This window comes from Arctopsyche grandis, chromosome 10 (assembly GCF_051622035.1).
Source record: "Arctopsyche grandis isolate Sample6627 chromosome 10, ASM5162203v2, whole genome shotgun sequence".
Classification (NCBI taxonomy): domain Eukaryota; kingdom Metazoa; phylum Arthropoda; class Insecta; order Trichoptera; family Hydropsychidae; genus Arctopsyche; species Arctopsyche grandis.
In genome coordinates, this window is record NC_135364.1 from 19204201 (window position 1) to 19265045 (window position 60845).

Genomic DNA, 60845 nt, shown 5'->3' on the forward strand with positions numbered 1-60845 from the left:
CGAAACCGACAAGTCTTCTACTCTCTGCTACTTTCAATGTCCATGTCACGCCTCTATATACATATGTAGACAGATATAAAATATAAGACTACGAATGAGGTGAATTTTGGTGACTTATGAAGAACAAAATTACAATTCAAATTTACATATGTACGTACTATATACATATGTACATATACATAGGTACATATGTACATATGTAAATGTTACAATTAAAGTGTCAAATCTTGTTAATGTATAATAGTGGCACTAATACGACTCGTTAATGAGCACGATAACTACAAAGTTTTCATCAAAGTATACATTGCTATACCTCAGTATGTGCTTTTTTGAGATAATATATTAATTACAAGAAAGTGTAGAACCTTGAAGACGTGCGCTACTTAAAATCATCAACGAACAAATTTCACACAAGAGCATATTTAACAACTAACCTAATCACGATATTTTTATTTAATTTATTTTTTCATTTCAAATGTTTTGTAGGATTTTCATTTCCAATTCAAGTTTTTGGATTTTTGAAATATGGCAACTCCAGTGTAGGTACGCCCTATATCAGAGTCTCCCAACCCTTTGCCCTCAGGTGCATATGCGCCCACATAACAAACATTTAGTTGAAATGATTTGCTCTCGAAGAGCATTAAAAGTTAAGATACAGTTTTGAATAAGCAATTTTTCATAAAGTTCTCTCGTACATTTTCCAAAGATGAAAAACTACTAATCGTAAAAAGCTTTTGGAACAATTTTAAGGTAGATTCCGAAAATTACCAATGTCAAACCTGTAGCTACATTTTTACGAAAATTGTTAAATATATAGCAGAACTTCTTCTAAAAGAATCATCAAGCATTGAAGAAGAGATTTTAGAAATTAGAAATAACATGATATTAAAATCTCCATTCGGCAAATTGCGGTGGTCACAAAGACAATTTTTGCCATGAAAATCGCGAATACACAATATTTGACACTCAAGTTCTCGTTAGTATGATGAACTTTTCCGGCTGCCAGATGTTCCGTTATAGAGATTTTAGTGACTTTGTGACCAGTAATCAGTGATTACTAGAGCGCGGATAGAGACCGTGCTTTTTCCAGGAATCGGGGTGATTTGGCTCTATTTACAAAGCTGGAGTCCAAAAAAAAAGGTTCGGCGAACCTTTAACAATGCATTTACAACAATTTAACAATGAACGGCGCGCTCTGGGTCCGATCTTTAGACTCACTAATCACCGAACCAATTATTACATACCTCTTCTTAGCTTGCAACGATTTTATCGTGAGACAAAGTTTGGGTTTTTATCCGATCGTTTTCAAACTTTGTATATATGTAGATAGATAAACAGCCGCCGACACTAGTGGAATTAGTTACATTACTAACAAACTAACCAGTAGATTCTATGACAGAATCACTAATAACCATACTAACACACTTGTGAAGAGTCTCGGTGATTACAACAAAATGTCTATACCCTCCGCAGGGGAGCTTGCTTGGCCCACTCTTGTTCTCCATATATATAAATGACATACCTATTCCAAAAAACTGTCACATAGCCCTATATGCAGATGATACAGCTTGCTTCACAAGTAGCAAAAAACCAGACACTATTCTTAAAAATCTTGAATTTGCAATTAAAACAATGACTGAACACTTCACTAAGTGGAAAATTCAAATGAATCAAACCAAAACAGACGCCATATTCTTTAGTGTTAGAAAACATAAGCCAAGTTCAGATCTGAAAATCCCCTCTGGAGAAAGTCTGAAATGGCAGTCAGTAATAAAATATTTAGGAGTAACGTTTGATAAAAGAATGAGATGGGCACCTCACATTGAGGCAATGAAATGCAAGGCGATGCGGGGTATATCCTCAATATATCCAATATTTAATCGCCATAGTTCTTTATCAACGCCAAATAAAATAAAATTATATCGCGCGCTCATATTACCATTATTAACCTATGCTTCACCTGTATGGAATAACGCCTCGAATACTAACCTTTCCAAGCTCCAAGTAATACAAAATAAATCCCTTAAAATAATTTATAATACACCCATATATACTAACCTGAAAAAACTGCATGCTATATATAATATTCCGTTTGTTACAGACATTACTAACAAACTAACCAGTAGATTCTATGACAGAATCACTAATAACCATACTAACACACTTGTGAAGAGTCTCGGTGATTACAAAAAAATGTCTATACCCTTCAGGTATAAACACAGATTACGTAAACACAATCTGCTTTAGGTCATCGACTTTAGAGAATCTTTAATTAATATCATGTATTAGATGTATTATGAACATTTATAAGGATTGTAAATAGGTTTTTGAGCTCTTTTTCCTATTATGCTTTAGATTAACATTAGAATAATATAATTCTGTGATTAATAACCAAATTAAATTAAATTGTAAAATAGAAAATGATCAGTAGATCAGTAGCTATTAAAATAGATATAAGATGTATTGTGAACATAATTTCGTAATAATAAAAAGCATTTAAAAATCAAAATCAAATAATATTCGATCTTAATGCGAGCATTTATTCTTATTCAGCGTATTCATTTATAAATTAATTGACAAAAAATATGTTAAAATGGAGGACTACATACATTTTCGTTTAGGAAAACACTCAAGTTGCCATTTTACAAATATTCATTTATATTAACAGGTTTTTCGTAAAGTTCATTAAAATTGACAATAGTTTCGTTTATTACGGTAATCTGTATCGCGACTATCACTAATAGACGTACAATAGTTCTACATATGTATGTATGTCAAAATGGATAAAATCCCACTCAATCATTATGCGCGTAATCCGCCAAAACCGAAGATAAGCCCTTGATTGGATTGGCAAAAAAAATATCTGGCCGAGTGCAAAGCGAACCAAGACTTTTCAACGCGACGCGACAAGGCTATTCTAATACAGAATTGTAAAATAGAAAATGATCATTAGCTATTAAAATAGATATAAGATGTATTGTGAACATAATTTCGTAATAATAAAAAGCATTTAAACACACAAAACACACTAGTGGAATTGTATTCGAACGTGAATTACCTAAAACGCCACTTGGAAAATCTAAACTACGATTGAAAACACACTTGGACTGTAACATATACATACATACAATGTACGTGCATACATTGACTAGTCAGTTTATAAGTAGCGTGTGTGCAAGTTTTGCCATAGATGTCGATTGGAGGCAAGCTGCTATGGTACTAAAAATGAGACGAGCATAAAAAGTCGATAGCGGTGGCGGCAGACGAGGCACTTCATGGGTTGCGTAACTTTTCGAACACCTGTAAAAAACGTTCATCAATGACAGCATGTGTTTGACAATCCGTCACAAGAGACGACGTCCAGTTGGTGTGACGGCGCACGTGTACTGGCAGTGTGGGGCGGTCGGCCTCGACGCCCCATTGGCGGAGCCCCTGCGAGGGGGGAGGGGCGACGGGGCGGGGTGGGGCGGAGCGCGGCGAGGGGGGCCCCCGCCACTGGCCCACCGGGAGCCACAGACGACGGACCGATTCCAGTGCCACACGGACCACCGACACAGGTGGACGTCGCGCAACATCACGCAACGCAACAACACGCGACACAGTGCTATCCCTCTCTCTCTCTCTCTAAATAGTGTCACACACGTCCATCATCAAAAAATCATCATCGCCAAAAAATCAGAGTGACTTTTACAACAAATTTCCTCCAATTTCAAAGTACGTATTCGGTTTTGAATCGAATGAGAAATTTCAATTTAAACTTTTTGAAAAAAAGTGCCATCGATTATGAAAGTGGTTGAAGTCATAAATCTTCAAAAAAAAAACATATATATATATATACATACAAAAGTGACTTAAATACTAACCTTACTTACAATTCTCACTTACATTCGTAACGATACACGTCTTTGACGTTTTAGTTGAAAAATAATAACAAATCGTACCGGTGATTAAAATAATACGGCTGTCAACTCTTCAACTAGTGATTCGTTTGTAACAGTGATTATGTGTCCCTCTTTAAAAAAAAAAAAATATATAATTATTTTTAATTGTATACAATGTTTCAATGAAAGTACATATGTAGTTAAAATGAATTTGGCGTACTTATCAATTACAATTATATTTTCCTGTGATTTGCCGCCCTTTAATTGTCCTGTTCGTTCGTGCTTGCGAGATTTATTATTTACTTGAATTTCCTGCTTAATCTTTGTTTTTATTATATTTGATCACGTTACAAACGAATCGATGTTGACAAATTCAGTTTATATTGATAATAATAACAACACTTTCATAATCGTTGGGGCAAATAATGTGTTTCGTTTGAGTATTGTCACGTTGTGGTTAAATTGCGCGACATTTTCGAGCCAACCGTGTGTTGATTTTGTATGCAAACCGAATGTGGTTAAATTCGGGGTGTTTTGATAAGATAAATGGGTTGAGTGTGCCGTAGTTTTGTGTTTAAAAATTGGTTAAAATAAGGGATTAAAATTATTTGTTTGATAGTGCCGTGAAAGGGTTGAGGCTGTGCGATTTTTCGCTTTAATTGGTCAATAGCATGAATTCATATGTAAAATGACGTTTGTATATGTAAAGGGTTAATTATGTTCAGTTATTAATGATTTTGTGTATGATAATGATATGTAATTATTGAATTGATTCAATTAAGTGACGGCATAATTATTGCATTTGTTCCTTAGTTCTAATTATTGGGTGTTATATAGCAGTGATTTCTCAATATTGGTAATTTCGTATTGATAATAATCGATATGCACGTTATAAATATATGTATAAATGAGTGTATGAAGTGTTCATTTTCTTAATATAATCGATTTAAATTGTATCAATTCATCGCTAAAAAGTGCATACAAAATCAACACTTTGCCGCAATGATGACTTTCTCGTATTTTTAATTTATATTGTATCAAATTTATATTATAATGTAATATATCATCAATGCGAAAGTGTGTGCGAATTAGTCCGTTAGATTTTTTTAAAATTTATAATACACTAAGCCGACGAGGTCCTTGACATTTGTTCGCAATATCCAGGTCCGATTCGACCTTCTTATTCTTCATCTTTTATCGGTCCATCATCATCAATATTTGGTGTGTGTGCCCCTTGGCTCTCACGCTCCCGCGTCATCCTAATCGAAATCCGCAAATTAACTAAAGTGGATTTGCCAATTTTCAGCTGTTATCCAGATAATGAAGTGTGCCGATAACAAAAACGACACTGTGCTCTGAAAGTGAATAATAATAAATAAAAGTGTGAAAATAATAACAACAAACAAATATAAAACACATCGACGCAGTGTGCGAAAAAGTTTGTGCGTCCATATCGATACATCAAATCGATCGATTCTCAAAACAGATCAATCACACACTTTGAAGTTTGAACGAGTTACACCGGAAGTACCGAATACACAACTCTACATATATTTGAGGCACACGTGAAAGAGGTAAATAATTTAAACTCGCATGCATGTATGTATGTAGTTTCGTTAAGAAATAATAATTTATAATTACAGCGTACTACTGTCACTATAGCCGAAATTCCATGTGAATGCGACTCAGTATAACAATGAGTTTCTATTTTTCTCTTTATTTGGATGTGTGTGTTCTTAGTTTGAAATCCCGTAATTATACGGTCTGTACGTGTACACGCATGTACGCAGGTAATTAAACTACATTTTAAAACTAATCATTTGTCACTGTTACAGTTAGAACGGAGGCTTAAGTTTCAGTGTGTTAAGATTTACCTTATGTACATATGTACATGTGCGAGATTATTACAAACAACGAATTTATATTAAAAGTGTAAAATAAAATCACTTAAATACTAAGTGGTGATAACGATAAGGGTTCGCTTGTTATGGTTTCGAGGCTTATAGGATGTGTTGTTAAACCTCGTTATGTGTGATCCCTAAGGATATAATGTTCACCCCGTTCTAAGTGGGGGGATATTAAAGTTAACTTTACTGCACGACTTGCGATATGTGACACAATAGAAAGCACGGGAAGCTCTCAATTATCCGGTTAACTGGAAGGTTCAACCGATCGGATAAACTGAATGCAATGTGAGTGAAAAAAATAAATTCGATATGAATAAAGTAACTGCTTCGATAAGTGAAGCGTTCGGGATACAAAATTTTACCTGTTGTTTAAAGTTTGTCGCGTTTGCTAAAAAAAAAGTGCATTTGCTAGATTTTAATCTACGGCGTATCTTTTTGGCCGCTTCTTAGAAATGCGTGCACTTTAAAAACGGAATATCCAGACATGTGAAATGCATTTACTTGAACCCTTTTACGCCTTTATCTAAGGCATCGGCGTGAGATGTACTTTAAATTTTAAGATAATGTCTATTTTATGATTATATGAACATAAAATTTTACATTATATGTATGTATGTACATAAATGGATCTGAAATTCAATCTACATACAAATCAAAAATACTTCAAATATTTCAGAAACTATAAACGAAACATTGAATCTTACACTTGCTTATTACTTATGTACAATATCAAAATTACTTTAAAAAAATATAAACTACTACATATTTTCTTTATATGAACTTTTTTCTATTATTATATGTACACATTGATTCATTTAGCAACAATTCTTAAATAAAAACAAAAATTTCAACAACTTCCTGATAAGTGATAACCGACAGAATGATTTGAAAAATTTATTTGTACCGTGATTAATAAATTCAACCTAAATATTCCAAAATGGTACATCAATTTTTCTAATACTGGCAATAATATTTTGTATATTGCGATCAACTTTAAAACTATGATTTGAGTTAATTATTATAATTTTATATCTTAACCACATAAACAGAATAGGTGTTTGTTTGTTGTACCGAAAATAAAACAAGGCATTGTCATATTTAAAGATCGAACAGTAATTAATTCGAGCAGAAATGAAAAAAAATTGTCAATTCAGAGGCGGTCCTGGGAAATTGCTTTATATTTTTTAAAGAATTGTTACAATTTATAAAATTATAATTATTTTTTAACCAAGAAGGAAACGATTGTATTGATTTTATTGATTATCACCAAATCAATGGGCATCTAATATTAGCGTTAAATATTTTTATAAACGGCAATGACCAAAATTCGCCCTCTGAATAATTAAAAAAAAAATTAAAAATAGTCACGTACCAAGAACATGTTTAGATTGATAGAGGAAGAACAGAACGTTGTTTTTTATTGTTATATGTAGGTAGGTCCATTAGCCTTTTGATATGATTTAACTTATATAATGTTCTACCAATAAGTTCCATTGAAACTTGGCCTGGTCAAAATCTGTAGTATACATATGAATATGTATTACATATATACAAGTTGAGAAAGAAATTTTTGGTATTATTTTGATAAATAGTCATAAAAAAGTATAAACCCCTTTCAGGCAAACGCTTAAAAATCGGTTAGCGTAAAATAGTATTCTGATCACAATCAAATACTATTTAACATATTTTCTTTTAACGTCAAATAACGTTGCAAAAATAAGGTGCGGAAAGATTTCGCGTCTCAAAAGAACAAACATATAATACTGATCACTGCATTAAATTAAATTATTGAGAGTCAAAAGTAGTGGATTTCATGTGAGTGACACATTTTTTAATCTGCATGCATTACAAATTAATTCAGTAAATTCACAGAATATGGCGTGAATTAAGTGCTATTTCGCTTGGGCATAAAATACGATTGCTTAAGACATTAATGTCTACAGAGCATTTTTCGAAAACCGACATTTAAGAAAAGTTCGAAATCTTTAATTTTTTAGATTTTTTGCATGAAACAATTATTTTCGTATGGTTTCGTGTAAACGATTTTCACTTTAAATATAGTCTCAATTAATTTTTAAATATATTAAAATCTAACGACATTTGTGTGTATCAAGCTGACGAACGTACAGTAAAACCGCCATCGATTAAATTTTTACGCAACAAAAGCGCTTTTTTTCTCACTTTTTATTTTTTCATGAACAAAAATTGAATTAAAAGTCTATAATAATATTTTATTCGATAGAAGAAGCAACAGGTGACCCGAATTTTTTACTCATTCTTTTCCCTCCCCCCATATACATATACTTACTATAGAAGAGAGAGAGCGCGTTCTGAAGGTCTCCCAAAACGACCGAGCGCGAGACTTTCAGAAGTCTTTTTTAACAACGGTTTAAAAATAATACTACCAAGAGAGGAAAATGGAAAAGCGGAAGCGGATCCTATAAAAAATAATAGCCAACGATGTGCAAGTATAGAGAGACTTGTGGACTGTTCGACAAACCGCTCGCGGACACTCTTTCGTCATAGTAATTATTACGATGCATCGAAAAGCCCATTATGCTTTCTATATACTAAATACAATATGTGGCGTACGTGATTTTTCGCACACGATCTTCGACTTAGCAGTCATTAGTTTAATATGTCATCATATATGTTGTCAAAAGTCATTGTAATTTTCTACTTGAGGTCATCCCGATCGGCACGTACACCCAAAATTAATATCGAAATGCATTCAAATCGGGTTTGCAAATATGCTGTAGGTACATCCTCGGTCACGTACGCCATGCATTGTTAGAAATCAATCGGCTGCAGTTAATTGTCCAGATTGTGGAAATTTCACTCACTTACCAAGTTTGACTAGATAATTGTTGGTAAGAATCTGAAGGCTCTTGAACTATTTATAGAAACAAACGATTAGAATTTTTCAATTTTAATACTTTGTTACTGTTGAAAATTGAACATGTTCATTATACAGTATCCTTCAAAGATTTTTTTGTAGCCATTACCTATTTATTACAGATCAGTAAATCGTAATGGTATCGATCGAACACTTATCTCATAAAAGTTAATACAAATGAATAAAAAATAAATTGATCTATATCTGTAGATCACATTTAAGTGTAGTCATGTACATATATACTTGTATCGATTTTGACGTCATATCTATATACTGTATTAATTTATTTATAAATGTTATGATATTTTTATATGCTTCTATATTTGTACATACATATACATATACTATTGATATTTTTTCGATACTTTTTATAAAAAAATTTATTAACACATCTTTGAATTAGGTTGCTTTATTTCACACTCATTCTTTGTGCATTACAATATTTTAAACCGGGTAGCAAATTTCCAACATATTATATATAGGTGCTCATAAAATTAATTACTACAGAACGAAGTCGACTTCACACGCCTACGTACATATAAGTTGTTGGAATCATTTATTATTTTGATTACAATAAGCGGCGTTGACAATCGACTTTCATATATAATATTGTACGTATGTACATAAAAGTGTAAAAGTGTCAAATACGCGCTTCAAAGTGTAAAAAATATTAATTTCGATCGGAGAATCGTAGTGATTTGAATTCAGCAGGTAAGTATAAACCAAATAATTTCTCTAAATAGTATCAGAACAATGATCATAATATCAAAGTTAACTGTGTAAATGTTACGCTTCATTTTCTAAACAGAACTATTACACGGTAACACTCGATTTTGATTGAAAATGAAACTCTATAATTTAGCATGTGTGATAGTAATCTTCGAACAGCAAACCCTCAACATTGAACCGTACGAAAAACGTGATAAAAATGACCTTTTAATCGCGGACACACTGCAAGCTTACCGTGAACGATTTATTTATTTATTTTTTATCGCGAAAATATTACAAAATCGTACGTTCAAATTTGCAGTGTGAAATCGTTACATATTTCTACACGGATATTGGCAATTTTTGTACCTCAAAATACGTACCCTATTGTTCGTTTATGTAATAATAGCTTCAAACAGATTCCGACATGAAATCTATAATATACGACCCTTCAATCAGCACCCTGCCTTTTCGCCTATTCAACTTTTCAACACAAAAGACATTTTACAAGACATGATTGTACAAACAAACAATAATAACTAATAAGGTCTACTTCTATACAGGCAATACGAGCGAAAGTACCAAAGTAATAGTAACAGGTCCAACCGGTTATAATGAGATCGCTATTTAGTATGCATTCAAACGACTATGTAGGTTAATTAAATAATTATCACCCGATGATTTAAATGTTATCAGTGATAATTATAATCGAATTAAAAAAACCATTGATTTCAAATGCATTAATTGTATAATACGAGGGAAGGTTATTAACCCTCGCTAGACGAGAGTTTTCCGCTCAACCATTTTATTACGTTACTTTTTTTCATATTTTATTTTATTTTCATGAATGAAACTGTTCTTCAGTCGAGTCTGAGCTGAAATTAAATTCGCTTGCTTGTGTGGGGACGAAGGAGTTTTTTTACGCCTCTGAACTGATAAAAGCTCTACGCGAAAACCGGGATTGGAGTATAGTGCGAGGAGATTTTGAAATTTTTTCCATATTTTTAAAATGCTTCGATATGAATTCAAAAAAAATATGTATCATTTTATTAATATTTATCAACTTCATCAATTCAATTCCAAGTCAATTAAATACAAGCTCAAACTTTAAAATGTGAACCCATTTTCTTTTGTTTAAAAAAAACTGCCATTGTTATAAGCTGATTATTAGTAGTTCAACTTTTGTTCGATATGATTTCAGGATATGGGTTTTTTTTTTAAATTACATCATTTATTCATAAAACAATTGTAGTTTCCATCAACAATTGTCAATCAAAGATAATTATGCTATTGATATGAGAATAAAATTTATGCTTTTTCCTTATATGTACGTGTATATGTTACAGTCCCGAGTGTTCACGCCGGTTCGTTCACGAACACACTAGCTTTTTCAAACATGAACTATTTATTGGTTTTAGTATGCTAACCATCAAAACCTGATAAAATTTTGATGCATATATTGATTGTTCATGAATTATATTTACAATACATCTTAGGTTTATTTTAATAACTATTAATCCAGTTATCACATATTTTACACGTTCTTTTTCTTATTAGTAACTATATTATTAGCTTATTTTAATGTAAATGTTCGTTCATGAACACACTAGTTTGTTCATGCGCTAACTATTGGTTTTAGTTTAATTTCGAACAGTCAAAATCTATCTTCAAATAGATTCACCAGCTGTCGCATGAAACTTTTAGCTGTCAAAACCTTTGAGTTGTCAGAACGCCAAGTATATAAAAATAAATCCTATAGAAACCGCATTACATTACATTAATTTGTACACTATAACTGGCCAGATTGGTTCTTGTATGAACAAACTAGTGTGTTCTAGGACCAATTTAAGTAAACTTGGACTGTAACATATACACATTTTTTTAGTGGTCAAAATTTAGCAAAAAAATTGGAAAAGTCTCGATGTTTAATATAAAATAAGTTTATTTTACATTTGTTAAATAGAGAATTTAAAATGTACAAGATTCACTCAAATATAACAATCACGATTTTATTATAAAACGTATCATTATGTTTGATTGTCTAATATTAAAATCACTTTATAAAAAATGGATTAAAATTTCATTCATTAATTCCGTTCATTCATAGACTCTTCTACATGTTAATTCCGACTCCAAAACAATAGCCAGTTACGACTTATTGCATTTTTTCTAACACATTAAAAAATATGTAAATGCACACACATTTATATAATTAATTAATAAATTAATTAATCGCGAACCGCCCCGTTCGTCTTTTCTAAAGCGCTTTTCTCGCCTACATACATACATAGTAATAATTCTCGAGCATATGCAAATTCTTTACGATTTTTGTTTGCGTGCTTGGCAAGCGGTAAAAAGCCTTATGCATACGTATATATGGCTCATATTGCCTTACGTGTAAGCGAGACATGTCTTCGGACACGTATAGCGCTGTCTCGTATTTATCGGGGCATCGCAAGTGAGTGCGAAAGAGACAGATATATGTGTTGTGTATTTCATCGCTTAGTGAAGACGCCCAACGACGGCCTTGTCAAATTTAGTGGTCATCAACTGTTATTAACAAATACATCTTTTAACTTAAACTTACTTTACTTAAAAACTACAAGGCGTACATAACTACATATACACATTTATTTCAATCAAAATCAGGCGATAATCTCAATCAATAAATTGTAGAACTATTTTCAAAGCTATGTATGATTGGGCCTAGCTTAGAATTTATTGCAAAAATCAAAATACCAGAGTTACTATCTTTCAAAGATTCGTTCGTTCATTTGATTTGTGAACATCATTGGAATTAACAATGGTTTCATTTAAGGCACCTAATACAATATTTTATATTTTCTTAAAATTCCATGGTGGAGACTGACTTATAAATATTCAATAATTATTAGCGAGACATTTATAGAAATTTCAATTCAATACTATTTATTAGGATTTGCTACTACCAATTTATATTGCCACTAATAGATGTAAAATAACATTTAATGATTGAATAGTTCCGTTTAATTTTTGTCGTACATACGTTTTATCTCCCCTGTCGAGCAATCGCATTCATTAACTTTAGATTCTGAAATTACGGGAGAAAAGCCGGTCAAATGCATCGCAACTGCAAAGTGCAAAGTACCCTTCTAAGCCCCCAGCCTTCCCATTCTCTCAGAAACAACCCCCTCAACCCCACACGTTGAACCCCTCGCGAACGCCGCGGCCGACGCAACTGTCAAAGTGACAGCGAGCCGCGATACGATAATATCTAAAACCATATTTGTAATATAAATTTTGAATATTTTTTTGCATAAACCGTGGGCGTTCGCTCGCGAAGTGAAAGTTTCGAATTTGTGCAAAAAAAGTGATTTATCCCGAACGCGCTTTTATTGCTTACATTTTGAACCTGCCCGATTGTGGTAATAAATAACAGTAAAAACAATGAGTCGTTATACATAGTATAAGGTACTGTGCTCATTGTTTGGATGTTCGCGATTTTATTTTTGCAAGATAAAAATAGTTTAGAATCAACACGGTGAATCGTAGTGTTCGGATCAATAGGTATGTAAATTTATGACTTAATAATAGTGGGTCCGAGAAGGTTATTTTTATATTGAAATTATCTATATTATGGTGTTGTAAGTATAGCAATCTAAATCAATTAAATCATAGCTTATCGTTTTGTAAAGCGATGTTGTGTTGTTTTTTTTATATTTGTAAACATTGAAATAACCTGTCAAATCTTATGACTTATATCTTGTTATACATATACATATTATATACTGTTATTGTTTACAAAAGGATTTGTTTATAATAAAACTGCAATAAGATGGTTTACAATACTAAAATCATGTCTTGACATACTAAAATGATTTTTAATGCATATTTCATCTCATTTATAATAACGGTGACGAATGACTCAAATAAATACATATGTATTTACTTTTTAATAAATAATATAGATATGGCTATTGAATACACTAAGCAACAAAAAATCACGTTTTATACTTACCGGGGCGGAAACTAATCAATCTTCACTAAATTCGAATATGACAATTATTGTGTGTTGACTTCTTCCTGTTAATGAGATATAAGGGTTTAAAAAAAAACTCAATTTTTACAGATTTCTTACAATTTTACAGATTCAGATAAAAAAATATTGAGAATGAAAACCAATCCTTGTATACGTAATGAAATATAAAACTAGCACAATAAATGCATGATAGCTTGAAAAAAATATGTATTTAAAAAAGTGCATTTTTTACTTTTAAAATTCGCTAGAAAATTAATTACAAGTATTTTAAAGCAATAAAAAATCATAATAAATAGAAAGAGCATCTGACTATTGTTTTTAATACTTACTTTTGGCACAGCAATACTAATAAGTTTTGGGTAAAAGACTGCAAAAGCCAAAATACTGTAAAATTGTTTTTAAACGTTCTTACCTCATAAACAAGAAGAAACCAACAAAAATCATAATCGTATTCTAATTAATTGGGCTAGATTGATTAATCTCCGCTTCAGTAATTTTTTTGTTGTTCTGTGATATTATCATTGTTGATTTAAATGTATATTTATTGAGACATTCATTTAAACACTTGATGTTTATTTAAAGAGTTATCAATGAATAATTACAGTTAGATAGTTATATAATCGTAATAGCTATTTAGATGTTTTGATAGAAAATAAATCACTTTAAAAACATTAATAAAATACTCGTTTATCGAAATTTGTCATCACAATGATTTTCAACGGTATTCTGGCATATTGAAACATATGCACATGTCTGTATATTGCATAGATATTTTAATAACAACATAAAATACATTATATTATATTAAAACTTACTGTTATATGAACTCATCTATGGGCAATACAAATTTTAATATATTGCTCCATAAAATTGTAGACCTTCACATTTCATGAGTATAAAAGAACAATATACAATTTACGCATCACTGGCTTAGTGCCACTGCCTTTCTCCGTCAATATTTTCGCTGTTTATGTGTGGATAATATATTTTATACAAATTCCTTCAAAAGGGACTACATTTTCAGTTCAATATTTTAAAAAACTTCTTGGTTTTTACATATTTTGAAAAAAAAAATGGTGTTTCAATGTTTTATTTTGAAACGAGTTGAAATGGAGTTGTAACAAAGGCAAAATTGCCTTTGTTACAACTCCATCGAATATCCAAATCTTTCGATTGAATATTACTAAATTTTATTGTATTTTGTTCCAGCATCGGCAGCAAAGTGGCGTGGGAACGTCCCTCCGACGTGCTATGGTCATCAGGTGTGGAGGGACCAGCTAGGGGCGACGAGATGGCCCGGCCCGAGGAACACTACAGCCTCCGCTGGAACAACCACCAGCATCATCTACTAAGGGCTTTTGCAGCCCTCCTCAGAGCCGAGGCCCTCGTCGACGTGACTCTGGTCTGCGCAGAGGGACGTGTCAGGGCGCACAAAGTCGTACTTAGTGCATGTTCCCCATTCTTCCGCAGAATCTTCTCCGAAAACCCTTGCAAGCATCCCGTCATTGTACTGAAAGACTTTCACGGATGGGAAGTACAGGCGGTCATCGATTTCATGTATCGGGGGGAGATCAGTGTAGCTCAGGAACAGCTTAAAATGATAATCAAAGCTGGAGAAGCTTTACAAGTGAGAGGTTTGGTGGAGCAGGATGCTATGGGTGGAGATCGGGATGGAGGTAGTCTCGGGGATGAGACTCCTTCTCCCGAGCCTACGTTGTCTTCGGACGGTGGTGAGGAGCCTCAGGTGCCTGGTCCGTGTCTTGGTGTTTCGCCAGGGTTGCCAGGTGGCGGTGGTGGGGCGCCTGTTTGCTGTTCGCCTTTGCCGCGACGGAAACAGGCCCGTCCTAGGCGGAGGTCTGGTGAAGGTCCTCAGGATTTGTCGTTGGGTTCCAGGAGGGATCTTCCGCCTCCTGCGTTAAAAGATGTTCGCAGGCCGCCCATGAGACCTGAAGAAGACATGCATTGTGGTATCAGTCCTGATTTGCCGCCTCCACGGCTGCCGCCCCCCGAACCTATGCCCTTTCCACCAGCGCCCTCAATCTCAGCAATGGCCCTCACACCACCTCACAGTAAGTCACTTATTAATTTATTATTATCTAAGAAATCTTTTTCAGCAGTTACTTCGTAAGGCTAGAGACCTATCAATATCAGAACAAATACCAAAATTGTACATGCAAATTTCCAAGAATTTTAACCGATTTACTTCTAAATCATCTCATCGATTTATTCACTCAGTTTTAATCATGGTTACTACTTATCCAAATATTAAAAATTTACTCGGCTAATTTTCCTTTCCGAATAAACAAACATTGTTTTAAAATTGAACTTAATTAAAAGTGAAATATATTCTAATTGTTCGAATCAAAGGAATGAACATTTTCGTACTAATTTTGACTCACGATTAAATGTTTTATGGTAATTTTATTAATTTTCAGTTATTATAAATACACACAAAGTTTAGACAATAAAATTATCCTATACAATAATTGATTTTTATATAAAAAATAATGCATAAGTATAAAATTTTACAACAATCATAATACCGTGAATCCATCTTAGACGTCTGAATACCTAAAGCTATCTCGTAAAATCGTTATAGATGTTCCATTCCATTTCACGAGTTGCTTTTCAATATAAAAATTTATTATGGGCATAATAAAAGTAAAATATAGATTGGTATCAGTATTATTCGATATTCATATATATATATATATATATATATATATATATATATATATATATATATATATATATATATATATATATATATATATATATATATATATATATATTATAATACATATATAATTGAAGACTCGTATGGAAAAATTCCAGAGATTTTCATATGAAAATTCCAAATTATTTCTAGAAATAAAAGAGCATTGAGATTTACTCTAATAACATTTAAAGGGAAGTAAATAATTATCTGTATTACATTAAATTAATTTAAAAAAAACCTTCTACGGTACTTTCTAAAGAATCGCAAAACATCGCCGAAAGTCATAACATTTAGTCGGATAAATATTTAATAAGAAATCAGTATAATTGGATCGCAGTTCCACAATACAATTATGTACATTAAAAATTGTCTTTGCTATTTTTTTAAAAGTAAAAAACGGTCGTCTCATAATTTTAATATACAAATTTTTTCAACGTCTACAAAAATTCAATTAGAGAAACTCTATATTATCTTCAGAGGGAGAACGGATTTTCTCAGTAATAGATCGACACAATACAAACGTGTCTCAAGTAGGAATGTGGCTTTATTTCAGCCGTTCGCTCGGATCAGATCAAATCCATCTGCTTTACGTCGGTATATATGTATGTAATATATTTTTTGTTAACCGTTTAGTAGGCTTATCTGCGGCTATTTAACCGCTTAAATGGCGCATGCTACGATGAGAAATAACTGCTATGTATATATATTTTATTTTCCATTTGTTCGTATCTTCGCGTTGCCGTAGCCTAATCTAAGAATAATTATTGTCATTTCTGGTATACGTAGTGAAAGCTGGACACAATGTATTAATATTACGACGATTAATGGTCCGCGGGAGCATCTCTTATCGTACCGACATATTTAGTGCTTCTGGTCATCACGTGGAATATAATATACCAACTCCATGTCACAAAGAGCGATCGTCATACTACACACTGAGATAAACAGAACCGGTAGATCGCATTCGTTTGGATTAATAAATCATACGTAAGATATGCCCCAACAAATGTATGTGTATTGCGTAATAGTAAACAATGAGTTGACACATCGCTCAAACAAATTGACGGGATATTAGTGATTTTGTAGATATGCGTAAAAAATTGGAGATGTCGAGACATTTGGTTTAATAAGAAGGTTTTAATATGAATGGAGATCTCTACACTTTTTTGGGCAGTACTTCAAATAGTATACTATGTGCATACATCCAAATCATCGTCTTGATTTGATGTGAGATGTTTTTCTCGAATTCAACAGCTTACATTCAAAATCATAATGATTTATTAAAAAAAATTATATGAAGATACTTAATCCTTCAATCCAAATCAACCAAAAAATTTTACTTTACAAAAAAAAAAGATTTTCAATCAATGTGTTTTGCCAGTGATGACGTTTAGATGTATGTATGTATATATGTAGAATTGAATGCCAAGATGGTACACTGAACTGAAAGAAGTATGGAAGTCTGTATGCTCGACATAACGAGGAGAGATAGAAAGCGGAATACGTGTGTGAGAAGTATGGACAAGGTTAGTTGATATATCTACGTACATAGTTGAGAGATTGAAATGGCTATGGATGGTTGGGTGACGTATTTAAAATAATAGATGAAAGATGGACAAAATAAGTGCAAGAATGGTTCCCGATAGAATGTAAAAGGGTGAAAAGAAGATGTGTAGACGAAATTTGGAAAATGTGTGGGGTGAGCTGTGCAAAAACAGAGACGAATGAAAGCGTGTTAGATCTTCTATTAGTTTATGGTGAGCGGCTGTAAGTAATGATGACGATATGAAGATACAGTAATAAATATAAAATGATACATTTGAGACTTCATTAATAGTAAGATTTCCATTACTATCCAATTTGTGGTTATTTACATCAGTTTCAAGACTTTTCTCCACTAAATCAGGCTGATTTTTATCCCTACATATACATACATATACGTATAATAAATTTTTGATTTAATTCATAAATAATTCCTAGATTTTAATATAAGCTTTCTAATAATTAGAATACTGATTTTCTATGTATTAATAATTGCGAGACATACTTTCACAATGAATACAATAATCGCAATAATGAAATGATTTCATTTACCTACATATTTAATTAAATAAATTAAAATTAATTGTCAATATATCGGCTTCATTCAAAAGATTTTATATGTGCATATAAATGATTTAATATGTGCATATAAAAAGATTCATTGATTCTATGCTCCACTTATACATATTAAATTAACCTCCGTATTATACAATTTTATTTAAATGTAATCAATATTATGCAGAAAAGGTAATTGTTATCCTCGTCTAGTTTTTTCATTCATACATATATTATATACGTTATTAATGCGGTTATGAAATTTATTCGCAGTTTCAAGTCTCGTTAAAAAGCTATCGATTAGCTGAGAGTGCACTTTTATAACAATGGCGTGGGGTTTCCTCGATTTTCCGACAGTTTCCCAAATGACGTATTGAACTAGCGCCTTAACCGCTCCACATTATATGCTGTACCTATTTATCCAAAGCGAACAGAATTAAATCAAACTACATACATACATACAAACGAAAAAAAATCCGATGCTACACGTTCATAACCATAAAAAACCGTATCAGGTATTTTTACAGTTAATTCGACAAGGTCGTAACCGCCAAAGGTTAGAGATTCGATCGACCGAGTGAAAGGGACTATGATCGACGATCAATAATAGTTCCAATAATAAAAAAAATACAACGTATATATTGTGCAATGTGTATAACAGTATATCCGGATTATTATTGCAGAGCGTGTGCATGGTCCTTTTATAATAATAATAAACGACATTATTGGCCTTCACTTTCGTTACATCTCTGTATCTACCAGTGATAATATACATACATACATATAATAATACGTTCATTGTACGCGGAAATCAGATCTTTTACAATGTAACATGTATAGAATTTCACAATATCAAACGGAGAATATAATCGATGAACGTTCCGATGTCGCCAGTGCGAAAATATGTATGTAAATGTACGGACGTGTATAACAAATTGTGCAAATATTAGCTCGCGTCATATGTGTGCGAATTTTAGCAGTGCAATACAACATATGTGCATTCTTGCAAAGTGCAAACATACACGTGTTTGATCATTTGTAGGCTGTACGGCACACCGAATGCTAATTTGTATCGCATGTTTGTCGTAGACATTTCTGAATTATTGGCGAACGTGTGTTGTTTTTTTTTCGTCCGTAATTAGTAATGATGGAATCGCCAGGTGTTGAAATTGAAACTTTCTTCGTTTTTATAAATATTTATTTGAATACTGTCGATCGATCTATGTTGATATATACATACATATATAGGTATGTATGTATGTACATATGTAGAATTGACAGCAATTTACTTGTTTGTTATTTATAATATTGGTATTTTGTATTAAATTGTATTAATCCGACATATTTTAGAATTATTTTTATTAATATCAATCTATACTATATGTAATTTGGAAAGAGACTTTGTATGTATGTAACCTTCGTTCGTTGGTTCTCAAATCCATGACGTCATCGAACAAATAATTCGATTCAAAGGATTCGAAGTCCCCGGGGGCAAAGGCGCTGAGGACGAAACTGCCTTCACGCCGGGGGTCGAAGCCCTAGGGGCGGAGCCCTAAGGGGCGCAGCCGCGGGGAAGCAGGTGCCGAATTCTGGTATACACGTAATTTCAAAAGAGCCTTACTCGTGACAGTCAATTTAATAAAAAAACAAATGAGTATTCAAATAAATTTATACAAAATAAAACTTCAAATAAATTTAATAAAATGTTAATATTAGATTAGTCATGTTTAAGCGGTTTATATTACAAATACTGAATGATATTGTACATAAAAATGTATTAAACTTTTACCCAATTTTTATTTATAAAAAAATTGCTTTTATCGCCTATTAAAAACATTCCAAAATCATAATTTCGTAAATTTTCGCTTGCATAGATCATCCAGAACATTGAATTTACAATTATAATATACATTCCTTAAAAGATTACGGCTATTTATCTTAAAAACCATAAGAAATTATTATATTAAGAGTAAATATTTAAAATTAACATTTTGATCCCATTAACATTTATTACATTATTCGAAACATTTTTAAGTTAAAAGTGATTATGCTTTTATTTGTTTTTATTTTTTTATATTGAAAATTTGGTCCATTGAAGCTATATATTGTCAGTTTTGTTTTTCTATGGTTGAAATAGTTCTTTTAATACAAAATGTAAATAAGATTAAATATTGAGGAGAAAATTTGACATTTCATCATCATCATTGGCAGACGTTCACCATCCACTGTTGTATTATTATAGCCTCTTCAACCGGCTTCCATTCGTTTCTGTTTTGGGCAACACTCACCGTCCCATCCTACTCATTATTTAAATTTTATCCACCCAACTCTGGCCTTTTACATTCTCTTGAGCATTTGAGCACTTATTTTGTCCATCTTTTGTCCATTCTTCCATCTAAGTGACCCACCCATTGCCATTTCACTCTCCACTACCCTTATCATACTTCTCAACCACATTCCGTTTTCTATCTCATCGTTATGCCGAGCATACAGCGTTCTATACTTATTTGTGAGCAATGGACGTTTTATTGATGATTAATCTATAATAGTTTTACTAAAAAAAATCGTTCTGTCGTAAAATGTATCCAAGCAATTCGAATTAGAAAGAAAGAGTATTGAATATATGAAATAGAAAGGGTATTGAATGTATGAAAGCAAGGATTCGGCTCATCCATTTCAATATTTTTTCAAATGAATTGTTTCAGTCTGAGATTTAATATCGAAAAAATTTTAGAAGCGTCGTTCATTCGCTTGAACGGAATAATAATAAGAAAAAAAATACGGCGCGACAAATCGGCGTTATTGTTCGAACGAAAACGAAAAAAATATATACGAGTGAGAACGAACGACACTTTGCATTATTATTTTCGCATTGAATGGGTTTAATTTTTCCAAGGCTTGTTTACGCACCCCGCGAAGGTCCCTGCCATTTGGGTCACTTTTTGCCATCGAGATGCAGTGCTGAGACTTTATTAGCGTAGCAATGGAACTATAGAAGAATGTTTCGATATCGAAAAATAAAAAGGAAGTCTTCGAAACCGGCAATTTTCCAATGTCTCGCAACGAAACGACGATTGTTCGTAACAATAGAGTACGAGAATTATTCCGTAGCATCGAACATACATAAAATTTTATGTATTAATATTACTTTTTACGACACGGTTGATCTTGTATTTAATTTCAAATTATATTTATATGGATACATTTCCAACAAAAAAATTAAATATGTCAAATAATAAATATACAAATACATATAACAATCAAAACTATGGTGTGATTACGTGAGAAAATTTATCACCAATTTTCGTATATGTATAAACAGTATGTTAATATACATACATACGTATAAAATAATAACGTGCATTTATTTCTGTGTGAATCAAACGTGTTCTGCTCACATTATCGTATTTCGTATACCTACTATGTTAAAATTTATAGTTTCTCACATTGTTTTCGTTGATCTTAATTTCGCGGTGAATTTCAATTTTTTCTTAATTAATTAACGAAATGATTGTAATTCAATTATTTTTAATTGCTTCGGTACTATTTTGATGTAATAAATCGTGCAAAAATTCGCATACCCAGTCAACGCGTAGTCAAAACTTTGACCGTAATATATTATCATAAATCGTTAATTAAATTTAATACAAATCTGTGTCATAAAATAAAACAAACTAACGCAAATGAATATCAATACCATACCTTAACATATTTTATTTTTAATTATTTTATATACATTAGAATTTGTGATGTAACAAAATAGTTCGTACATATATATTTTGTCCTAATAGAAGTGGACTTGTCCATATTAAAATTGTAGTTACAATATCATGAACTATTGCATACTTTTTCATACATGATGATTTTTAGGTTAAAAGCTTACTTCATTCAAACTACTTTAATGGAAACTGCATATGAATTTGTATGTGTGTGTGTGTTCGTTTGCCACTTTTTATTTCTTTTGCTTCATCTGTTATTATATAGGCTATAAAGATGTATTTAAGTTTACTCTTCGGAAACTTTTGATTAAGAAGTATGTGAAAAGCTGGAAAGAAAATGCTTTATGCATGTAAATCCGAGTGTACATTGAAAATTTTCCAGAAAATTCATTCCCGTGTCTGAAAAGCGAATGAGAAATACTTGTAGTTGTCTGCGAAAGAACCGTAAGAACCGCAGTTTCACGTTAATTGTATTTATGTCGTGAATACTACACACGACCATATAATTAAAAAATGTTGAATTTGTGCCGAAGAAGAAAACCCATTCCCAAGCCCATCTCCACACGAATTTAATTTAATTTAATTGATCGGCGGTTCACCTTAATGAGATACGACGAATGGTCGCATTTCACGAAACGATAATTTTCATTTCAATTTTAGAAAGATAATCATAACGTCAATCATACGACACAAGCCAGACATTTTCCAAAATTTTCCCCGTGAAAAAATTCAATTCAATCGCAATGTAGATGAATCGCTCCGTGTACGTACAATATGCTCACTATTTTACATCATAATTAATTATACAACAAAATCCAAAGTCATTACTGATTATTCAAGTAAAACAATTAAAAAAGTGTCTTTTACGTAATCGTCGACAATTTTTTATGAATTTGTTGAAAAGTAAAAGCGAACCGTTTTGTCTGTCCCACGTTTTTTTACGATTTCTGGAGAGTTAACTGATCTTTTGCATCACTTTCGACGGTAATTAATTAATTTATTTTGAACGCTCTGTATAAAATCCTATTCGTATCCATCTTATGGGAATGCTATACACAACATGACTTTCATATTTTATTGAAGCGTCATAAAATTTCAAAGTGAACGAGCCCATTTTGTATCTTAAGTGTATATGTGTGCGAAGTTATTTAATTGTAATATTCTTGCGTGAGGCACAGTTCTGAGAGATTGTAAAATTCTTAAAGTTTCCACTTAAAATACAATAAATAATTTTGTTTTTCAAGAGATATATTTAAGAAATTTCAATCGCGTTTTACTATTACATACATGTGTATAGAGTTTTACGTCTAAAAATATCTTGACAGCATTAAAAATTAATAAAGTAACTTTTAACCTTAAACAATACTTTTTAATACATTCACTTTTACAGGGCGTCTTGCTGTGTGAAAAGTTAATGAGATTTTATAAAGGCTCATATTTTTTTCTAATGTAGATCTTATTTAGCGTTTATATGATATACCAGTATTAAAAATATATTTTAATAAACGTTAAACAATAAGCAATTTAAATTGATTGTTAAGAGATTGTCCATATATTTACTACTTGTTATATCCAAGTCATAAAGTGATGGATCCAATTAAATTAAAAGCGAAAGTGACGTTCAAAGTTTGGAATAAAATCCGTGAGTATATAAAAGTCAAGGCGCCACACACACAATTGAGATTCTAATTAATTAGAACCAATTGTATAAAGTCGGGAGCCAAGAATCTTTACGACACAGAGGCCGCCGCACACTTTCCAATTCCCAAATCCGTATTATTATTATCATTATATATGTATGCAGACATAATATATTACTCTATATACATTCATGTGTGATCCGATCGTTATCGCGGTCGCGTGTTTCGCCTTTGTTAGAGGCACAAATAGCCGACTTTTACGCAACGGACCACCCGAAGGTGGTCGCACACAATTACACGTGTCCACACAGCGTGTGCATCATGTCGTAACATGTCGACTTTCTGTTGTTTTCCCGTGAAAATTGACAGGTTTTCAGTTTTAGTGAATCGCATGCGGGTTTGCTGCTTTGTCGTGCGTTGATCTCACTTTGGGAATGTGTCGAAAAAGGATGAAAAGCTCGCTCTCTTCAAGTATCAAAAGAAAACGAAAGAATATTTTTGTTGGATTAAAATAAATTGTATGTGATATAAAAAGAGTTCTGCGGACTTTTTTACATTACAATTCAAAATTTTACCACACTTTTGATTATTTATTAGGTATACATGTACATAAATACAGTGCTTAGAATTACCATCATATATATAGGTATAATTGATTTATATTCACGATGTTCGTGATTTTACTTAATATATAGTGGTTGATTCATAATTAAAATTACGAACCTATTTTTATGTTTAATATTAATATTCATCATATAAGATATATTTTGCAAATAAACACTGTATATATGTACATATGTACAAACATAATTATATCAAAGTATTGTTTTATATGAATACATTTTTGAGTGTGACTCATTATGTAACATGAAGGGACAGTAAACTCTTAAGGCAGTATATTTTCATTGTTCTTAATAATAAATAAATTATGAATAGTTTAACGAAACGAACACGAGCAGTAAAATGAAATCTCATGCCCTTTATATGTAAGTACATACATCACATGTGAAGATATATGAATGAAATTTAAATTTACGACGAGCCATACATAATAAAAACACATTTTTCTCATAATTGAGATACGAGTTCCTTACATTAAGATACACTCGTAAATTTATTAACAAAGATAACGATTTCGGGTACGAGAGATGAATCGAAAAAATTCTTCCCACTGTTCGCAAGTGTGAAACAATTGATCGCTATTTTACGACGAGACGTTTTTTGTCTACATTGAAATTTGTTAAATGTAATAATTCCACCACGTGCCCCTAAACTTTTTCGTACGAGACAAAAATGTCACTCGGTTATATTGTACATAGGTCACACTCTTCTAATCGTCTTCCTATTGTTCTTCCGATAATATACGCAAATGTCAAATTTGCCTCCCTTGCGATATATTAAAAAAAACAACGAGGTCTTATTGACAGCCTTCTCCCTTGTATTAATTTTAAAAGGTTGACGCGTGCGAGATCGTATTAATACACCCTATATTAGAAAGGCTATAATTTAAATCACCATAAGCTGTATTTAAAAAAAAAAATAGTACACACAAGTTTCAACATGCCTAAATATATAACCATATAATTAACATGTACATATCGGTATCAATTATTTATATAAGAATAAATGCAGGCAACAGCCGCTTCCCAATTTCGGACAATTTCTTGGAATTGTCTCCGGCTTCTCGTGGCGTGGAATATGTTCTCCACAGAAGTTACTCCTGTTCAGTTTTTATGTTCCATAACCATATTGCAACGTTCCTCAATAATAGTCGACGGAACATTAGGCTTCTCATGGATTCTATGTTTAATGGTTTTCAATAAAACTCTTTCTGTAGGTACTCATCTTTCGTATAAGACTCGCTCAGTCCAAGAGATGCGGAGCATTCTTCGATAGCACCAAAGCTCAAATTCTTCAAATATTTATCTCTTTTACGGTCCACGATTCACTACTGTATAAAAAACCGACCAAACATTTTTAAGCACGTATTTTTATGCTAAGGTGCCTGTTAAAAAGCACTATCCTGAAGTTGACAAACTGACCATGCAATTCGGACTTTGTACAGGAACTCCTCGACCTGCTCTAATTGCTGGTCTCCATGATGGAATTGCGTGTTTTGACATGGCATTTAATAAAATTAGTATTTCCAAGTATTTAGTATTTATGAAAGTTTTACCAAGTTGATTATTTGTATCGAAAAGAGCTATAATATATATGTTTTTTTCCTTAATTTGACTAATATTTTGCTCAAAACATTTACATCTTATTAAAAATACATTTTAATGAGATACAAATTAAATTAATTTGTTTAACAAAATGTGTACAAATATACATATAATATGATAATATATTTTTAAAAATCAGTTTTCTTTTGACTATTTTTTTTATTTTTGCGTTTTTTAATTCATCCAAACACTTCGTATTAGGGATCAATCGCTTGGAATGCACACAGAGCAGTCCTCGTTACATGAAAGTTTCAAAAGCAAATTTAGCCCTGAAAGCCAAGTATAGGGGAGTTTGTTTTGATACCAAGTCTACGAGATGAGGTAGACGTGAGGTGCATATATGCTTAAAAGGAGGGGGAGAGACCTTTCAGACCCAACAAGTTGTCGAACAAACTTATGTAAGCTAACGTACACGTACTTTGGCATAGTTTCCACACACCCCCTCGAAAACTTCAGCTATGCACCGTCTCAAGTGTCTGAAAAGCGAAGGTCAATACCAGTCTCCACACTCGAGATCGTCAGAGAAATCTCATGAGATTCGTGCGAATCTTCTACCATCATATTAAAAATAACAGATAAGACATCCCACCTGAGAGAGAGCGAATGTTGCGCACATTTTTCGAGTTTAATTACGACTTGCGCAATCGTCGCCGACATGTGTGATTTTTCGCGGTTGTCTCCCTTTGTTCTTGCAATGCTATATGTGTATGTTTCTAAATATTGCATATTAAAGTGCATAATAAGATATTGTGCATCGCATTTTGACGTGGTTGAATAATTGTTAAAGCGAGTGCATAATTTACATAGAAACAATTGTTCGCGTTGTAACGGTGTGTGATATGACTCTTGCTCCCGACTTAATCATTCTTCTTTTTTTTCTCTTTTTAGATCGCAATTACTTTTTACATCAACCAACAGCCTCGTAAAATGGTTACATGTGCGTGCACAATGAGAACGCTAATTACAAATATGCATATTTTGCTAAATCTGTCTTTTTTCCGTCCAATACTACGTACTAGAGGTTACTAATTAGCCTTCTTCATATGAATATTTATTCATAAATTAGTCACATACATCTTATAAATTAAATTTTATTTTTGTAAACTGAGCCTCAAGCAATACATTATTTAATATCGAAATTAGTATATATGTAGGAACTAGTATTGATATCAGTTATTACTTAAACTTATGCCAATCCTCAAATTTACAAACACATATATATGCTAATGGTCCACGGGAAACGGATGGTTTTAATTATAAATAAAACATTTCTCCATCAACTTTTTGTATTTATTGTACAACTATTTATTGACACAAAAATATAGATAAAAGTATTCCATTTTGATTTTTTTATGTACATAAACGTATATCATTCCAATATTGACCGTTTTTACGAACACACGTTTGGAGCCGTTTTCGGAAAATTCCCTCCACTCTTCCCAGTGTTTCTTCGTTGATTTGTTTGATTTAATTTTGTATTGCGATCATCGATTTTTATAGTGATCTTTCAACTTTTCTTTATACACATGCTTTAAGATAGCCTCACAAATAAAGGAAAGGACAGATTAATGGGTAGCCAGGGGACATTACCAAAGCATGAAACTGGCCGATTAGGGAACAAAGCTCGTTTTCCGTACATTTTCCGTTGATTCTTCGTTTTCGAAGTTTTGATTCACGACAACTGTTCACCATGTTTGGATAAATGACATGTAGTAGGAAGTCAAACAATTACTAAAGATTCCTTCTCTCTTTAGACGCTAAGTATTGTTTATTACAAAAACTTCCGTTTATTATGGACCATCCTGTACTAAGGAATGATATACTTTCTTATATTTTAATATGTAACAGAAGTAAATTAATACAAAATGACTATCACTATCACATTAATACAAAACGGCTTGAAATATTATCAAGTGTTTATCTTTAGCTACTCGAATCACCAGGCGTTGCCTGGGTGAGTAAGTTACCTACGATCTAAATTACCGTTAGTTACTTACGATCTAGAGTACCGTAAATATGATACTTAGTATACCAAATATACGTATGTATGTATGTATGTACACATGTATATAGTATGTGTGTATGTAGTAGGTTTTTCATTGCATACGAACTTGCATGTGGTAAATTTAATATTTACACCGAATTTGGGCTGTTTATTCCGAGACGCGTCTCCTTAAGAGCTGACCCAAAGCGATTTAGTTAGAATAACAAAAGCGAAAGTGAGGGAGCGAAGGGAGAAAGGGGCACTTTAACCCTTAAACTTCGGCTTCTTCGACCGCAAACGACCGCATTATCACATGTAACATTTCGCATTAAAGAGAGACTTAAACCGAAACTATTCGGAAAATTCACCGGAAGCGATGATAATTTATTTACAACCGATTTTTACTAGCATACACTCAACACGCGATTTTCTCTATATTATCATATCATTAAACCTCGTTGCTCTCGTAAAGCAATACAATCGGTACCGCTAGAGTGGGACAGTTAAGATTTATTTTGACGAATTTTACGAGTGTTTTACATATAAAATACAATATACTATTATGTGCAATTATTATTTATTGCTTTGCAAAGATCGCCATCGAAGACTATGAATAAGTTTTTAACGTTCGTACCGTTCAGAGCCGAGCACACACAATTATTGCAAAATATGTGGATATTGTAGTATATAATCCGAATCAGACTTTTAACTGTTAACAAACAAACGGTCGTCGAACCGATAAACTCTCGAGAAATTGTACAATTATTTTTGTGAAATGCAACCTCAGCCGATGCTGCGGTTAATTTTTAAAGCGCGGCTCGGAGTGTTTTTCCGCTTTTGAATTTCTTATATGAATTTTATTTATTTAATTTAATTTTTGTTCACCTTTCAGTGTTTGGGCTGGACGGGTTGGGGCTTTTTCCCCCAGGAATGGACCCTGGAAAATTGTACAGTCCGTTGATGGAAATGCCCGATCCGAGAGCACCTCCCCACGATCCACACATGTTCTCAAGTGTCAAGAAAAAATGTAAGTAACTTTTAAATAAATCTATTAAAATATATAAAAAACTCTCTGACATCAAATCGATAGTTCAAACTCATTCATTAAATATTAAAAGCAACTACATATGTAAAAAAAACTTTCCCTAATATCGTATCTACATTTTTATCTTTAATTACGATGTTATCTGCATTATAATGTATAAATCGGATTTAAAATGTTTGGTATTAATAAAATCATTGAGATGCAATTAATAATCAAAATTTACTTCAATATAATATTATTACTATTTTTATTATTGATTTTCCTAACTAGATGTTTTATATATACATATATAGATGGTTCCACATAATTACAATTAATAATCAAAATACAATTTTTTGAGTTATATAAATCTTAAGAAATGCACACAAAATGGACGACCGACTTTAAAATATCATACGTATGCAATCGAACGTTGCTTTGCAACACTAGCGCCATCTATCGACTTAAATATTATTTAAGATTCATTAAAAGAGATTGTATGTACTACGTATTTTATTTTATTCACAACATAAATATGAGTTCATAATACACCTACATACATATATTAAATAATTCATTTGCTAATATGTACATATGTATAGGTATAATAGAAAAATTTTGATAGTCAAGATTTATAAAAATACTATAAATTATAATTAAAAATATATAAGAATATACATATGTACCTATATTAGAGCAATAATTTATTGTTATAAATACACATATATTTTTAATATGTATTAAATAAAACAACATCAGTTTTCTTAGTTGAATTCTAACCACTGATTAAAGCCAACGATTAATCCATTCCAGGGCGACCAAAAGGCCAACACAGTGCTCCCAGGGGTGGCCCACCCCGATCCTGGACCAATGCGGAACTCACAGAAGCCCTCCAACACGTTTGGAACAAGAAGATGACAACGAGCCAAGCGTCTCGAATATTCGGCATACCGTACAACTCGCTACTGATGTACGTTCGCGGAAAATACGGGAAAAGCTTAAAACTGGAACAACTTCGCAAAGATTGCATCGGAGGACCCCTGGACATCCTGACCATGGGTCCAGGGAACAACAACAACAATCCGCCAAAGCACCACGTAAAAGACGAACACAACATAAATCCTCACAATCAAAGACCGGCCAGTTCGGAACCGGACCTCATGTCGAGTCCGTTGTTCAATTCATTCACGCAAGGTTTCTATCCCGAATTTCCACCGGGGTTTCCTATGCCTTTGAATATGCTCCATTTGCTTCCGCATGGCGATAAGTCGAGGGATCTGTACGGTCAGACCATGCCTCTAGCTCTGGACATGTTGGTAAATAAAGAGGACGATTGCAAGAGTGATCGTTCTAAGGAGAATTCGGCTGATGAGGATAACGATCATATGTTTAGGCCTCCTCCTTTGACCAGGGACGATAGGAGGGAAATCCTCCAGCAGAATGGACAGGATTAGGATTCGATAGCATCTGTGATAAACCAGACAACTGAACCAAAGTGTTAAAAAAATTTGACAAAACAATTTTTTGACTAATGAAAAACCTACTAAGGGACAAACGTTTGCACCAAAAAATTAAAAAAAAAAACACGAATTTGCATTTTGATCTCATCTCATCATCGACGCAGTGTTTTTGTTTTGTTTTTTTTTGTTTGTGAACAATTATACAATTGAGAAGACACACTCGAAAAAAGCAAAAAAAGTATTTGTATTTAAACAAAAAAAAGAAGATGATTAAAAAAAACAAAATAGTTAAATTTAGCTTTTTTTTGTAAGTATGAAAAAAATGTGTAGTAAAATTATTAATGAATAATTTATAATAGTACATATACTATTGCGTACGGCGATTATATAATTAATAAAGATAAAAAAGTAAATAATTGTACTTATATATATATATATTTAAATAATAAATTTTAAAAAATACCACGAGACGCCGAAAAACAATTTATTATATGTATACATGTGATTTTTAAGTGCAAATTTTTTTTTACTTTAAACTTTAAAGTTCCACGATTTGTTTCTTGCCAATTAAAATCGTCAGTGAGTATTGCAGATTTGAGCCCCAAACCGCATTGTATTTAAACTTCGACGAAACCAGTAAAAATTAAAAACATTGCGTGAAATATTAATTACTTATTATCATTCGATACATTTCAAATAAATGTTGATGATTTGTAACACTATAGCAGGTGGAAAGCTTCATCTATTTCGCGCAGATATTCAATGGATTTTGTAGTTAAATGAATTCGAGGCGCGGTCTGCAATAAACTATGATGATTTATGAGTATTTATTCATGACTTGTTATACTTGATGTTATACAAATAAAATATGTATGTATTTTTCTTCCTGTCTAATTTGTTCACTTCAGGGGTATTCAAGTGACAAATTAATGATCGTATAATTTTTGTAGTATAAATAATTCCCTTTACTTAATGATGATATTGAAAAATGTGATATTTTGTGATTGTTTTTATCATTGTGTAATATTTACTTTGTACTTTCGAATTTTTTTATGTTTTCATTCTATTACTATTATTATTATTATACGAACATATCAAATAGCTTTTTGATATCTTTGATTTGAACGCCCCTGTTTTTGTTTTCAATTTGAAATTATTAGGTATTTACTTCCAGTGATATTACTGATATTATTAAATGCCAGGTTTTTTTTAACAAATCATTGTACATATACAATTGTATGAAACTTCTAATGTCCTCCTTAATTCTGAATTTTGTATGAACATTTGAAAACATTAAATATTTAAAATCTGACGGACATATCTGGGTTAAATTTAGATTGCTAAATTTGGAATAAAAGGCGGATTGTCCGTGTAATACTCAAATTTGATTGCCAAAACCTTTTTCCCCAAGCTCGATGGATCATTTTGTTCACATGTTAATTGTATGTATGTAGTTTGCTTCGGAACAAAATATTGAAACATTAAACTAGTTGTAATGAAGTTGCGGCTTTTAAATTTGTTTATTATTATAAATTTCATGTGCCGCATATCAATTTTCATAACTGAAAGTTTGTTCGCTAATTAATCCACAATTATATTGTCGATGAAAAAATGTGATCCCATTACAGTGCTGTTGAATATTTGAACGCAACCGATATGTTTTTAGAAAAATATTATTTTAAATGAATCGCTTTTGTTAAAATCAAAATATTTTCAAAGTCGACACTTTGTTACGTGTATAATAGATAATAGTGAAAATATAAATATTTTAAATTGACCTCTGTTTTGTTTACTATTATACTGACTTATTAAGTTTTCCACGTTTTTAATTTTCTAAGATAATTTAGATGTACTAAATAATTGAAAATAAAAATGAAAATCATAGACTATACATAGATACGAATGATTCAACAAAAATAAAATAAATTAATTTAATAAAATGAATTAAAAAAAACATCTTGCACAGAATGTTCAAATTTCAATGAGCTTTTTTTCTAATTGTAACTAAATAAATAAATATATATATATATATATCTATTTAAAAAATAAATAAAGAAACGAAATATGTATGTATATGTAAATTGTAACAAAAATGGTGACTATAAAAATGCAGTACTTAAAAAAAAAGGTAGGACAGATTTCGTTCGAATTTTTTTAATTTGAAATGTTTTCTTTTTGAACCGTGGTAACCTCACGATACTTTCTTAAACAGTTGAATAATAATATTATATTTCATAGGGTGCGTGGCCTCACGATACTTTCATAAATTTCAAAAATAAAGAAGACTGATTCGTTATTTATCTATATATATTTTTATATCACATACAAGCAACATTTCTTATTAAAAAATAAAAACAGTTCCATATACTTATATTATACATTTTACACAATAATCTTTTCTGAAGCACTCCAGCAGTATTTGTTTTAGCAAATATCAGTGGTGTAGAATGAAAAGGAGGGGTTAAAATATCAACCTTTCCAAATGTCAAGACAATTTCAATTACACTGCTGATTCAAAACATGCTCGGACTTTGATTTTTTTTATAACGAATCCTCAGACTTGCCCAATTTTCTAAATTTATTATCATAAAAGACGCATTTATAAGCGCCTTTACTATTGATTAGTCAGCTATTGTTTGTCTTTATAAATGTACCAACGCAATATTTAAACTTTTTTTAATGTTTTGCGAAATATTTGGGCATTTCTGGGATAAATTGTACTACTTTGCTTCGTTTCTATAATTATGTATGATAACTCTGACAGTTCCTTCAACACGGTTTTGAATCAATTGGATATATCAATTCATATAACTAGAATTGAGATGATATACTCGTTTGATTTAAAATTGTTATTTTTCCAATCGACCTCGTTGTATTGAAATTTTGGCTATTTTCATACAGATTTTGCAACATATGAAAGCAGCATAAAGTTAATACTAAAGTGGTCAATTCACTGATTAAACTTTCACTAAACAAAAGCAACCTTTTTTCATTGAATTGTTTTTATCGAATGTCATTAAATGCAGAATTTTATATATTTACAATATTTCATATCGTAATATTATATTATCGATGTACATTTTTTTATATTTTTTGTACAGCTCCTTTGTAATGGTTGTGAAATGTTTAAAATAATTTTGTTTGCGTGAAATTTCTGTAATTTTGCGTTGTTACATTTATTAGATTGTAGAATCAATCTCGATATTTTTTCTTTTGATCTTAATGTTTTAAACATATTATATATAAACACGCTTACTGTTTATGTTGTTGATATGTATTTAAAAATAATACCTAATGATTAAAAATGAAAAATTCTCACCAATATATACAAGCAAAAATTGTATTATTTGTAAAATGTTGTTGTAAAACATAGGAAAGGTATCTGATGTGAAACGTAGATTATTTTAAATAAATAAAAAAACATGATGTCGATAAATAGTTGTATACGGACTTTCAAATAATTAAGATGTACAAACTTAAAAACAAAATATTAAATCATCAAATGTCTTCAATGATTTTCTTTTCATTTGTATCGTCTTCATTGATTGTTTTTTGTGTTAATTAATTGGCTGTGTTTCGGTTGCTACTTATATTTTATTTATTGTGACAAAAATGTTCAAAACATTCCTTTCGTTTTTATGAATTTTGTTTAAAAAAAATACTTAAGCTTATTATATTTATGCAGATATGTTCATTTCAAACGAATCATCAGGGTATAACGATTAAAAACTTTTTTTCACATTTTTGTAGTCAATTTTTCAAATTTTATTTCAATCAATCGGTAATTCAAAACTTTTGGTTTACATGTGTATTTTCTTCAGTAAAATTCAAAAATGCCAAAATTTTCATATCATTATAGAAACAATTGAAAATTTTGAGACAATAATAATATTTATCAAATATATGTTTGTATGTATTATACATAACTTATTGTTACCATTATTCTCGTTCTTCTTTTATCATTATAATACGATAATACCATTCAAAATGAACTCCTCAATTGCATTACGTACTTTTATTTTAATCATCGCACACATTTGACATACAATAAGCAAATTTCAATTGTGAAATTAACTTTTCCTAATATAATTTTCTGTGTTCATTTTACCAATTACATATTAAGGCAATAGTTTTTACAATTATGTAAATTTTAAATAGTTTTATTTTCTTCACACATTTGAGTTAAAAAAATAAAATTATAGCACGCTTATCAGGCAATTGTTTTTAGTAAAAAAAAATTGTTAATTCTTGTCACTAAATGTTTGTATTTAATTTTCGTATAATCCGTATGTATTTATACGAGAGATTTATTTATTACAAAAATGTCAAACTATGATGTTTTTAATCAAATATGTTCCTTTTAGTTGTTTTAATAATTATGATTATTATTATTATTTATGACTATAGTGATATGAATATAGCAATTTTTAATAATGATTTTTTTGTGTAATATTATTTAAAGTTTAGTGACATCAAGATTTTTTTCCCAATAAAAATTACACTGGGAAAAAACAAATTAGATTAAGGGCTTTGTAAATTAAACATAAATATATAATTATAAAAATATAGTATTAACAAAATGAAAAAAGTTTATGTTTAATATATTATATGAATTTGGAAAAATTACGTAGACACATCATTTTTGGAATTGCCGATATATTCAGTTGTCAATTTGATGATTAAATGAATTGGTGTAAAAAAATAATTGTTTGTTTTATTACTATACTACTACTATATATATAAACAAAATCCCATATTACCTAATTAATTCGATTATCAAATTTCAATTACATCAGTATATACAATTCACAAAGCCAACTTTTGGACTCTTCGACTAGACTGTTCAAAAAATATGTACATAGTCGATTCATTATCAATCAACCCCATTCTCGAGAATCAAAAGGTATATATTAATGAAAAAAATAGAGAAATATTATATATTATATTTAATACTAAATGAAAATAGGTGAATATGAAAAAAAAATATGTATGTACATTGCATTCGAATGGGATATTGAATGATACTGAAGCGGCTCTACAACATGATACGCCCCTATTATACTATTGCTGTAAGGAATATTGATTTATGACTTTTAAGATATTTTTATGACACTGTTCGACACATCTGGATTGCCCAATTAAAAATGCATAGTCATGATATTGATATATCCTTACTATCATGTCTTTTGAAATTTTTTCAATTCCATTAAAGACATTTTATCATTGACTATCACCATCTATGAAAATTTTTGCACACCATTTTACTAAAACTGTTTTATTCAATATTTTCAATAGTTTTCAATAACTTCAATAGATGTCACTTTTCTATAAAATAATTTAATTTATTAATTCCTTGTATAAAATAATACGTAATACTTTATAAAATGATGTATTGTTTTAGTTTTTATTCTTTTCGTTTTCATTTGTTTGTCTCTATGTACCATTTTATGTAATTTGTAAAAATCTATAATTGGGCTCAGATGTTATTTTATTTTGTTACATTTATTCTTTATTTTTATTATGTATTTCTACATCGGTTGTCTGTTGAGTTTTCAATAAATAAATATATGAAATATTTTGTATATATAATATACTATAAAGATATTTAAGTAAATCCTTACAAAATAATATAAATTCTTAGTAAATTATTTCAATATCCGCACCGAATGTTAAAAAGTCGAAAATGTTCGTTTACCATGCATACATATGAAAAACGGTTAGTATATATATATATATATATATATATATATATATATATATATATATATATATATATATATATATATATATATATATATATATATATATATATATATATATATATATATATATATATATATATATATATCAGTGGCGTGCGGTAAAACTCTCTCCCCCCTCCCCCCCCCGGACGTACATCCTCACTTAATTTGCGCGAGCAGGATACAACAGGAACAAGAGGAACAGGCTTTTCCTCCCATATCCTGCGCGCGCACATTAAGCAAGGCTGTATGACAAAAAGAGAGATAATTTCACCGCATGCCACTCATATATATTATATATACATAGTACTGTTTACCATGTACCTTTTTTTTGATCTTTCGACTTAAGATCTTTCAATTTTCGATCTTTGCCTTACGATATTTGCTTTTCACTTTCGATCCCGTGAGTTAGACCCCAAAATAAAACAACATATAAAAAAAATTAAACACTTCAATGTTATATTTTATCAAGAAACCCAAAAAACCGGTCATCTTACACTTAGCAAGTTGATCTATTTAGTTGCTTAGAAAGCTTAAGTAATGTAAGTGTAACATGCATATATGTATGTATGAAGTGCAACTACTGCACGGATAATTGGCTCCTCATCATCACCTACCCCCACCTCCCCCACCAATTACCTTCGAAGCAGATTATTAACTGCAATCGCTGTACCATGTTGCACATTAACTTTTATGGCTCCTAATTTCCAATTTGTCGCCCGGTTTCGATTATTATAATCGAACTCAACAAGCCGACACTGCAATAATTTGGGCACAACATCAGGGATAACACAACTGATTATTATTAAAGCACTTATGCCCATAATAAACACTAAAACTGAAATAAAACTAAAAGCAATCATTTAAATCGTGTTAATATTATGCATTTAATATAAATTTTATTTATAATAGTATAATAGATAGATAATGTATTTTAATATTAAATATGAAAATAAAATTCAATGAAAGTATTTACAAGTGTGATAGCCCTGTCTTGTCATTATCAGGTTCAAGACTATCATTTAATATAGAGAGTGGCTCAATTTTGCGAAATTTGTAAAGCATGCTTCCCAATTAATTTAGAACGGGTATTTCATACAGTTTAGATAGGCTCACACTTAACACGTACTTGACTTTAACACTTTCACAACTTCACAACATTTAATGTGTGAATAAATTTTAATAATGTGTGGATTCTATATATAACTTTGAAGGTGTTTGATTTTTTTTATATTGTTGGAAGCTTTTTTTTCGTTTGCTTCTGAAGTAAATATTCTGTTTGATTTGAATTTCAAAATTTTAGATCTGTATTCGAATTCGATTCTGGAGTGAATTTGCATTTTGAAATGGACAAGTGGTGCGTTTTTTTGAATGTTGATATATTGCGTTGAATTTATTTTCGCATTATATACGTAGTTCTTATTGTGTAATGTTTTTACAGTGTGCTATGATTTTTGCAATAATCTTTATTGACATACTAACAAGTAGACCTATTTATCGTGTTACCTCCTTAATTTTTTATTATTATACCTATACATATATTTATTTATGATTATAATTTTATGTAAGTATATTATTATACGGGTATAGTACATACATATTATACATAAGCATATGTTACAGTTCAATAGTACATTTCATTCGGTCATAAATACATACATATATTCATACAGGAACCAATCTGGCCATTTATATTTTATTTACAAGAACAAATTGACAAACGAACTAGTTAATGCACAAATTTAAGTATTCTCACTCGTTTGTCCCAACAATTATTCTCTGTCTTCTATGAATGCGTACCCTGGGTTGCAGTATTTTAAAAATCAGCGGAAATGAGAATAATCGCAAGGTTGCAATACGATTTACATAGGATTTGTTTTATATTTTCTAAGCGTTTTGGCACCTGAAATGTTTTGATAGCTATGTATGTATGTATGTTTATATATTCTTGAATAAAAAATTTACTAGTGATTACGAGTTTCATTCATTTATCTTGTCCTTACCAAAATCACCCGTTGAAATATCAACGGGCACCACAACAAACGGGAACAAACTTTGTTTCACATTTTATTTAAAAACAATTAACATCTTTCATTCACAAGACAATACATATAATTTTTCATTTAATTTGAATTTTATCAAATATGAGTTTCTTAAGATTTTATTAGAAAATAGTCCGTATTAATATGTATAATATTTACATAATAAACACTACAATTTCTATCATCAAACTTTATTGATTAAATACTATATGTACTTCCTGAATGAAGATTACTATCCTAATTTTTAAAGGACATTTTTTTTCAGAACATTTAATACTGAATAAATCACATACATATTAAGGCTATATGGAACAATAGATCGTCAACTTAATCTTGTACCGTCCTTCAAGAGTTCAAAATGCCACCCTTTTAAGAGATATGGTTAAAACGAATATTTTTTTCATATTTATAATATTATAGAGGGTTTAATATTTACAGGTGTTGGGGGGTGATAGATTTTTTTTTAAATTATATTTAAAATGTGAGTGAAAATATTTTTAAGATAAGAATATCAACATTAAAATATTATCTTAATTCAATATGCGCAGTAAAAACGAAGAATTTCGCAGGTAAAAAAAAATTCTCTCTGGTGTAGAATATGAGCTCAATTGGTCACTGTTCGAAGAAGAGCATCTTCAAAAGTCATACAGTTTTTCATATCTTCATCTACATAAGTTGTGTTATTAAAATTTATATCAGTTCTTTTATTTCTACTGTAAATAAAAAATTACCAGCATAAGGAACAGATTGTTGAGATTAGCCCTCAAAAATGTGTGGTCATATGTTGGTAGCATGATCCATTCCAGATATTAGTCAAAGGAGTGCAGGACAATTTGACTCTACAATCAATGATGTTACCGCCATTTAAATTTACTCTTTATGAACAGATGGAGAAAAATATTTTTTCCAAGAATTTTATTCATTGCTTACATTATTTAAAATATATTTTGATCCGCCATAATTTGCTGCCCCTAAAATTTTCCTCCTGTAGGAATTGCCTTACCAGCCTATGCCTTCGGGACGCCACTGATGACTACTGTATGTCAAATGGTGACGGCACGAACCTCTTATGGGTTAAAAGCATAGAAGTAGAATGCATAGAATCGCTCTCAGCCTCCAAAAATGTTGCTACAAAACCTCTGCGCGGCAGAGTTTGTTCATTGTTTGCTTCGTCTCTCTCTCTCTTGTTTCTCTTCTGACTTTCCGTCTCTCTATTCGATGGCTCGCTTTTAGACGACACTTTTGTTAACAATGACCATTCTATGCATTCTACTTCTATGGTTAAAAGCCATTCACTAATAGTAATAACATATTTTTCATATATTGCTACAAATGGTTGCAAACCACGCGGCTGCATGCTCATTTCGATTGAATTTTGACTGTTTGAATTTCAGCATGTACGAAAGACGAGATATTCATGGGGTTGCGCAGATGACATTTCGATGTACATTGATGATTGACAATTCTTAAAATTGAGTTGGATCTTTCTGGCAACTTTAAAATGGCAAAAGCCGAGTCAAAAGTATGAAATGAGCATGCGGCCGCGTGGTTTGCAACCCTTTGTAGCGGAGCAGGCAACGAAGGATGAGATTGAAGTTCGCTTGCATATAGCAACAACGTATGATCAGATTTTGTTCAAAATCTGATCAAGCCTGTTCGGTTGACAGCGCTATACCTTCATACGACCATTGGCTGTCAACAAAGTCGATATTTAACAAACAGCTCGACAAATCGCTTTACAATTCCAAATGGACCCGTGCAATCGTTACATATGCGCGATCTTTTTTTCCTTTTTTTCTTCATCTCTCCTCTCTCGGCCGCGTGATACAGTTTTAAAATTAATGTCCCTGAATGTTAAACGACGTATACATGCATAATTTTCCAATTGTATATACTTATTTTTATTTTTGAGCGTATTTTTTATATCGCTATCCGTGTTTTGACACACGTTCCAGGTGATTTTGTGCACTCGGTTTCCGGAGCGTTATGCTAATTCTGACAAGTATTAACGGCGCCTGAAACAGCAAATGCGCAGAAATTGCATTCAAATGCAATTCTCGCGAATTTTTCGCTGTCAACGATTCGATCTGATACGGCTGCCACATTTACACCTTATATTTTGTGAACCTTGCTCTCCGATTCCACTAGAATCATTCTGCATATCAATTTGCACGCTCGTGCAAGATTTGTTATGTAGTTTTATGAATGACCAGGGTTGCAGAGTAGGAGTAGTGGAGTCGGAATCGTAAAAAATCAACCGACTCCGACTCCTTTTTATTATTTTCTTTATTTAATAGTATCACGGTATGTATCAACTATAGTCTCCAACTTTAATGAAGTAAATCCACTAATAAATTTAAATATAATAATTTCGTTATAAAAATCATGAATTTAAATTGCACATTATAAATAAAATCGTTGAATTGCACGTATTTTGATGTTTTGTAGTCAAAACAGATTGTTTCCTCTGTCTCAATCTTTTTTATTCATACACATATGTACAATATTAATTAACTTACCTTTTATTTATACCTATTTAATTACCAATAATTCAATAAATTAGGTTACATGTCAATTTTGAGTGATTTTTTTATTACTAACAATTTTATACATTGGCAAGAAAAGTCGATCTTACTGAATTCGTTCGGAGTCAAAGTCGAAGTCGGTAAATTTTGAAACGACTCTTCAGCCCTGTGAAAAACATAAAAAATAAATTAAAATATCCATAATAATATACATACATAGTTCTTAGCATGGCATAAGCGCTGAAAACGACGACAACCAATCAGAAACAAATTACTCACAAACACACACACACACACACACACACACACACAACGAAAATTCTTTGCTGGAATATAGGATATAAAATGTCTTATGAATGTAACAACTCATATCGAATCAATTTTCATTTTCAAATTTTGATTAAGAGGTTATTCAAATTTCCCGTAAAAATTTAAAAAGTGCATAAGATTTATACAATGTAGCATTCGGCGTGCAAAAAACCAAATATTATTCAACTCCGTTGAAGAAAAATTTAAATTTCGGCAAATGTTTCCGTAATCTGATGCAGAACGAGTAACCTGTTTCAACATTATGCATTTTTTTCCTACATTGGCTTTATTCTCGATTTTCGAATAGAAATCAGGCACATTTGCTACAGATTTTCCAAAAAAGCAATACATGAAGTTCATCCACCTTTCCTGAAAAATATTTCAATTGATCCATAAACCCAGAATGAACTTTATAAAATCACCATACCTAAAGAAAGGTGAACATAACTCAAAAATAAAAATAAGATATCTACGATGGCGTTATAATAAGAGTTAAACTGTTTTTTTGTAATATCTATTGTTAGTCATAAACATAAATATGTATTTAAATTTTGAAGATTCCTTGAGAGTTAAATGGAATGTCATCTTTATTCATTTGTTTTTATCAATATATTTTATTTATCGTTTTAAATCATTTGTTTATTTTGTATTTGAAATTAAAGCTCCCAACATTTACTCAAAACCATGAAGCTGTAAATGTTTCAAAACTACGAAGTACATGAAATTCAACTTTTTAGCTTGACTAGATGATTGGTAATTCACATTGTATAGTAGACCTCACGTTGGCGAAGATTTTTACTCATTTGGTTAAATGGTCAGTAACTTTTACGAAAATAGATTAATTATGAATAAAAAAAATGAACATTTGCACATTAAACCGCTTATTGTTTGTACTTTTTGACAAACAGACAATAGAAAGCAGTCAGTGACCGATAATATAACTTATTGATCATCTATTTGTGTAGAGCTTATTATCAAGCTTAATTTTTGTGACGGATCAAATAAATCGGCATCCTCCTCCCGCATTCAGTTTCTCGCGAATTCGAGTTTCTAGCATATCGCAATTGTTGATTATTATAAATGTATTACCAAAATACTCTGTAAAATCTGCTCTCGCAAATCCGCTGTATATCCATAGATAGCTCTATTGTATTGTATAATAATTTAATGTATTGTATTGTTTAGAACTTTAAGTACTAAAGTACAAAAAAATCTGATCATAAGGGCGAAATCACACAGCGGTGAATGTGGGACGTGGGTTTTTTTTAGATAGGGACTGTGTACCATAAATATGGGCTAGGGGTGCTGCGTTTTTTTCACATGTTTGGAAGTATCTCAAAAAAATACGTATCACGTGCTACTCAGTGTGTTTTCGCCCTTATTACTCAAAGTGGTATATACATACATACAACGGGTGACCGGAAAAATGCACTCGAGATAGTTGTACTCTCGAGAGATACAAACTTTCAAAGATGCTCAAGGAGAACTAACGCAATAGAATTCCACAAAAAAACGTCAAGGGATATTTGTATGCTATCTGAGGGTGCTGACCTTTTTTTGTGAAATTCTATTGCGGAAGTTCTTTTGAAAATTAGGACTTCTCGAAACTGCGCTACTATTTAGTGCAATTTAGTGCATCTTTCCGAGAACCCTTATAACGTTATTATGGCATTTAAACCATTGTGTTATTTTTATTGTTGTTACAATTGTCTACGATATATTGATTGCTCATTGAGTGATTATTAGAGGTAGGACCGGAAGCGTGCCGTTTATTGTTCAGTTGTTGTAAATGCTTTGTAAAAAAGGTTCGGCAAACCTTTAACAATGCATTTACAACATTTTAACAATAAACGGACCCCTCAGGGTCCGGGCTTTAGTGATTATACAAATTCCTCGGAGAAGAGTTATAGTTTATTAATAAATGTTGCAAGAATGAATTGATGTATTATATTATTTATGTATTTAAACAGGTTTAAGTCTCTCTTGAAAACTTAATTTTCTGACACTTGAAAAATTATGGTTTGACATATCCCTCTATATATACATATGTATAAAATAAAATGAAAAACATACGGACCAAATAAATACAGGCATTTTTTTCTATTGACCGCTGTCAGCATTCCACGCAGCAATCGCATTGATCCAAATTGTACCTTTATCCGATTTATCCATAATTTTGTAATAGTAGAGGGCAGGTACAGATTTGGAATATCAAATTATCTGTGAGGGTTGAACCATTGAATAACACCACCCCTGATCTCAACCCTTCAGGCTTATACGACTACGGAACACTGAGAAAGTACGTACTTGCCGAGATGGCAAAAAAAGCAATAACAACAGTGAAGCAGAAACGAAAACACAATTTTCATAAGGAAGATTTATATTGCGGAACGTTATTTTTTTCCTGTCGATTGACATGAGCCGATAAATCAGGCTTATTTATTTGGTTTTTGGCGGTGGGACGTTTGCCGGCAACAGGTTGACGGCCGACATGGCCCTACATCATCACTCCACTTCCAAGAAAAGCGCCGACTTCAAATCTGCCGACGGACGCGGCCCTTTCCGAATGCATGGCATTCAAAAATCGCAGTTTGAGAACGAACGCTCTCTAGGGGAAAAGTTTGACGCACGCACAGTGTTTGATTGTGGCGTGGATTGACGTCACGCCAAGCGCTCATTAACTTCTATGCTAACATTATCATTATCAGTGCTTTGATTGCTTAGTGAACTTCAAAAAGTTCTCGTATATGTTTGGGAACTCTTGAGATTGCGCTTTTTTTTTATTACACATTGTATGTCCGTGTTGTTGCAGTATTTTGTCAATCTTGTATGTTTAATATTAGAGCGTCACAAGTCCTTGATTTGACTAAATTGCGCTATCAATACAGTTTTTTTTCTGTTTTCATATTCAACCAGAGCACATTGGCGGCTATAAAATGTGTATGTGTGTTTGTCAACTTCGTTTTTAACGTTTGTGAACGTCAAAACACAAAATACGCACTTAAGACGCAGACAGATAGAGCTAGACGCATCGATGGCCCGAGGAATTGTGCTGTGGTTGTAGGGCGGTCACGAGAAAACTGGTTGACCGATTTTAGGGTGTGACCAGTTTTCTCGTGACCAATTTTAGGGTGTGACCAGTTTTTTCGTGACCAGTTTTAGTGTGACGTGTGATCACGTGTGACCTATCTAGAGCGACCAGTTGTCCTGTGACCGGTTCACATTTGACTAGTAATCACCGAACCGTATGTATATGTACATACATATATACATACGTAGGTATAACAAGGAAGGCCTAACATGTTAACCCCTATACACCTTCCAAGCCAATTATAAACATGGATTAATAGCTTATATGAAGTAATTATTACAGAGCATCATTGAGACAACTATGGAAAAATTTCATAAATTTGCACTCTTTTATAAATCACCCACGTATTCCGCCTCCTGTATTTTCTCGTTATGCCAAGAATGCAGCATTCCATACTTCTTTGAGTGCATTGAACTTTCATTTAGCATATTCGCGTTCTGTTCAAGTTTCAATTCAAGCAAAAACCATCGCAATGATTTTTCCAATGGATGTGGGAAATTTCAAATCTCAAAATGACGTTACGTTGAAACAATTGAAATTTTATTATATTATGTGTATAAAAAAATACTGATATTTAAAACACGTTTATGACATATTTATAAAAAATACGAACATATTAAATTTATTTTGTTTCTGCAGTTATTAATTCCCTCATCCGGTTCCGCAACAAATCGCTCACGGACTTAGCACTCAACGACAAAACGCGCACGACATATCGCTCATGGACATAACACTCACAAAAAACCGCTCACACGACATGACGCTCAAAGAAATTATATTCACAAATAAACCGCTCACAGGAAAAATCACTCACGCGACAAAACGATCACGGAATTATTCATACGTATAAAAACGTTATTTTTTACACAAGAATTATTCCAAAACTGAATTAAACGTATCGTGACGAATTAACACACTATCTTATTACAGATAAATAAATAAATTATTAGAATTTTTAAATTCTTCGTATTAATAAGAATTTTCAATCAGTTAAAATTTATTTTTTAATTGGTGTTAATTATAAATTATTTTATATATACTTACTATAACACTGAGCAACAAAAAATCACGTTTTTGAGTTACCAGAGCGGAGACTAACCAATCTTTACTAACTTTGACCCACTGAATTCGAATATGATAATGATTTTTGTTTTTGATTTTGACCGCAAAAGCCAAAAAACTGTAAAAATTGCCCATTTTTTTAAACGCTCATATCTCGTAAACGATCACTAACCAACAAAAATCAATATCATATTCGAATTCAGTATGTCAAATTTAGTAAAGATTGGTAATTTTTTAATAATCCGCTCTGGTAATTTTTTTTGTTGCTCAGTGTAATCAACGGGACTATATAATAATATGTTTTTGTAGTTAATATACATATGTTCATTTCATCATCCAAGACTTCGTTTTATTTTTAATTATTTTATCAACAGTATAAAACGTTTTAAAAAATTATAAAACGATTGCAATACAATAAATTCTATGTTCGGAATGTTTTTCCAATATATATATACATATATGTATTAAGTAATACTTAATAATGGTTAATTATGTATACTTAATAATGGTTAATTAAGTATTACGCACTCAAATCCGTTATCGAGGCAGGTGTTGTCAACTAAAAATCTTAAGTGCTTAAATTTTTTTGCGAGCATGAAAAATATTAATGCTTAAATAAATGCTCCACAATCGAATCGAATATGGAGACAGGTGTTGTAAACTGTCTTTGAAATATTTAAATTATTTTGCTATAATAAAAAGATTCTGTGAGCATAATGTCGCGTGAACGATTTATCTGTGAGTGTAATGTCCTTGAGCAATTTGTCGTGCGCGCTATGTCGTTGAATGTTGGGTCCGTGAGCGATTTGTTGTGACAACCCCACACCCATTGGAAAAATCATTTGAAAATTTGGATAAAATAGCTCCCAGCCTCAAAAAGGTTGGGTAGTCTTCACATAGGGGGTCAACCAAGTGCGCAGAGATAAATCAATGGGACTAATGGACTAAGGACAAATATGAAATCCATGTCTAATTTTTTTTTACATTTAAAAACTATCTAAAAATACACTCCTTGTGTCCCAGTGTGTCCTGATTCGAACGTGCCACAATGCATGTAACTTCAAACCAAAGATAGGTGGCCAAATTTGACCGATTCTAAATACAGTTACGTGCAACGTACATGCATTGAAGTGCAATCACTCGCGGAACTCACGATCAGTTTTTGTCCCCGAAGATCGGGAGGGAACGTATCAATTTTGATTCGTCTTAACCCGAAAGCGGAATAATTTAGATGGTCAAAGACCGGTTCGGGAGCAAAAGGAGCGACTCAGAAAAATATTATCAATTACAAGATGTCGACATGGCAGTTGTTGTGCCTGGCTGCCTGCTTCCGTTTGATTGACGGCCGCGAGATGGCCCACCCGTGTGCACCCGAAATGCACCCAAAATGCATCCTTTTTTGTCAATAAAAACGATCCGCCTGCATATCTACAGAAAGAAACGCATCGTATGATAATATCGCCGCTCTGCTCCGACCTATTGTTCCGATCACTTTTGTTCTTTTTGTCTTTATTATTATTATCATTGATCATCAATTCCGTTTTATAATTATAGATCATTTAATATAAATTTACTGCTTCATTTAAAGAGAATCATCAAATATTTTTAAGATGCGCGTTTTCAAATATTTTTTTTTTAGATGAGTGAATCCAATCTACGTAAATTGATAGACAATTACTTCATTTTTATGAAAGTATTGATAGTTTTCAAAATACTTTTTCGGTAATGGTAAACTTTAAAATAAAACCCAGCCGCTATGTATAATTAAGATTATTATTAAACCTCCATCCAAAGTTTCTTTACGTCAACTAATAAATGTTTTTCATCGCGTATTTGTTAGAATAAAGCTCTAATAACAATAAAATCGAATCAAATCTTTCTTAGAAGAAAAATAACACAATTATGAATATTTTTACTTGCTGTTTGTTATTTTCCAACTTCTACTATTCCGATCGCTTTGATATTTTCCCGATATATCCCGATCTCATTAAAATAAGCAAATGTATTTGACACGACGCTAGAGATATTTAATCTTTAACGAAATCATTCAAAATTTTATAAAAATCGTCTGTCAGATCGACGTGATGACAACTGGCTAAATAGCTGGTTGATTGACGTGATGACACAGACATTACGCCACCTAATCGAAATTTAAATCTTTACATAATTGAACAGTTATAACCAGGACTGCCGAGAGGAATCCCAGGCCCGGAGAAAATTTAATATTCCGGGCCCTATGACAAACTAAAGAAAAAAAAATCTTGTAGATGTATTTTTAATATGTGAAAAATCCATCAGAACTATTAGAAAAATACTCATATGTTGGTTGCTATTTTTTAAAATAATTTAATAAGAAAATGTGATATAACAGGTATGATTTCATTTATTTTTTTAAAATATACTATTGTTACGCTTTATTATTTTAAATATATTATTGTTATGATCTTCTCGGGAATCGGTCATTTGGACCCCCCGACACGTGGCCCCTCGAATAGTCCAGGCCCTGGAACTTTACCGTCGGCCCTGGTTATAACGTTAAGTTTTAATAACATTTTTTTCAAACAATTTCATTTAAAATTTATTTTACAAGCTTTCAAATATTTGTTTTTTTATTAAATTTATTTAAATAGAAAAAAATATATATAGAATCGTCATAGAAACTTCGATTTGTTTTCGATGTTACCAATCAACATTACATATTTATATACTTACAAACTTACATACAAAAGTCTCTTTCGAAATTATACACTAGATTCAAATAAACCCAAATGGTAGTCTCGAATAAACGCATCAAAACCGCAATAATACATTATATTTGAATACACAATTTATATCACCCTTTAGATTGCATCTTGCACGTGAAAAAAGTGTTTATATTTTTGAAATCATTCACAATTGTTTGCAATCCAATTAGATTGCCCCCGGCCGCAAATCTCAGTTTCTCGGAACTTTTTATTCACCTGATACTTACACTTGTATACTTTTTTGATCGTTCAAAACCACATATTACGCGCCGCTGAATCATATTTACATTCACACAATGTATCATGCGAATCATAACTCATCAATGTGATCGACTACAGGTGTATTCAATCGAGTATTGGGGAACGAAATGGCTTGGTAAATATGTACATATAATATATCAGGATTTATATACGTAAATAAATGTTTGAGAAATCGTTGCATGTACATATAGCAGATTATCAATTATTTTGAATTACATATATGTATATCACGACCACGAGTGTTTCAAAATAAGAGTTTAATTTAAAATATTACAATAATAATCGTTAAAGTACTCACTTGTATGTGTATGAGGAAAAATCCCTTTTCCCAGTACAATGAAAGGGCCTGCCAATGTTCAAATCGCGGTCCACGGGTGGTCACCCTTCATGGACCAATGACCACTAAAACCCATTAGTGACACATCCTTAGTTCCAGCCTATTGTCGCGCAACAAAGTGGCAAATGCCTAATCGATAAATCTCCAATCGATATAACTCCGAACATGCAATGATATTGTGGTTAATATTCAATTTTTTATTTTATAAATAATATATCATCATCATCATCATCATTTACAGCCATTCGCCATCCACTGCTGGATGAAGGCCTCTCCAACACGCTTCCACTCGTCTCTGTTTTGCGCAACACTCATCCATCTCATTCCGCACATTTTCCTAATTTCGTTCACCCATCTTCCTTGCGGTCTTCCTTTTACTCTTTTGCCTTCTCTCGGGTACCATTCAAGCACTTCTTTTGTCCACCTTTCGTCCATCCTCCTAGCTACGTGACCCGCCCATTGCCATTTCAATCTCTTCACTCTATCCACTATGTCCACTACCCTTGTCATATTTCTCACCCACGTGTTCCGCTTCCTGTCTTTCCTCGTTATGCCAAGCATACAGCGTTCCATACTTCTTTGAGTGCATTGGATTTTATTTTGCATCTTGGCGTTCAGTGTCCAAGTTTCACATCCATACGTCATCACTGGCAAAACGCATTGATCAAAGATCCTTTTCTTCAGGCAGAGTGGCATTTTTGATTTAAAAACAGCATTCATCCGTCCAAATGCACTCCACCCTAATTTCATACGTCTCTTTATCTCTTCATTTTTACTACCAGACATGTCAATTATTTGACCTAAATATAAATAATTATTTACTACTTCTACTGGTTTATCATCTAAGGGGATGCTATCAGGCATGCAATAACTATTGAACATTAGTTTAGTCTTATCTACGTTAATTTTTAATCCTACTTTTCTACTTTCCCTGTCCAGCTGTGTTAGTCTGATAAGTAGGTCAGCTGAATCACGAGCTACTAAAACTATATCGTCTGCGAACCGAAGGTGACTCAAAAAGCGACCATTGATGCTTACTCCGGCTGTATCCCAATCCAATTTCCTGAAAACTCCCTCAAGCACCGCATTGAATAACTTGGGCGAGATTGTATCTCCTTGTCTTACTCCTTTTCCTATGCTAAATCTATCTGTACCTGAAAAAATTTTAACCGAAGCTGTGGCATTCTTATATATTGCAGCTAACAGTCCCACATAGGGTTCCGGCACTCCCTGTGTTTTTAGAGCGTTAAGTACTGCATTATGACTAACTGTATCGAAGGCTTTCTCATAATCGACGAAACCTAGGCACAATGGCCGTTGATATTCGTTGGCGCGCTCGATTAGTTCGCCAACTACTTGGAGGTGGTCCATTGTGCTGAAATTTGCCCTAAACCCTGCCTGCTCTATAGGTTGGTTCTCGTCGAGGATATTCTTCAGCCTTTCTGTAATAACCTTCGTGAAGAGCTTGTAGACCGCTGAAAGTAGACTAATGGGTCGGTAGTTCTTGATATCGCTTTTGTCGCCTTTTTTGTGTATTAAAATGATAGTTGCGTTATTCCATCCTTCTGGTATAGCTTGGTTCTGGATGCATTTGCTGAAAAGCCTAGCTAAGATATTAATTAGGGGGGGGCCGCCACATTTTAGTAAGTCAATGGGAATATTATCTTCCCCTGGGGATTTACCGTTCTTTGCAGTTTTTAGCGCGGCCTCTACTTCGCTAGGCAATACTGCAGGAACCCTTTGGCCGTGTGTCGATTCCAGAGCGGGGAATTGGCCGTTGTCGTTCTCGTATAGTTTTGCATAGAACGTGTAAACTCTGTCTATGATTTCTTCTCTATTCCTAATTATTACTCCGCTCTCTGATCTGATTGCGATCATTTGGTTTTTGCCTAAGAAAAGATCCTGTTTGCACTTTTTCAGGCTACGGTTATTCTTAATGGTATTTTCTATTAGCTTGCTGTTAAAATCCCTGACATCCCTGACTATTCTCTTTTTAATTTCCTTATTTACTAGATTGTATTCTAGCTTATTATTATCCCTATCTAAATTCATTTTATGCTTAATTAGGTTTTTTGTTTCCGCTGAAATTTTGCTTAATTTAATCTGTTTCCTGAATCCACCTAATTTCTTACCGGTTGAGGTTAGAACCGAACTAATTACAGTGTTCAATTCCTCGATGTCTGCTTCTGGGTTTAATTTCCCGTATCGATTTCCAAGTTCGAGTTCGAATTCCTTTTTCCTAGACCTTAGTTGAGCGAAATCTGGAGAGTTACTGCATCCTTTTATTAATTTCCTACGTTCGCAATTTATATTAATGGCCATCTTGGCACGGACTAATCTGTGATCGCTACCTATATCTACTTTACTTAAAACACTAACGTCTTTAACGGAGTGCAGGGCATTTGTTAGGATGAAATCGATCTCGTTTCTGTCTCCTTTAGGACTCTCCCAAGTCCACTTATTGTTGGTGTTTTTCCTGAAAAATGAATTAGTGATAAAGAGCCTGTTGTGTTCTGCGAATTCTATGAGGCGATCGCCTCTGTCGTTTCTTTGGCCGGTACCAAAATTGCCTACTGCTCTTTCAGTATTTGCCTTTTGTCCTATTTTTGCGTTGAAGTCGCCCATGATTATTTTAAAGTGGTGACGGCTATTATCGTATGCGTCCTGTATTTTTTCGTAGAAGTCTTCTATTTCCTCGTCTGGGTGGCTAGATGTGGGGGCGTACACTTGGAAGATTTGACAAGTGTACCTGCTCGAGATTCTTAATACTATATAGCATATACGTTCCGATATGTCGCTTATTTCTATAATATTTCTTTCTATTCTCTTATTGATAAGAAACCCTACTCCTCCTATTCTACCATTTGGTAGCCCTCTCCAGTAGAGACAGTTACCACTTTTTAGGATTATTTGGTTTTGCTGTTTTCGTCTTACTTCACTAAGTCCTATTATATCCCATTTGATATTTTCTAATTCATTCTCTAATGCAAGCACACTTCCTTCACTCGATAACGTTCTTACATTGTACGTGGCTAAATACAGGTTTCTATTAGCTAAGCTATCATCCATCGTCACTCTTACCTTGTTGGAGGTTTGGATATTATTTTTCTCGCATTTATCCAAGATGTGTTGAGAAAAAGGCGGTACTTGAGAGAGATTTCCATTCAAGGAGTGAGTTCTTACCGCCATAGACTCTTCTCTGTGGTCAGCTTTGACAGATAGTCATCCTAGGTATCACTTGGATCACTTATGAGTTATTACATGCCATTTAACAGGGTTACTTTGTAAGTGAAAGTAGTTAGTTATGATAATAATAGATTAGCAATTGTTATACTACTTTTTTACAGATCTTTATCGTGAGACGCCTCTTTGGAGACAACGGATTTATATATGTGAGTGCGGTTTGCAATTTAATATTTTAATAATAAATTTAGTAAAGAATATAAAATTACACGAATTACTTTAATATAAATTAAATATGAAAAAGAACTATTAGACAGTTGGGAAACACCGTTTCTGTTTGCTATTATTCTATTAAGTAAAGTTCGTTAAAAATTTTTGTCTGAAAGCAATTATGTGGAAGATTTATTGCTTCTGTGGGACCGAATTTTGACTGGCGAGCAGGGACCCTTATTTTTTTTGTATTCAGGTAGGGAGATGTATCTCGTTCGTATACGCTTTTGTAACTGACACAAAATTAACACAATATTTTTCGCAATCACTGATATTAAAAACGCTGTTAACGGCCGATCGTCTGTTTATTTTTACACTTAAATTATACTAGGATGCAATTAGTAAAATAAGTGATTAGATGGTTAAATTTTTAGATTAAATTTCGTGCAATAGCCGGGTTTAAGCGAGTAATAGCGGGAAGAACGCAGAAGCACGTCTTCCCCGCATGACACGAAAGACCGAACTCCATATATATATATATATATATATATATATATATATATATATATATATATATATATATATATATATATATATATATATATATATATATATATATATATATATATATATATATATATATATATATATATATATATATATATATATATATATATATATATATATATATATTCATATACATATGTATGTACGTATAATAGAGTCATGATAAATTAAATAATATTGTTATAATAAATGAATATCTAAAAAATTAATCATAAATAAAAAAATTCGGGTGTGACCAACCCATGACTTTATCTATGTATTAGCCAGCAGCATAGCTCGGACGTTAAGCTTCTGCTTACCGTCAAGAAGGTGCCGGGTTCTATCCCTGAATGAAAATGAATTTTTCAGAGTATGCTGTTGGTCAGACCTGGATTTGTGACTCCAGGTTGATCGTTTCCTATCAGAGTTTGCCAATTTTCTCTGATTTCATTGTTGAAACGGTTCCCGGAAAAAAAAATTGGCTAAAAATCCTTCCTACCTACTATGTCACCACTATTTGAAATTTGATGGATGTACAATAAAAATTTATGTACAATTCATAGATGTCTCGTTAATTTGCGAGTTTTTTCAGTGTCTCGCAATTCAACGACTTATAATAAAAAAATGCTGCATTTGTATTTGTAATTGGCCAGGAAGGCGCATTGGGATTTACCTGTAAGGCCTTCCTGGTATATATGTAAAATAAAAAATAAAATAAAAATAAATAAGAAGGTTACAAAACAAATTTCGATATTGAACTGATGACTATGATAGCGATACAAATTGAGCGCAAATGTATGGAAACTTGCACAAAACAAAAGATCTACTTCCGGTTATCAGATTTTGTTCAAATTTTTTTTTATTACTAAAAATCACTATCAGTATTATACTCATTAAATATCAAGAAAATAAAAATAATTTTAAAGGTCAAAATAAAATAATGAAATATTGTTTTAAAAAAAAATACTACTTCCGGTTTACAAATTCTGACCAAAACCCTTCCAGCTCTAAGTTAGTACATAAAGGATAGAAATATAAATTTTCAGCTTAATACGTTCAGGGGTGCGGACAGAGTAGTGGGCACAACATTTTTGACTTTTCTACGAGGAAAAAAATCCCACTTCCGGTTCATTAAATTAAGTATTTTTTTTTTATTTTTACTTAAAATCACTATTTTTATTATACACATTAAATATCAAGAAGCTTAAAACAATTTAAAAGGTCAAAATAAAATAATGAAAAAATAATGAAATATTGTTTTTAAAAAAAATACTACTTCCGGTTTACGAATTCTGACCAAAACCCTACCAGCTCTAAGTTAGTACATTAAGGATAGAAATATAAATTTTCAGCTTAATACGTTCAGGGGTGTGGACAGAGTAGTGGGCACAATATTTTCAACCTTTCTAAGTGAAAAAAATCCCACTTCCGGTTTATAAAATTTAATATATTTTTTTCATTTTCATCAAATTGCTACAAGAATTATACTTGAATTTTTTTGTGACGAACACACATGTTTAAGGGGTCGAAAAAAATAGTGGAAGAAAAATCGAACAATCGAAGAGTAAATTGCTACTTCCGGTTGACGGATGCTAACTAAATTTTATAATTAACTTGGTTTTAAACTTAAACTTCTAGATATGAAATTTCAGTTCAATAAACCAAAAGGTTTCTGAAAAAAACATAAAAAACTTCGATTCTCTAGAGTAAAAGTACTACTTCCGGTTCAGATAGAAATATTTAAAAAATATGAGGTTATAAAAACTATTATTTTTATCATATTTAAAAAAAATTCAGTCCGATTCAGTTAGTGGTTTGGGAGATAATTGAATTCAAAAACTTAAAAAAAGAGGACACCTATAAGGCGAGGTACCATTTCCGGTCAACTTAAAAATTTGAAAAAAATTTACGTCGTGTCGATAAGAATTTCAGTAACCGATACTAAGTTTCAGTTCGATAGGACTAACGGTGTTTAAAATATCCCCAAAATACACACCCACACAGACACACACAGACACACACACACAGACACACACACACAGACACACACACACATTTTTTCTAGATCATGAAAACGTGATCAGTGATCGATTCTGAGTTCGAATCAGTCAAAATCTCGAGTTCGAATTTTCGCATGATCACAAAACTTCATCTATTGTTACTACGTACATAGATAAAGTAAAAATATCGTACACTAGTGTTGTTCCCCTTATATATTTTAAAGTGGGGATTTGAAAGGAATTGATACATGAATCATAACCATGGCTATTGTCGTTAACGGTTTCAGCGGTTTATTGCACCTCCTTCACATCGCCCCCTTACTCCTACCCCCGCTCATCAAGCCATCCATGGACAAATAAGCATGTGCATATATCTTAATCAGTGGTCCTGCGCCTCGCCTGGCCATCCATATACAAATGAGCAAGTTTATGTGTGCGTTCACGGTGCAATCTCCTGCAGTCTTATGTCATTGTGATAATTGTAATATTTATTTTTTTAAGTCTCCATACTTATCCATACAAAAAACATACATACATATGTATATCCCTTCCGTTTTTATATATGTTACAGTGAAAGCATATTTCAAGTGAAAATATATTTTTACCAATTCAAGCAGTGAAAATGTACCAAACAATGAATTTACAACGTTTAATTCTATAAATTTAAGCCTAACAACCCAATTTTAAATGAATAGGGCCAACGCTTACTTAACCTAACCTATCTGAACCCTTAAATAATACCAACCCTTACAATCTAATCTTAAATTAATAAAACTAACCCCGAAAATGTATCTGGTTATGATTTCACTGAAACGTCATTGAAAATATATTTTCACTTGAAATATAACTTCACTGTGACATACATATATATTATATTCATTATTTTACTTTGACATATGTATTTTTATAATATTTTTTATTTACAAATAAAAATTATATTAATATTTAATAATGGCCGTTTTTAAGCCGCGTCACTTTTCCATTTCTTGGTAAAGTATCGGAATTATTACTAGAATTTCAGATTAAAATTACTATAAATTTGAATTATTAGATTAAAATTTTAGATAAATTTAAACTTTTCATTATATTATTCTAAATTAAGATTATACTGATTGGAAAAACAAATTGCCTATTAAAATACAAATGTTAAATAAATATGCACATGAAATAGAAATCGCTGTTTATTTTGCAATACGCATTTGATACGCTTGAAATTTCTAAAATTTGCATTATACATATACATACATATCTATCAGTAGCGTGCCGTAAAAATCTCCCTGTTTTTGTCGCACAGCCTTACTTAGGTGTGCGCGAACTGGATACAAGGGAACTAGGTATGACGTCATCTAGTCCCGTTTTATCCTGCTCACGCACGCGATAGTAAGGTTCTGCGACAAAAACGGAGCGATTTTCACGGCACGCCACTGATGCATGTGTATATCCATCTTAATGAAGAAAAAAAAGGTCAATTATTCCCCAATGCTTACAGTTTTTTGAATTGTATAGCATAATACAGAAAATTTATGCGGCATTGAAATTTATAAAAGTTTGAAAAATTTAATAAATAAATTAAAAATTAATAAATCGAAATATATAAATATTTAAAAGCATATATGTTTTTAAAACAATTGAATAATTTAATACGAAAAATTGAACTTAAATCGATTAATTGGATAAAACTTTTATCAATTTATATATACATACATACATTCAAATTAAGGTAGAATATAAATAAATACTTACTGTCAATATCAGATAAGATTTATAGACTAATTTGATTCATTGCATCATTTATGTATGTATGTATATCTACATATGTACATATTTAAGTATACATATATCATACATGTAAGAAGTGAAAATTAAGATAACGACCGGTCGCTGTGATTTTAACTAACCCCATGGCGGTTTTTATCCAATCTTCTCGTCTTAACGGTGTCAGTCCTGGGATTTTCGTCGGGATTTGAATCAAAAGTATACATACATACATATAATATATTCCGAAAGATCGGGGTTAATGCCACCAATTTGGTGTATGTGAACTTACACGGACGAAAGCACGTAACTGCATATATGTACCTATAGATATATTTATAAATATGTAATACGAGCCCTAAAACACTCACGCATCATTTATATTCAAATTTTAAATGTATATTATATGCAGCTAACCACTTTTCGATACGAAAAATTTCGGTCTTAGAAATTATATTGTATGTGCGGGGGAAAATTTGATTTTTCCGGACGATATATCGCGTTGTTACGCGCCGTTAATCATACATATGTACATACGTTAAGAAAATGAGTGTGGCAGGTGCACCGTATCTCAAAATTTCGGAAGAATATGTATGTATGTACGTACATATACATACATAAATAGGGAAAAATTCGCCGGTTGTTCATCATCGTCAATATTCGTACTAAAACGTGAGTGATTTATTTGACGTGTCGTAAGCCTCCCCTAATTTATCCATCGGCAATTTTCCAATTAGGAAAAACCTTCTGTACTAACCGCTAATTGTGTATGTATATCGTGTTTTCCACTTCGAGTGGAAATTGGGCATGTTTCATATTTTTATGTGGATGAAAGTATTCGTCGAGGCCTTCGATCTCATGTAATTCTTTATAGGTTTTCTACATATGAGCCTTTATTTACATATATTTTTAAATGCAAAACATTATATTTAATGTTTTGCTAAATATTCTCGAAATGAAGAAAAGTGGACTTATGCCACTGTTAAATATAACGGTATATACAAATTTGCATATAACCAGCAACATAACAACTGTGGGGTCACGGGTTCGATTCCTGGTGCAGTAAGAACGTATTTCACTCCATGTCAATCTTTTGCTATCAGAATTTGCTAATTTATTTGAAACAGCTCCTACTAAATAGGCAACTAAATTCATTTAAAAATAATATTATAAATTTTCCCAGTAGCATGGCTCAGTGGTTGGGCTTTTGCCTAGCACCGAGAGGCGATTGAAGATAATTTATTCTGAGTTATCTGTAATGCTGCTGGTCAGACTTGGATATTTGTGACTCCAGGTCGATCGTTTCCTATCAGAGTTTGCCAATTTTTCTGGTTTCATTGTTGAAACGGTTCCTCGATTAAATTGGCTAAATACCTTCCTACTTACATACTATATCACCACTTTTTGAGTATGATTTATGTATAATACAATAAAATTTATGCAAAAGTTAAAATTCATAGACGTCTCGTAAACTTCAAGTGTTCAGTGTCTCGTAATTCAGCGACTTATGTACTAATTATAAAAAAAGTTTTTTAAAAACAAACCTCTTTTTTAGTTTTGTATATAATATTAAGATATATAAATTATTATTTTGAATAAAAATTCCAATAATTATATTTTACTACCACCATCTTATTATAAGACTACATAGACGTCACCCAGACTTCAAATTTGCAAACTTCAAACGCGTCTTAAACGATATTTTATCTCTATCGTAATGGCGGAGGATTCATTTACTTATATTTATGACCAAAATGAGCAATATGGCAAAGTATGAAAACGATCAGATAAGAGGCAATTTTTTTCCTGAATTGTAATCGTAATTGAAACGTAAAGGAGGTTTGTAAAAATGCTGCATTGTTTGTAATTGTCCAGGAAGGCGCATCGGGGTTTACCTATTAGGCCTTCCTGGTATATATGTACATATATACTAATATAATAAAATATAGTATTTACATGTGTACAGATTGGATATAGGTGTCGTCTTGGGGGGGGGGGGGGCAAAGCTGCAATGATACCATGATAAATGATTATATTTCACTATCGACTAAGCGGAAACAATTGAAATCTCTATCGGGGGCCGAAAGATTGAGTCGGTGACAGAATAACTGTAAAAATATCATTTTTTAAATGATATACAAAAAAAAATGAATGTTTTTTTATTCGTTAAAATCGACACAACATTTTTCACACGTTTATTTTTGCACATTTTTAACGTTGCAATAACTCGTATAATAAATTCCAATTTACGGATTAACATCAAGAGTTAATAATTAAAGGGCCAAATAACATCATACGAACTGACTGTGAGGTCATTCACTACCCATTTATTATTTATGCACGATGCTATTAAAATATAAAGCATGTAATGTATAAATACATATGGTATAATTTAATGTAGGATCCTTTTCAGTGGATAAAGACATTTATGACACAATGCGATGTAGTACGTAAAATATACATATACATATGTATGCATGTATATTTAGTGAATTTGGTATATCGGTATACACGACAGGGTACCTAAGGTGTATAGGGCCCTTGTCGCCCGCCGATCGTTAACATGTGGTGCGCGCGTCGTTGATGATATGTATTTGGGAATTAAACGCACAATAAAATAACGCAAGAGGTGTTGCTGCAATTTGGATGTTTGCCGCGAACCGCAATTATAGGCCCAAGGGCCCTGGGCGCCGACACAAGGGCGCCACGTGATCTAACTTTGCAAAAAAACTATAAATATAAATAAAAAAAATCATTTCCCACTCTCACTAGGATAATTTATTCGAAGAACGGTCGAATTAAGTTAATTGCTTTGTTTTGATTTGGGTTTTTATCATGCGAAAGATTAAGGCGGTCGTAAATCCGTCCCGGGGAAGGGTCCAGCGATGGATTTGCTTCCGGTGAAAAGTTCCGAAGTATGAAAGTTAGTATTTAATTAATTTTCGTGCGAAAGATGAGCGAGCAAGCCGGTCAAAAGTTCTCGATCGTTCTAGGAAACGATCCTGCGATGGATTTGTTTCCGGTCAAAAGTTTGGAGCTAAAATAAGACGGTGGAAAAGTTTGGTGTTCAATTTAATACGTATTTTTTATATAAATATTTGGTTAATTTTAATTTTAATTTATATATTACTAATGGTTTTACTCGGCTTCGCTCGGTATTTGTAATATAAACCTCTTAAACATGGCTAATGTCATAGTAAAAATTAATTTGATTTTTTATAAAATTTATTTGAATCGATAAATAAATAATATTCAACGATAATCAATATCGATCAATTTTTTTCGATGCTCCTACCCAAACCATACATACATTTATTTAGTTATTTAAAGTTTGGACCATTGTAGCATTACAGGAATTCCTAATGCGCCACAATGGTCAAAAATATAACAGAAAAGAAATAATTACAAATATACATAATTACAAATTCTCTTTCTAAATTGTATATTAGATTAAATGTGCAGCTTTTGCAGGCGTTTGTGGAATTGGTGGGTTTAGAAACCTGTTGGTATTAAAATTAACCAGCAGCATAGACTAGTGGTTAGCATATAATGCTTTCGAACAAAGTGGTCACGGGTTCAAATTCCACCAGTTGCTGCTGGCCAGACTGCAAGTTGATCGTTTCCTATCAGAGTTTGCCAATTTATCTGATTTCCATTGAAACGGTTCCAAGAAAATGTCAATTTTCAGCATCTGGAATTTCGCATGAATTGTATAAGATGCTACAAATTTGTCCGTAGATGTCTTTGTGGATGTTAATTGATATTTGCCTTTGCTTTATATTTACAATATTTGACCATAGATATCGTGTTTAATGTAAAAATTACATATGGGTCGTGTTTAATGTAAAAAAAACAAATGGGTTCCTATTAAATAAATAAATAAATATAAACAGCAGCATGGACTAATGATTAGCATATCTTGCTATGGTCGGTGTGGTTACGAGTTTGAGTCACACTGGTTGCTGCTGGCCAGACCTTGATTTGTGACCAAGTTGATCGTTTCCTATTAGAGTTTGCCAATTTTTCTGATTTTCATTGAAACGATTCGTGCAAAATTGGCTTTCCCTCCTCATTTATCTCGCAAAATCTTGAGTTATAATTCATAATTATGTTATAATTCAAGGTTCGCCAGGGTTCTCTCCTGAGATGTCTCTGTGGATGATTATTGTATAAAAAATTGTATTTTTGAATAAATATTTGTTGGTCGTATTGTATACGATGTTTACAATGCACTTTGCTATATTTGATCATAGATGTCATGTATAATTTCTATTTATGTAATAATTATTTATTAAATATATAATTTGGTTTCTTGATCTTTATAGTACACTCATCGCATTGGAGCGATCTGTAATGACGAGTGTACATAGATTAATTGAATAAAATAAAATAAACTAGTATGAAAAATAATAAAATAAACTAGTGTGTTTGGCTACAATGGTGCATTGGATCACTCTGTAATGCCACTGTGGTATAATAAATAAATAATATTTTTATTTTATATATTTCATTTTCACCATAGGTTTCTCCATAACAAGTTGACCTATGGTCAAACGTGCATAAATACATTTTACAACGTAGGTATATTTAACAATCAAGAAATTCAGATTTGTGGGAAACGTGGGGAGAAGAGATGCCAATTTTATTTTTTAATTTAATTTATACCATGGTACCATTACAGTTTTTGCCTCAAGACACCTATAGGCAAATTTATGTAAAGTTATAACATTATTATTATGAATTTGAAATTATATTAAATAA

The 60845-nt window shown here is 31.9% G+C and overlaps 1 protein-coding gene across 1 annotated transcript; it reads left to right on the forward strand.

Annotated features, from left to right (window-relative positions):
- Positions 1-3494: 3494 nt before the first annotated feature.
- lov (BTB/POZ domain-containing jim lovell protein) lies at positions 3495-30671 on the forward strand. Its single transcript, XM_077439352.1, has 5 exons — positions 3495-3714; positions 5188-5455; positions 14620-15479; positions 28687-28821; positions 29632-30671. The coding sequence occupies exons 3-5, from the start codon at positions 14702-14704 to the stop codon at positions 30270-30272; spliced, it is 1554 nt and encodes a 517-aa protein (XP_077295478.1). The 5' UTR covers positions 3495-3714; positions 5188-5455; positions 14620-14701; the 3' UTR covers positions 30273-30671.
- Positions 30672-60845: the final 30174 nt, after the last annotated feature.

Excerpts from the sequence above, each read along its gene's own strand:
- lov (XM_077439352.1), top strand. The coding sequence starts at position 14,702 with ATGGCCCGGCCCGAGGAACACTACAGCCTCCGCTGGAACAACCACCAG. Across the intron at positions 15,480-28,686 it reads GGCCCTCACACCACCTCACA|TGTTTGGGCTGGACGGGTTG; the intron begins GTAAGTCACTTA and ends TTCACCTTTCAG. Across the intron at positions 28,822-29,631 it reads CTCAAGTGTCAAGAAAAAAT|GGCGACCAAAAGGCCAACAC; the intron begins GTAAGTAACTTT and ends AATCCATTCCAG.